This window comes from Ochotona princeps, chromosome 15 (genome assembly GCF_030435755.1).
Source record: "Ochotona princeps isolate mOchPri1 chromosome 15, mOchPri1.hap1, whole genome shotgun sequence".
Lineage (NCBI taxonomy): Eukaryota > Metazoa > Chordata > Mammalia > Lagomorpha > Ochotonidae > Ochotona > Ochotona princeps.
Genome location: NC_080846.1, coordinates 16,453,367 through 16,514,314, shown reverse-complemented (window position 1 = coordinate 16,514,314; position 60,948 = coordinate 16,453,367). Strand labels below are relative to the sequence as shown.

The 60,948-nt window shown below is 50.6% G+C and overlaps 6 protein-coding genes and 1 non-coding gene across 15 annotated transcripts; 6 read left to right on the top strand and 1 right to left on the bottom strand.

The window, feature by feature from the left end:
* The first annotated feature begins 3,425 nt into the window (after positions 1-3,425).
* Positions 3,426-4,950, top strand: LOC105941509 (uncharacterized). The gene is made up of 2 exons (XM_012928273.2): positions 3,426-3,778; positions 3,854-4,950. Exon 2 carries the CDS (start codon positions 3,876-3,878, stop codon positions 4,650-4,652), a length of 777 nt encoding a protein of 258 aa, XP_012783727.2. The 5' UTR covers positions 3,426-3,778; positions 3,854-3,875; the 3' UTR covers positions 4,653-4,950.
* A 6,952-nt stretch (positions 4,951-11,902) lies between these two features.
* Positions 11,903-12,682, top strand: APOF (apolipoprotein F). The gene has a single exon (XM_012928241.3). It carries the CDS (start codon positions 11,903-11,905, stop codon positions 12,680-12,682), a length of 780 nt encoding a protein of 259 aa, XP_012783695.2.
* A 1,626-nt stretch (positions 12,683-14,308) lies between these two features.
* STAT2 (signal transducer and activator of transcription 2) lies at positions 14,309-30,459 on the top strand. Of its 2 annotated transcripts, XM_058673262.1 has the most exons (24): positions 14,309-14,579; positions 16,374-16,590; positions 18,928-19,081; positions 19,384-19,479; positions 20,997-21,086; positions 21,187-21,325; positions 21,416-21,501; positions 21,663-21,811; positions 23,814-23,972; positions 24,090-24,182; positions 24,359-24,418; positions 24,707-24,727; positions 24,943-25,036; positions 25,213-25,260; positions 25,362-25,445; positions 25,595-25,693; positions 25,811-25,946; positions 26,074-26,126; positions 26,271-26,365; positions 26,864-27,000; positions 27,183-27,365; positions 28,201-28,258; positions 28,764-29,065; positions 29,366-30,459. In XM_058673262.1, exons 2-24 carry the CDS (start codon positions 16,460-16,462, stop codon positions 29,506-29,508), a joined length of 2,610 nt encoding a protein of 869 aa, XP_058529245.1. In that variant the 5' UTR covers positions 14,309-14,579; positions 16,374-16,459; the 3' UTR covers positions 29,509-30,459. The 2 variants fall into 2 exon arrangements, with proteins under 2 accessions (XP_058529245.1, XP_058529246.1); XM_058673263.1 differs by lacking the exon at positions 24,707-24,727.
* A 458-nt stretch (positions 30,460-30,917) lies between these two features.
* IL23A (interleukin 23 subunit alpha) lies at positions 30,918-32,492 on the bottom strand. Its single transcript, XM_058673536.1, has 3 exons — positions 31,944-32,492; positions 31,646-31,792; positions 30,918-31,547 (listed from the first exon to the last, which is right to left on the bottom strand). Exons 1-3 carry the CDS (start codon positions 32,427-32,429, stop codon positions 31,386-31,388), a joined length of 795 nt encoding a protein of 264 aa, XP_058529519.1. The 5' UTR covers positions 32,430-32,492; the 3' UTR covers positions 30,918-31,385.
* Positions 32,493-37,851: 5,359 nt separating this feature from the next.
* PAN2 (poly(A) specific ribonuclease subunit PAN2) lies at positions 37,852-54,122 on the top strand. 7 transcript variants are annotated; one of them, XM_004589669.4, is made up of 26 exons: positions 37,852-38,170; positions 38,725-39,111; positions 41,637-41,806; positions 41,946-42,066; positions 42,194-42,271; positions 42,634-42,901; positions 43,308-43,653; positions 43,875-43,971; positions 45,532-45,651; positions 45,843-45,962; positions 46,220-46,348; positions 46,482-46,681; positions 46,791-46,927; positions 47,050-47,156; positions 47,371-47,469; positions 47,586-47,659; positions 47,763-47,910; positions 48,213-48,356; positions 48,478-48,537; positions 49,127-49,217; positions 50,266-50,423; positions 50,532-50,675; positions 50,783-50,962; positions 51,078-51,171; positions 52,960-53,157; positions 53,488-54,122. In XM_004589669.4, the coding sequence occupies exons 2-26, from the start codon at positions 38,830-38,832 to the stop codon at positions 53,523-53,525; spliced, it is 3,603 nt and encodes a 1,200-aa protein (XP_004589726.2). In that variant the 5' UTR covers positions 37,852-38,170; positions 38,725-38,829; the 3' UTR covers positions 53,526-54,122. The 7 variants fall into 7 exon arrangements, with proteins under 7 accessions (XP_004589726.2, XP_058529323.1, XP_058529321.1 ...); XM_058673340.1 differs by having other exon boundaries at positions 37,853-38,170; positions 46,794-46,927; XM_058673338.1 differs by having other exon boundaries at positions 37,853-38,170; positions 46,794-46,927; positions 47,763-47,928.
* LOC118757619 (small nucleolar RNA SNORA57) lies at positions 45,317-45,464 on the top strand. The gene has a single exon (XR_004995289.1). It is a non-coding gene; the product is annotated as a small nucleolar RNA SNORA57 (small nucleolar RNA).
* Positions 54,123-54,492: 370 nt separating the features above from the next.
* CNPY2 (canopy FGF signaling regulator 2) lies at positions 54,493-58,429 on the top strand. Of its 2 annotated transcripts, none has more exons than XM_058673267.1 (6): positions 54,493-54,871; positions 55,508-55,620; positions 55,729-55,844; positions 57,538-57,741; positions 57,833-57,929; positions 58,267-58,429. In XM_058673267.1, exons 2-6 carry the CDS (start codon positions 55,533-55,535, stop codon positions 58,308-58,310), a joined length of 549 nt encoding a protein of 182 aa, XP_058529250.1. In that variant the 5' UTR covers positions 54,493-54,871; positions 55,508-55,532; the 3' UTR covers positions 58,311-58,429. The 2 variants fall into 2 exon arrangements, with proteins under 2 accessions (XP_058529250.1, XP_004589724.1); XM_004589667.4 differs by having other exon boundaries at positions 54,496-54,958.
* Positions 58,430-60,948: the final 2,519 nt, after the last annotated feature.

Sequence of the window (60,948 nt, the reverse complement as noted above, 5' to 3'; positions counted from 1 at the left end):
TGGAGGGAGAGGATTATTTAGTGAAGCCATTGGGCTGGGCCACTGCTTGCAGATTTTTTTTCTAAACCATGGTTCTGGGATAGGTGTCTGGCATAGTGGTTGAAATGCTGGTTGGACTACATGCCATATCATGGTGCCTGGGTTCAAGTCACAGATTGGCTCCCAATCCAAGTTTCCTGCTCATGCTCACCCTGGAAAGCAGCAGTAATGGCTCAGAAAGTTGGGTTTCTGCCACCCTCATGGGTGTTCCAGATTGAGTTATGGACTTCTGGTTGTCTTGACCAGCTTTTTTTTCTTTTTTTTAAGATTTATTTATTTTTATTACAAAGTTAGATATACAGAGAGGAAGATCTTTCGTCCGATGAATCGCTCCCCAAGTGAGCGCAACGGCCGGTGCTGTGCCAATCTGGAGCCAGGAGCCAGGAACTTCCTCCAGGTCTCCCACACGGGTGCAGGGTCCCAAGGCTTTGGGCCATCCTCGACTGCTTTCCCAGGCCACAAGCAGGGAGCTGGAGGGGAAGTGGAGCCGCCGGGATTAGAACCAGCACCGATATGGGATCCCGGCACATTCAAGGCGAGGACTTTAGGCATTAGGCCATGCCGCCTGGCCCTTGACCAGCTTTTGTGAGCAGTTGTAAGGTAAGCCAGATAATGGAATATCTCTCATTCTGCCAGTCTATCTCTGCCTTTCAACTAAAAGGAAAGTAAATGAATTATTTTGGTTCCATAATTTTGCTACACCAGAGCAACTGATGGTTTCACACCAGCCAATTAGACTCTGCCTGTTCTTAGCCACCCTTCACAGCCTTGACTAACCATACCTGTATGTCACGTAATTGCCACCTAGGCTCCTCCCAGCCACACAGAGCAGCCCTTTCCTGATTATCAGTATGTTGAATGTACTGATCTCTGCTGGAAGGCTCCATTTACCCCCACCCCTCCTTAACAAATCAGCTCAGAGAACTGGTGTTTTTAGCCATGGACTAGCTGCAGCTTGTAATGCCAACATACCATATCAGAGTGTCAGTTTGAGATCTGGGTTGAGTTCTGGGCTCCTGACTTTGTCCTGGCCCAGCCCTAGCTATCGCAGCCATTTGGAACTAAAAGATGGAAGATCCCTCTCTCTCCTTGTCTTTCACATTAATTGAGGTTACACCTTTCACATCAATTATTTAAAAAAAGAAAGAATGAATGAACCAGGGATTTAGCATAGCAGTTTAAATGCTGTTAGAGTACACACATCCCATGTTAGAATCCCTGGGTTCAAAATCTGGCTCCAGCTTCCTGGTAGAGCAAGCTCTGAGACCCCATGTTGATGGCTCAAGCGGTTGAGTTCCTGCCAGCGTCACCACACAGGAGACTTGACTGAGTTCACGGCTTCTAGCTTCAGCCTAGCCCAGCTCCTGCCAATTGCAGGCATTTGAAAAATAAGCTAGCACATGGGACCTCTGTGTCTTTATGTCTCCGTGTCCCATTACCTTTCAGAATTGAAAATAAATAAAAGAAGGAAGATAAAGAATCAGCTGAAATGTGCTTTAATTTGCTGAAGCAGTCTGTGTCACCCCAACTTCAGAGAACAACTAATCACACACAACTGGAATTTGGTCATTCTCTTCCTAAAGTATAGCGTTTCATCCATTTTTTTTTTCCTGCCCACAGACTGAATTCCCTTAAAGTAAAGGTCTTAGAATGTGTAGATCCCAAGGGCACATTGACTGATATATCCAACTAATACGTAATAGGTACTTCCCAACCTACTATGGACTGTAACCCAATAAACTTTTGGGATAATAAAGTTTTGGATATCTTTAGGAACATCTGGAAAACACCGGGAACTCGGCACTGCACAGAGTATCGGTTGTTCACTTGATTGTCTGGAGGCTGTATTACATCACCAGAATATTACGTAACATGTTGTCTACACAGTGCACAGTTTGCCCACCACTGTCGTGTCAACCCACTAGAATTTGGGAACCTGGATGTGTATTCTGCACAACTCTGTATGTGTATTCGGGCCCTCTCATATAGGAGAGTATTGGCTGAGTATTGGCTGTTAGTTGAGAGTAACTACTCAAAGACTGGTTGTATATGGATGAATCAAACCATGGTAAATATAGACCCCAACACTCCCAGATCTTCAACAGTACAGCATTCAGCACACAAAAAAAAGTTCATATGAACAACCTGAGGATCTAACAGGTGTTCCTAGGGTGAGTAATGAGAAGTGGAGCAGCTGGGACTTGAACCAGTATCCATATGGAATGATGGTCCTGTAGGCAGAGGCTTAGTGTGCTTTGCCACTGCACTGACCCCTATTGGATGCCTTTCTATCCAGTCCTCCCAGTTTCAGGAATATGTTCCAATAGCTCCATAAAGATGAACCCCTCTTGTTCTAGAAACCTCTTTTTTTTCCCCAATGTTTGGTTATTGGGTGCCTGTCCTAGGAACCAGTTAGGATAAGTGAAATAGAAGAAGGGGCCCAGGCGCAGTGGCCTAGTGGCAGAAGTCCTTGCCTTATTCATGCTGGGATCTCATATGGGTGCTGGTTCTAATCCCGGCAGCCCCACTTCCCATTCAGCTCCCTGCTTGTGGCCTGGGAAAGCAGTAGAGGATGGCTTTGGGACCCTGCACCTACGTGGGAGACCCAGAAGAGCTCCTGGCTCCTGGCTTTGGATCGGCGCAGCGCAAGCCATTGTGGTCACTTTGGGAATAAATCATCGGACGGAAGATCTTCCCCTCTGTCTCTCCTCCCCTGTATATCTAACTTTGCAATAAAATAAAATAAATCTTTAATAAAAAGAAGAAGAAGAAGGGGCCTGAGACCCCCTCATGGGGCTGTTCCATGGACTGGCTGCTAGGCTTGGGCAACAGGACCAAGAAGGAACTTGTAGGACACAATGAGAAGTGGGCCTTTTTACCAGCTGGAGGAGGTCCTATATGTCATTTGCTCTTGGGGAGTGAACCATCAGACAGAAGATCTTCCTCTCTGTCTCTTCTCCTCTCTGTATATCTGCCTTTCCAATAAAAATACAGCTTTAAAAAAATAAATAAATCTTAGGAAAAAAAAAAAAGGAAAAGAAGACCAGGATGGAATTCCTTGCTCCGATTTCAGCCTGATCCAGATCTGGCAATTATGGCCATTTAGAGGTGGCAAATGGAGGATCTCTCTTTCTGTGTAACTCTCCCTTTCAAACAAATTAAAAAATAACATAGTAAGAAATTTGTACAATTTAGGTGTGGCACTGGAATAACAAAGCTAACGGCTGAGATACTGCTCTGACTTAACCAGCAGATTCTCATCTTTCCAGTTGCCCACCCAGTAGGTCAATAGTAGAAGAGCAGTGTTGAAGATTTATGGATCTCCACTGTTCCTGCCTCCCCCTCCCTCCCCATCCTCTAGAAGCCACACAAGAGCATCTCCTGATCCTAGTTTAGGTTGAGAATAAAAGCTTAAGAGTGACCAGGACCTGGGCCAAGAAAAGCAGAAGCCATCAAAGAAAAAAGTGCTGGTCCACTCAGGACAAAGGTGAGACTGCTGGACAAAGTCTGGGGTGAACCGAGGTGGATAAATATTTGTGAACAGTTGCTCCATGTTTCCAGAGAACATCAGCTTTTTTGGACTGGGGTAGAGGAGAAGTGAGAGCTAGAAAGCAGCCATTCTGCCTGGGGGAGCACTGAGGTGAAGGGTGTGCTGGTGGCCACTCCCTGCTCTGACTTGAGCATCCCAGATCTGGTGAGGATCATCCACAGCCACTAAAGGAGACAGAGCACATTCGGGGTGAGTAAGGGTTCCCAGGCCAAGGCACACCTTAAGGGCTCCCTGCTCACCCACTCATGCCCTGCTTCTTTCCAGCCAAGCCATTCTCTGCCCCATCATGATTCTGGCTGTGCTGCTGCTCCTCCAAGTCTTGCTGGTCCCAGTGGCTGCCTTTCCGAGAAACGTCCGCAATGATGCTCTGATCTCCCAGTCATCTGGTGTGGACCATGAGCCTCCACCAAGCGTGCCCTCCAGCCAGATCCCTCACCCAGGTCCCAGGACCTGCCAGGAGCTCATGTACCTGTTCCTTAGTCCCTCCTTAAACCCTCTGCCCAAGTACCTATCACAGTTAATGCTGAAGGTGGCCCTAGAAAATGTTAATTGCCCACCAGAATTCCGCAACCTGCAGCAGCATTTCCTGGGGATGAGAGGAAAGAATATCACCGAGATGCTCATCCAGGCAGTTCAAGAGCGCAGTGAAGAAGGGATTAGTGACCCTGGGATGATGCTGATGGATATGGGGGGCTCCCCAGGGGAGCTGAGACGGACCCAGCGCTCAGTCAGCCTCCCCGAGGCGTGCAACTCCCCACAGGGGCGGGTGCTGCATGAAACGACAGTGCTGATAGCAGAATATGCCGAGAAGCTCCCTTCCTCCAAGCTGGCAACAGAGCTGAAGGCTGCTGCCCTCAGTGTCTCTCAGAATTGCACACAGGAGTCTTGGAAGCAGTTGGAAGAAGTGGCCACGCAGGTGATGAAAAGCCCTGAAATGAGAAACTTCACAATGTCTATAGAAGATCAGAAATACTTCATCATCCGTATGATACCCATTGTGATACATATTACAGCGGAGATAGTACATACAGTTTTCAACTATTTTTGGACATGGATGGACTAAACACATTTACTTTCTCAACTGACTCTGATAGGTCTGTGTGCAGGGCCTGGGCACAGCAGGTAGTTGGAAATGCTGGGGAAAGCTCAGATCAGGTTTGATCCAAGTGCTGAAACATGTAGGCGACTGAAAAGCTTTGTTCCTCTTGTAGTGCTCCTGGGCCCTAGTTCTTCCCAAGTGTCTCTTCTTTCCAGTTGTTAAATACTGTGGATTTACTGGGCACTGGTTATGCAGTCTACAACAATCCTCACCCTCCTCATCTGCCTTATACTTTGTAGTTCTCCCACCACCAGATGCTATGTAACTGGTGTATGTGGATCTTTGTAACTGCACAGAGAAATAAACAGCTGCTACTGTAGCAGGATCATGGCTATCTAATGGTCTGACTCCAGGTCTCTGGGGTCACTTTGGGGAGCTGGCGATGGGAGCTGGCAGGGACACATAGCATATGCGCACGTCCTCTGAAGCTGAAGGCTTAAGCAGTCCATACCAACTGGTCAGTATTTATGGAGATTGTGTCCCCTGACAGGTCATCAGGGACAGCAACCATCTCCTCTCCTCATGGGACAGATCAGATAAAGTCTGCATTCAGCCAGTCTCACTTCTCACTGGGCTGCATGGTCATTTGGGCAAGTAGAGCCAACCAGGGCCCTGCTGATCCGGTATGGGGATAACAAGAAAAACATCACTGACTCTCATTCCTATTTCCTGAACCCAACTGAAAAGGAACACAGAGTCTTCAACTGCCTGCTTGAAAAATCCACATCCCCTAATTGGAATGCCTACTTGGGTTTGTATTTCAGCTCTGCTGCCAGCCCTGGCTCTCAGCTCAGGCACACACCCCTGGGATCAACAAGTGATGGCTTCAGTCCCTACCACCCACTTGGGAGACCAGGATTGAAGTTCCTGGCTCTGAGGGTTTGGGGAGGGGTGGGGAGAACCCAAGTATCTAAGTAACTGTGTCACATAATACAATGTAATTAATGAAGTTAAATAATAAATAATTAAAAAAAAAAAAAAGAAGTTCCTGGCTCTTCCTAGTTTGGGCCTGGCCCAGCCCCGGTTATTACAGGCATTTGGAGAGTGAACCAGGATACAGAAGCTCTCACTCTGTTTCTCTGCCTTTCAAACACAATGGAAATAAATAGATGGTTAAAAGGAACCTGAACTGAGAGTTGTTGGCTGAGGGCTCCACTGAGCCCCAGCACTATTCAGAACACACCCACAGGGGAAGAGATCCCATGCTGTTTCCCATTCTGCCATAGGCTGGTCACTTGGGAATGCTCAAGACCCGCCTGTCTCCTGCCTCCCAAGGAGATGCCTTTTTCTTCACCTCTGAGGATCCAGCCAGCCACCCCCTTGGTTCTTGGCTATACCAGACCCTGCTCCCAAAAGTCTTGCCCAACCTCACCCACTGGTTCCTTTTGCTAAGGATCCTGACACAACCTGGCACAGAAGGCTACCGTGGAGGCCGCCCGCTCTCTGGGCCCTGCAGCTTCTGCTCCAGGCTAGGCCTGTGAAATCTGCTCCAGGCTAGGCCTGTGAAAAAGCCACTCAGACTTTCTGCAAACAGATATAAGGAACTACTAGGATGGCAGACAAGGTAGTGCTTCCCAAGGGAACGCCTAGGCTGTCTTGTGCAGCTGCTAGACAGGACTCAGAGTGAGCATACCAGTTCCACCACACACTATAGGCATGAGCACAAGCAGTGTGTGTAGGATGCCGCCCAGGTGTGGCCAGATGTGGCTGTGTGCCACAAACCCAGGCGTGGCTTTGGATTCTGTTGTTCAGAGCTGGTTTGTCAAATAAAAAACAAGGCTGGGATGGGGAAGTTGACCTTGATTAGGACCTTCTGATGATCAGGTTCAGGCTGTTAAGTTAGACCTATGAGTTACCAATGAGTTCTGTGTCTTAACCTGTAGTGAAGGCTGGAGTTCAATAGCTAAGCCAGGACTGCTACAACAAGGCAAAAACCCTCTGATCAGGGAGAAAGCACGGGAACACCACAGATGTGATCACCAAGGAGTGGTGGGGTGGTGAGGTGGTGGGGCAAGCAACAATCCTAGCCTCCAAGGGTAAGACTCCAGAAGTGAATTTGGTTCCCTCTTCACTGTAGGCTTTATCCAAGGGCCTTGACTTAGACACAACTTCCAGGACCTTTGTGCTGTATCTGAACAGTTTAGGCACAGAAAGTTTGTATATTCACTCTAACCAAGCTGTGAATGTGGTATTCAAAAATCTAACTTAACAGGAGCTGGCAGTGTGGCTTGGTGGGTTAAGTCGGTGCCTACGATGTTGACATTCCATATATGAATGCTGGTTCAAGTCCTGGCGGCTCCACTTCTGATCTAGATCCCTACTAATGTACCTGGGAAGCTAGCAGAAGATGGTCCAAATTCTTGGGCCCCCGCCACCTATGTGATAGATCCAGCTGGAGTTTCAAATTGAAACTGGCTGGTCACTAAGGGAGTAAGCAGCTCTCTCTCTCTCCAATCTGCTTTTGAAATAAATAAATACATATTTTTTAAAGATTGATTTTATTTTTATTGAAAAGTCAGATATACAGAGAGGAGGAGAGACAGAGAGGAAGATCTTTTGTCCGATGATTCACTCCCTAAGTGGCCGCAATGAGGCAAGCCAAAGCCAGGAGCTTGGAACTTCTTCCGGGTCTCCCACGCGGGTGCGGGGTCCCAAGGCTTTGGGTTGTCCTCAACTGCTTTCCCAAGCCACAAGCAGAAAGCTGGATAAGAAGCAGGGCCACCAGGATTAGAACCAATGCCCATATGGGATCCCACCATGTGCAAGGTGAAGACTTCAGCCGCACCAAGCCCAATACATCTTTTTTAAAAGTCTAATTTAGTATTCACATTTGCTATCTATAAGGTAAGCAGAACTTACAAAGTGAAGTTATTAACCATCATCTCCAAGCCCTAGTCCCCAGTTACAAAGTGGAGTCTTCAACAGTGGGTGTGTCAGCCTGTGAGAACAACCCCTACTGGTGCAAACTCTACAAGCACACCAAAACCCCTGTAACCCGTAAGCACACAAATATGATGTATCAGCTATCAGCTTACCACAGTTTTTAAAGGTTTGGCTTTCTACTCCATAATAAAATCGCTTGACTCCTTATATTACATTCCTGAGGGCTTGTTTTATTTGTTAGGTTTTGGATGCTATCACATAAGTTTCATTTCCCCAAGATCAGATGGCCCCAGAAGCAGAAGAAAGATGGGAAAGGGGTGGGGAGAACAGGGAGGGGTAGGGAGGGCTGGAAGAGTGATGTACCACCCCACCAAACTTTCACAGACATGCGAATCCACACATTAAAAGTCAGAGGTGACTCCCATTGGCCCTAACAGCCCTGTTGCAATTCCAGGTGGTTAGAATGAGAATGACCCTCTGATGAAGGTGGAGAGAAGGGGCTGGATGTGTATCCAAATAGGCTCAATTGCTGGTTTAGGCACTAACTTCTGGTACAATTTCTAGACCACTGCACACTTTTTTGTGGCTGTGGGACACTTCTAAATATCTGTATTGTTTAAATGGCAGTCATTAGCCATGCAGGTGCCTACTGTGCTCTTGAAATGTGGGTATAAGAAAGAGGAAGTGAAGTTTTGCTCTGATTTCCCTTCTTCAAAGAAATGTTGTTAGTTTTTATTTCTGATATTACATGATAGTGTCTCAAGGTGTTACAGACCAAATTCTTTTCTCTCACAAAATTGTAATCCTACCTCCATAGATTTTAGTTGAATATATGCCCTTTTTGGCAAAGTCAAGTGAGATCCTAAGGGTGGGGTCTAATCCAACAGGATCCATGTCTTTATAAAGACTGTGTCTTCATAAAGACTATGGCTGGCAGTGTGGTCCAGCATATTTCTTGCAACAATGGCATCCTACATCCAGAGCATTGGTTCCAGTCCTGGCTGCTCCATGTCCAATCCAGCTGCCTCTTAATGTGTCTGGGAAGGGCAGTGGGAAATGACATAGAGACTTGAGTTACTGCCACCCATGTGGGAGACTCAGATGGAGTTCCTGGTTCCCAGCCATGACCATTGTAGCCATTTGGGGAGTAAACTAGTGGATGGAAGATATCTTTGTCATTCTTTCTCTCCCCCACTGAGTGTCACTCTGAGTTTCAAATACATTATTCTCAGAAGAAGGAGAGAAGGAAGAGAAGAAAGTATGTTGGTACTGTGGTACAACTGCCTGTGACACCAGCATCCAGTGGGAATGCCAATTTGAGTCCCGGTTGCTCCATTTCCAATTGAGCTCTTTGCTAAAGTGCCTGGGAAAGCAGCAGAAGTACTCAGGTGTTGCCAGCCACATGGTGGACTCGCATATAGCTCCAGACTCCTGGCTCAGCTCCAACCAATACAGCCCTTTAGGGAGTGGTCCAGTACATGGCACCTGGAAGAACTCTTTCTCTCTTCCTCCCCCACCCCCTCCCTCTGTGGGAAGCCACAGCTGGAGTGGAGGAAAGGTCTTATGAGCATGTGGTGAGCAGCAGCCATCTGCAAGCCCGGGTAGAGAACCCCGAGCTTCCGGCACTGTCACACACATCCCGTCTCCACAACTGTGAGAAAGAAACTCAGGAAGTTGATACCACCATCAGCGGGATTTTATCCTGGCAGTCTCAGCAGGCCAACACACAAAATAAGATTCCTTTCTATCTGCTTTCTGGTGCCCTTGTGAGGCCACCTCATCTTAAACTGTCTTATCTAAAAATAACCTGTTACAACTAAACAAAAAAAAAAGTCTCACTGCCTCATTTCCTTTTTTTCAGTTTAGTTTTTCTACATTGTGATAACCGAGTAACATAAAAGTTTGCACATTAACCAATTTTAAAATATATTTATTTATTTTTACTTGTGAGGCAGATTTTACAGAGAAAGAGGAGAGATGCTTCCTCTGGGTCATCCACACAGGTTCGTGGGCCCAAGGACTTGGACCATCTTCTGCTGCTTTCCTAAGCACCATTAGGGAGCTGAATTGGAAGTGGAGCACCCGAGACACGAACCAATGCCCATATAGGAAGGAGGCTGTCGCCACAGGCAGAAGATTAAATCTGATACACTTTGTTGCCAACCCCAAACCTTTTTAAAAACAAAACACATCGTGGGGCTAGCATTTGGCACTGCAGTGAAGACACCACTTGGGGTGCCCCATCAGCATCCCCTAGTAGTGCTGGGATTGGAGCCCTGGCTCCAGATCCCAATTCCAGTTTCTTACTGCTACGCATCCTGAGGGTTGATGGTTCAAGAAGAAAGGTCCCTGCCACCCACATGAGAGATCTGACTGAGTGACTGGCTTCTAGTCTGCATCTAGGCGCTGCAGGCATCTGGGGAACAAATTAGCAGATGTGAGATCAGCTATATATCTGTCTGTCTGCTTTTCAGCTTTATATATATATATATATATATATCATAAATCTTATTTCAATTAAAAATAAAGTAAATGTATCTATTTCAAAAGCAGAGCGATAGAGACAGAAAACCCTTCTGCGTAATGGTTCACTCCCCAAATGACTACAATGGCAGGGACTGGACCAGGCCAAAGCCAGGAACTAAGAACTGCAACTAGGCCTCCCATTTGGGTGGTAGGTACCCAAGCACTTGGTTGGTTTCCCAGCACACATGATCAGGCAGCTAGATCGGGAGCAGAGCAGCCGGGTCCGAAGCTGGTATTTTAACAGGGGATACAGGCATTGCTAGAAGCAGCTACCCCAACAGCTTCTGTTTCTTATTTCATTTTCCTCCATTTATTCCTTTAAATCATCAAACTGTTAGGCTTAGGAAATATTTTAGCCTTTTCTCATGTACCTTTTATTTAAAGATTTATTTGTTTATTTATTTTTGGAAAGTCAGATACATAGAGAGGAGAAAAGACAGAGAGGAAGATCTTCTGTCTGCTGATTCACTCCCCAATGATCACAACGGCTGGAGCTGAGCTGATCTGAAGCCAGGAGCTTCTTCCTGGTCTCCCACATGGGTGCAGGGTCCCAAGGCTTTGGCCGTCCTCAACTGCTTTCCCAGGCCACAAGCAGGGAGCTGGATGGGAAGTGGGGCTGCCGGAATTAGAACTGGCGCCCATATGGGATCCCGGGGCTTTCAAGGCGAGGACTTTAGCCGCTAGGCCACGCCGCTGGGCCCTCAGCTTAAAAATGAAGTTAGCAAACTATAGCATCTTGGTGGGTACTAGCACAGAAAACATACATGAGGGAGCCCTGTACAGTAGCCTAGCGGCTAAAGTCCTTCCCTTGCAAGTACCAGGATCCCATATGGGTGCCAGTTTGTATCCTGGGAGCCCCACTTCCCATCCAGCTCCCTGCTTGTGGCCTGGGAAAGCAGTAGAGGACGGCTCAAGGCTTTGGGACCTTGTACCCGTGTGGGAGACCTGGAAGAGGTTCCTGGTTCCCGGCTTCGGATCAGCACAGCACCGACCGTTGTGGTCACTTGGGGAGTGAATTACTGGACGGAAGATCTTCCTCTCTGTCTCTCCTCCTCTCTGTATATCTGACTTTGTAATAAAAATAAATAAATATTAAAAAAAAACTTTTTTTAAGCTGAACAACAAAAACAGCAAAAAATAAAATACAAGGAGAACATCCTAAGCACTGATTTGCTGCTGGTTCTGTCCCTGGATTCTATCTGGGACTTAGCTCAGGATCACAGCAAGGACAGATAGCCAACGCTGATGAGCAAGGCCTTAGATATTGAAGGTGAGTGTGTGGTCAGGAAACAAAGTTTGAACAGCCAGTCCAAATGAAACAAATATTTGCAGAGATTGCAGCCTGAACAGGTCACAGGGAGAAGAACCCATCTCCCGTCCCTGTAGGACAGAGAGCTGGGGCGGAACAGAACCAAGCAACCTATGAAGGCAGCCTCACTTCTCAATGACTGGGCTGTGTGGTAATGCTGATCCCCTTAAGAGGGTGGAATGAAAACAGAGACAGCCCCTCGTGACCTGAAAAGCTGTGGGGGAGAGGGTGAGCCAGTGGAAGCAGCTGAGATGTGTTTTTGACTTCTAGGTCCTTACCTAGAGAGACTACCAGTTTGGAGGTAGACAGTGGATGAACAACCCAACGGCTGTGTGCTGGGCTCTTTTCACACTGTGGCCACACCAGACAAGGTTTGTGTGTCTTATCCCTTCCTCTTACAGGGACTTCTGTTACAGATATGTGGAGCCTTGAACCCATCACACGGCTGCTTCTCTGTGCCCTCCTGCTGGCCTCTGTGCACACCACTTCCTCCAGGATGCCGACAGACCACCCCTCAACCTTGTATCCCCAGTCGTCCTCCTTGGGTTCCTTGTCCTGCCAAACCATTCTGCCCCAATCCCTACCTGGCTTCAGTCACCTGGCGCCTCTCCCTAAATTCTTGGTTGGCCTGGCTCTAAGGAACGCCCTGGAGAACATGGGCTGCCTGGCTGAAGCCCAGGCCCTGCAAACACAGCTCTACCGCTGGGGTGGTGTGAAGGCCACCCGTGGCCTCATCCAGCATCTTCAAGGGCTCCAGCAAGCAGACCGAAGCACCCACAGCCAAGTCTCCACTGAAGCCCTGGTCTCTGCCCTGGGACTGTTGGCCCTGGAGCAGACAGGCCTGGGGCGGGTCCAGCGTGCCCTCCCCAGTGAGATCTGTGAGAACAAGCGGGAGCAAGGTGTGTACAGTCTGGTACGGCTGCTGCCCACAGTGGGAACCTTCTACAACCTGGGCACAGCTCTGTATTACGCTGCTTACAACTGCTCAGACAAGGCCCACCAGCGGGGCCAGGAAGGCACCCTGGATCTGGGCTATGATCTGCTGATGGCCATGTTCGGGCTGTCGGAAGGCCCCATGGGTCTAGTCATCAGTACTGCACTTAAGCCTGCAATCAAGACCGGGGTTCAGCGGCTGATCCAGTATTATTATGCTGAGCAAGAGGCCAGCACTCCTTGGCCTGAGAGCAGCATCCAGGGCTTGGGAGGTATCCTGGCTATGAGTGACTCAGAAGAAACAAAGACTCCTGCTCCTTGGGACTCCAAAGTGGCTGATTAGTATTTATACCAGAGCCACTGCTTTTACCACAGGTACTACGGGAGCCACCCCTTTTTACACTATGCTACCACTAGTCTAAGGTTGGAGATCTAAAAGAAGGTGGAAACAGCAGAAGGAATAAACCTCCTATTCTGGCAACCTGTGTGTGTGTGTGTGTGTGTACAAAATCCAAACTCTAATATGTTATTCCAGAGGATAGTAGTGCTATAAAACATGGGGATTTAATATTTTTAAAAAAGAAACATTTGCTTTTATTGGAAAGGCAGGTTTAAACAGATTTGTTGGTTTACTCCCAAATAGCCTCAACAACCAAAGTTGAGCAAGTCCAAAGCCAGGAGCCAGGAGCCAAGAGCTTCCATGTCTCCCATGTGGATGCAAGGTCTGTCCCATGGCTTTGGGTCATTCTCTACTGCTTTCCCACAGCATAAACAGGGAGCTGGATGGGAAGTGGAGCAGCTAGGACACAAACCAGCACCCCATATGGGATTCTGCACTTGCAGGTAGATTAGCCAGTTTAGCCATTGCACCAGCCCCAGGATCTAATCTGTTTAAAAGATTTATTTATTTGGGGGCCCAGCACGGTAGCTTAGCGGCTAAAGTCTTCCCCTTGAACGCGCCAGGATCCCATATGGGTGCTGGTTCTAACTCCCCCCCCCCCCCGGCAGCTCCACTTCCCATCCAGCTCCCTGCTTATGACCTGGGAAAGCAGTTAAGGATGGCCCAAAGCCTTGGGACCCTGCACCCGTGTGGGAAACCTGGAGGAAGTTCAAATCAGCTCAGCACCAGTAGTTGCGGTCACTTGGGGAGTGAATCATCAGACAAAAGATCTACCTCTGTCTCTCCTCCTCTCTGTATATCCGACTTACCAATAAAAATAAATTTTTTCTAAAAAAAAAAAGATTTATTTGAAAAGGCAAAGTAAGAGCCAGCGACGCCCCACCCACTGATTTCACTACCTAAAATCACAAGTCCCCCCCAGCTACAGGCCAGGAGCTTCCTCCAGGTCTCCCACATGGGTGGCAAGGTCCCTGGTATTTGAGACACCTTCTACTACTTTCACAGACTATTAGCAGAGAGCTGTTTCAGAAGCAGAGCAGCGGGGACACAAAATGGTCTGTATGGGATGCTGGCACTGCAGGTAGTGGCTTGACTCACTACGTCACAACATGAGTTACTAAAAGTTGGGGAGTTTGGAAGTTAGAGGACTTCTCCTTGAAGCCAAGCTCCTGCTGGTAGTGCTTGCTGAGCAGTGTCTAGTCACTCCTGCACACTCGGTTCTTAAATCCTCAACGCAGGGATAATTTCCACTTGCTGGGGTTGCGGTGCACACTGACAACAAAATAAATTGATAATCTTGGCTTTCATTTCCTCAGTGATTCCTGTCCTATCCCAAAGAACCTAATTTCTGTCTCCCCACTTCCGGTGGAGCTTGTAGCGCTTCCAGAAACCTCCAGGCAGTTTCGGTTCCTCGGCCTGGGCCCCCGAGTTCTCGAAAATCAGCTGTTCCAAGTCTCGTGCTCTTCCTTTCCTTGGGCTCCTCCCCGTCGCAGGCGCTGGGTGGGGCTTCCCTGAGCTTCCTCACCAATCCCTGGAGCCGTCGGTGTGTTTCGCCTCAGCCTGTTCCGTCCTGCCGAGAGGACGGATTTGTAGCGACGCCAATGAGCTCGCGGCTCGGGGGCGGGCTTGGGGGCATGGCAGCCAGTGGCGAGGCGCCGGCTTGGCAACGTAAGAACGCTGCTCTTCAGCAGCCGACCAAACCCACTCGGAAGGGGCAGGCCCAAGTGCCAGGCCGAAGTTGTCAGAGGGTGGGCAGGAGACCCTGGTAGCTGGTCCCTTCGGGAGTGACGAAGTCGCGTCCCGAGGCCCTGGAGGGAACGGGGACTACAAGACTAATCAGGTACGGGCCTTGAGAGGGTGTGCCGAGGGGAGCGGCGGGGTGAGGGTGGCTGGCCACAGGGGCTGCGCCCCGCGAGGAACTTTTTTCCGCCAAGTTGTTATTGGAGTCTTGTCTGTTCAGCCCATCTCCCCAACCCTAACGCCCCCTTGTCAGAATTCCGCCGCTCCTCCGAGACCCGGAACCTAGCATTGTTACTGTGTTAGATTAATCATGTCAGCCAGTGTATTTGCCTGAGTGCTAGGTTATTAATTTTTTCCCCAAGATTTATTGGAAAGGCAAAGTTACAGTACAGGAGAAGATCCTCCATCCACTGTTGTGCTTCCCCAAAAGGCTGCAACAACCAGGTTTAGCCGCTCCTTCCCCACGCCCCCCACCCCATCTCCAAATCCAGGAGCCAGAACTTTCATCCTGGTCTGCCTCGGGGGTGCAGGGCCATCCTCTGTTGCTTTCCCACGTGCGTTAGCAGGGAGCTGGTTTGGAAGGGTAGCAGCCAAGACTGGGACTGGCACTCATGTGGGTTGTCCCTTACACAAACAGCATCTTAACCCTCGGCACCGCAGCTCTGTCCCTGCAGTGTTAGTTGTGATCCTCACCCAGAAGGTGTCTAAAGATAGATACCATTTACCTCCTGTGTCCCATACAAAAGTATGCAGGACTGAAGCGCAAAATGGTACAACGAATCCATTTCATCTCAAAAAAGTTTATTGAACGCAAAATATGGGCAGAAAATGGGTTGCAGTCACTTACCACCGTATTTGCATTCTGTTCAGAGAGACCGCATTTTGCTTGACTTGTTTGCGTTCCTGTTTGTATCTTGCTGCTTGAGAAGTGTGACCTCTTTGTTTTTTACATTTATTATTTCATGTTTTGTTTCTTAAAAACAGTAGAGACACATAGGTTAGTCGGTCAAGCACTAAAAGGAAAACCAGAAACTCCTGCCCAGGCCCTCCTCTTGCCTTTTCCCTCCTTGCAAGATGGAGGACAGCCATGCTCATTCATGCTAGGAGGGGGAGGCCCTTGCCTTATCCATGTGTTTTTCTTTGCATTGCTCAAAACCATGTGACCCTTTTAGACTACAAGTGTCTTTTTGTTTGTTTGTTTGTTTTTGTTTGTTTGTTTTTACAAGAGTCTGTTCTGTTAGGCTCAGGCTGCAACGGGAACTAAGTCTTGGGCCTGGCATGATGGCTCTATGGTTAAGTCCTTGCCTTGCAAGTGCAGGGATCCTATATGGGCTCCAGTTCATATCCCACCTGCTCCACTTCCCATTCAGCTCTCTGCTTGTGGCGTGGGAAGGCAGAGGATACACAAGGCCTTGGGACCCTGCACCCACATGGGAAACCTGAAGGAAGCTCCTGGCTCCTGGCTTCGGATTGGCTCAGCTTTGGCCATTATGGCACTTGGAAAGTGAACCAGTGTAGCAGGCAGTGGCTTAACCTCCAGTCTGAGTCTCAGCTGCTCAGCTTTTGATCCAGTTCCCTGCTAATGTTCCTGGAAAAGCAGCAGGAAATGTCTCAGCCCAGGTATTTGGGCCCCCTCCACTCATGTAGGGGATCCTAATGAAATTCCAAGTTCCTGGCTTTAGCCCTGGCTACTTGAGCCATTTGGGGAATGAGCCAGTTGGTGCATGGTCTCTCTTCTTCTCTGTTACCCTGCCCTTCAATAAACTAAGAAAATCTTTTTAAACATTTGTATATGTGCATGTGCTAAAAGATGACTTAGTACCCATAAATATGTTCAGTGTCGTACCTGTAATAGTATGTATTTATGGATATATGGGATTTGCAATTTTGACAGTGCAAGGGAGCAGTCACAGCCTGTGAATGGTTTAGTCCAGTTACACACTCAGCTCCAGTCTTGTGTCCTTCCGTCGTGGAGCCCAGATGGCTCAGTGGGAGATGCTACAGGATCTCGACAGCCCGTATCGGGACCAGCTGCATCAGCTGTACTCAAACAGCCTACTGCCGATGGATATTCGGCAGCACCTGGCCGCCTGGATTGAAGACCAGAACTGGTGAGACTTTCGGGTCATTGGGAATAAAGGAGGATTTTTTTTTTTTTTTTTTTTTTTTTTTTGCCGATTTATTTATTTGAAAGGCTGAGTGACAAGGAAAAGAAAAAAAAAACTCTTCTGTTTGCTGTTTCACTCCCCAAATGGTCACACAGTGGCCAGGCTGATCCAGCGTGAAGCCAAGAGCCTGGCACTCCATCCAGGTCTCACTCATGGAACTTGGGCCATCCTCTGCTGCTTTCCCAGGTGCAGTAGCAGAGAACTAAATCAGAAGCAGAGTGGCTGACCCTCAAACCAGCACTCTGATAGAGGATGCCAGCATCACAAACGGGGATTTAACCTGCAGCCTCACAATTCCAGACCCAGTTCCTTTTTAAGAGTGAGTAGGATGGGGCCCAGCGCCATGGCTCAATGGCTAAATCCTCACCTTGCAAATACCAGGACCCCATATGGGCACTGATTCATGTCTGCTGGAGGCCAGCTCCAGTCGAGTTCGGAGCTCGAGAAGAGGGTGTGGAGTCAGGGAAAAGAGACACACACACAGTCACTTGGTGCCCTCTCATAATAGCTCAAGAAGCCGTCCTTTTTTATTTACCCAGCCATCACAAGCTTCTGCACAAACATTTCATTGTTTTCTTTTTACTTCATGACTAAGGGAGCATGCACAGACATTTGGTCATTCTATTTATACTTCATGGCTAAGCAGGTGCCCCTAAAGATAATTCTGCAAAATACTATATTCATATTCTTCAAAGCAAGCCATTGTTCATTCTTCAGTAGTAGCCATGGAGTGATAGCCAGGACTCCAAGGCCAAGGCACATGTGATTACCTGCTAATCAGTAGTACATTCCTACCACATTTCTATTTCTACAATTTACCCATTACTTAATGGGAAACATATGTCACAAGGGATAAAACAAAGATCCAAGACAAAACTTTCAAATATTACATCCCTCTACAACTACAGGCTCTACAACCCCATAAACAATCAAACAATAATTAAAAGCATATCTTTCTAATATTAATAAACTCATCCTTAAATTCCTCTAGCCAAAAATTATAAAAGCAGCTAAAACAGATACATTTCCTATGCTCCAAAGAAATTGCAAAGACAGGCTAGCCTTTAAGGTCACAGCAACTGTATTTATCACCATAGCAGTTTCAACTCATACTCACATCACTTTCATTAATTTTAGGATACTTATCAAGCCCTTTTCCAAAAGGTGTCCTACATGTCGGGGCCAGATTCTGAGGCAATGGTTAGGCACACAATAAGGTGTCCAGAAATGGCATGGGCTTAATTGTGCTCCTGTGCATACATTGTTAAAGGGCCTCTGACTGAGACGTTATCAGCAACATTAACTCCCAAGCTCACACAGGTTGAACAAACCATCTCACAGGGGCAAACAACAATGCCTTAATGGATTACAGAATTCCTAGCGGGGTGCTTGAGTGTCCATGCAAAAAGGGGGTGGAACTTCGTCAAGGTGGTTGAAGAGACATCCGCCAGGCCTTGCCATACAGCTGGAAGCTCCTCTGGTCCTTGGGAACAAGGGAGCTGTTCTCTTTTACCTTCGTGTCATCCACACCCACTGAACAGACCCCAGCACATGTCCCAGCTGCTGTACTTCCCATCAAGCTCCCTGCTTGTGGCCTGGGGATGGCCCAAAGCCTTGAGCTCCTGCATCCATGTGGGAGACCTGGAAGAGGCTCTTGGCTCCTAACTCGAGATCGGCTCAGCTCTGACCATTACAGCCATTTTGGGGGTGAACCAGCAGATGGAAGATCTTTCTCTGTCTCCTTTTCTTCATAAATCTGATCATCTGATCTGCTTTTCCAATAAAAATAAATAAATCCTAAATAAATAAATAAATCAATAAATCAATAAAAGAGTGACCAGGATCCTGGAGATATCAAAAGCAGGAAGAGGGGCAGCATGGGGACGTAGTGAGCTAACCCTCCTCCTGTGGTGCTAACATCCCGTATGGGTCCTGGTTTGTGTTGCACCTGCTTCAATTCCAATCCAGGTCTCTGCTTATGGCCTAGAAAACGGCAGAGGATGGCGTAAGTCTTGCAACCACGTGAGACCTGGAAGAAACTCGTGGCTCCTGACTTCAGATTGGCCCAGCACCGGCCAGTCTGTCTCTCCTTCTCTTCTCTGTAAAATATGCCTTTTAGTGCTCACTTTGGTAGCACATATGCTAAAATTGGAATGAATTTATGCCTTTCAAATAAATAAATAAATTCATCTTTAAAAAAAAAGGCAGGAAGAGGTTTTGTGGAAGGGTTCAGGACAGAAGCAGCCTTGCTGAGACACTGATGCCATTCCTGGTCCCCAGGCGGGAAGCTGCACTGGCAATCGATAGTTCCCAGGCCGCCATGCTGTTCTTCCACTTCTTGGACCAAGTGAACACCGAGTATGGCCGTTGCAGTCAGGACCCGAAGCACCTGTTGCTACAACACAACTTGCGAAAATTCTTCCGGGACCTGCAGGTGCTTGGAGAAGCTGAGACTAAAAGGAAAAGCCTGGGAGCTGAGTGTAGAGGAAAGTTTAGGGTCTAAAACAGGATGTGGGGAAAACAGGATCTGGGGAAAGAGGGAGCAGGTCTCTGTGGCAAGAGTCTGGGTGGCATTGGGTGGAAGGGTGGTCGGGGCTAGGAAACCAATGAGGAAAAGGGAAAGAGCCAGGAACCCTGAAAGACAGGGAAACACTGGGGACATTGGTGGGGCGGTCAAGGGTGGCAGGTTGCTTACGAGTGGTTGAACTCGGGTTATTCCTTCCTCTCCTGCTCCAGCCCTTTCTCCAAAGCCCTATCCAATTGGCTGAAATGATGTTTAACCTCCTTTTCGAAGAAGAAAAAATTCTGAAGCAGGCTGTGAGGGCTGAGGCGGTAAGAACAAGGTGCTGGTGGTGTTAGAAGATTCTGGAGTGGGGAGCACACAGAAAGGATTCAGGAAATTGTTCATAAAACAGGATCCCCCACCCCAAGCAGGACTCCTAATGAAACGGTTAAATATACCTTGACAGTATGATGTTGAATTTTCTACCTTTGACTATGCCTACAGTGCCATGATACATTTAAATAGCACAAAGGGGGAGATAAGAGGAAAAGCTGCACCAAGCCTCCCAACCACCTCAGTATCCAATATCAGGGGAATGGCCACCCAATGTCATCCCAGGGTTCCCAATGTCAAGCATGCTCCAAGGGTACTGCTAACGTGGTTTCAATAGTTCTAAAATGCTGTTGATTTCATTGCTACAAGGATGAGGAAATCCTTCCAAGGTCCATTGGCTGACATAGTCCACCTTAGAGTCTCCAGTCATCCAGATCCTTGCTGTCATTGGCTGGGAGAGTTGACCAATTCGTTCTGCCCTCCGTGCGCTCCTTGGTACCGGATGTCCTCTGCAGGTCCCTATGGACTGCCATATCCTCCATGTGCATCCTGAGTGTGTCATCCACTGCTCTGAGCCACTGAGGAGCCCCAGTTCTGACACATGCATTCACAGTCAGCAAGTGCAGTAGCCTTGTCAATAAAAGTCCCTCAGAAGTCATTCCTCACCTGCAATATACTCCCCCAGTAATCCTCCCTCCCACACAGCCCCATGCTGTTTTCCTTGGCCAGTCCACAGTCCCTGTGCCTGAGAGTACATGGCCCTTGCATGGGCAAGCCCAAGCCAGGCTGGGGACCCATGGCTCCAAATTCCCCCATACATTAACCAGGCCCAGGATGCCTGCCAGCTGTTGGCTCCTTTTCTCCCAGCTATGTAACACTTACCTAGGTGCAAAACAACCTAGACCATTGTGTAAAGCTGGGGAGGTACACAAAATTTTTAAAACCCACATACAGTTTTAAGTTTTTTAAAACTTTTTTTAAATTATTTGTTTTTATTGAAAAGAGATTTATAGAGAGGAGAGACAGAGAGAAAGATCATCTGTCCGCTGGTTCACTCCCCAAATGGCTGCAATGGCCAGAGCTGAGACAATCTGAAGTTAGGAACCAGGAGTTTCTTCTGGGCCTGGACCTTAGGCCATCTCCACTGCTTTTCCAGGCCACAAGCAGAGAGCTGGATGGGAAGTGGAGTAGCCAGGACACAAACCAACACCCATATGGGATCCAAACACTTGCAAGGCAAGGATTAGCAAATTGAGCCATCACACTGGATCCCGTACATAGTTTTTTTCAAAATAATTATTTTCTGTGTATTATGATTAAATCTTTTTGCATCAAAATAAACTCATACTTTTTAATTCCATGTTCCTATGATCCTTTTGATGTTGTGCTTATATGGAATTTAGAAGAAAAAAAAAGAACAGGATTCCCCCCACATCCTATGGTGCAGTTTCAGGTGTACTTTCAGGTGTGGACGTTTAGAGCTTAAATGTGCTCAGAGCCTCTTCTGTTGCAGGAACAAGACCAGCCAGCCCTCGAACTACCCATGGACAGCCAACACTGTGAGATTGAATCTCGGATCGCAGATCTAAAGGCAATGATGGAGGTTGGTCAGTGTGGCAAGATACGGGCGGATGGGGTCCCCTCCCGCATCCTCCCTCAGAATGTACGAGCTTCATCGGGATGGGATCACATGCCCTCCACAGAGGCTAGTGAAGTCCGTCAACCAGCTGACAGATCTGCAGGAGGTCTTCCACTTCCGATATAACACCCACACCGAGGGTCGGGAGCAAGGAGACAGTAGGAGACAGGTGCCAGCTGGGAGAGCAGAAGAGGCGAACTCCAGTGAGTCCAAGTCCCCTTTTAACTCTGGGATGTGGTCAGAGAGGAGAGAGCAGGGAATTCCTGGTCTGACTCCCTGCTCTGACTATTCAGGGGAAGCAGCCTCTTTGGACCGCCATCGAAACAGGCAGCGGGAGCTACTGCAAGCCACTCTGAATGAACTGAACGAAAGGAGAAAGGTGGGAGGAAGAGGATGGGGGCAGCAGGGAAGGGGACACCTAAGTGATGGGGGGAGGGGGAATCTGGGCGCTCCTAGTGTCAGCTGCTGCTTCTCATCCTCAGTTGGATGGCGGGAGGTTTTGGTGAGAGGCGCTCAACTCTACCGTTGTCCGTTTCCCAGGTGGTGCTGGACACCTTCAAGGCCCTGCTGGGCCGATTGACCACCCTTGTCGACCTGCTGCTGCCAGAGCTAGTCACATGGAAAACCCAGCAGCAGAAAGCCTGTATTGGAGCCCCACCACAGCCTGGCCTGCAGCTGCTGGAGAAGTGGTGAGAGCTGCCGCTGCACCCTTGTACCACTCCTAGCCCCAGTCCTGACCTGGGCCTGTCCGCAGCAGGAGGTCCCACCCGCTGGCTGTGTTCCCCAGAAGGACCCCAGCTTCCTTCTCTGACTGCAGCTGGATTCCACCCTTCATCCTCATCACCCGAGAAACCCAGAGTTCAGTCCTTAATTTGGTGAAAGTGGTGTTTTCAGCCATAATCTGGTTTCTCTCTCTTTTTTTAATCACGCAAGAAAAAAAGCAAGGAGCTTCATCCAAATCTCCCACATGTGTGGAATGGGCCCAAACATTTGGCCCATCTTCTGCTGAAGTCCCAAGCCATTGGCAGAGAGCTGTATCAGAAGTAGAGGGGCTGGGACATCACTCAGGACGCCATTGTCACAGGCAACTGCTTAGTCCAATGTGTCACAATGCTATCCCCCCTCAAAAAAAGTTTTTTTTAAAGGTAACTCCAGACTGCCTTCCCAGAAAAGGTGTTCCAGTCTGGTTTTCTCATATAAAGTGTCTGATTGTGTTCGTTTTACAATGTAGCTTGTTACTAGAATAATTTTTTTATTGTAAAAAATAAAATTTGGAGTTGAAAGTATGGATCCTGGGCATGGCGTGATGGCTTAGGGCTGAGCGGCAAAATCCTCGCCTTGCACGTGCCGGGATCCCATATGGGCACCAGTTTGTATCTTGGCTGTTCCACTTCCCATCCAGCTCCCTGCTTGTGGCCTGGCAAAGCAGTAGAGGTTGGCCCTAAGCGTTGGGACCGTGCACTCACATGGCAGACCCAGAAGAAGCTCCTGGCTCCTAGCTTTGGATTGGCTCAGCTGTGGCTGTTGAAACCACTTAGGTTTGAACTAGTGAATGGAAGATCTTTCTCTCTGTATCTTCTCTCTGTAAATCTACCTTTCCAATAAGAATAGATAAATCTTAAAAAAAAAAGTATGGATTCTGCAAACTGCCTGGGCTCTCATAAAAGCTTTATCCCTTACTGCAGTACTTGTAAGACTTTGAGCAAGTTCACTTCAATTTTTTGTGTTTCAGAATGAAGGCCATTGATACGATATAAAGTGCTCAGTAGAAATTGTACAGAGAAGTATCATATGAAATGCTACTGTAGGGCCTGGTGCGGTAGCCTAGTGGCTAAAATCCTCATCTTGAAAATGCCGGGATCCCATATGGGTGCTGGTTCTAATCCCAGCAGCTCTGCTTCCCATCCAGCTTCCTGCTTGTGGCCTGGGAAAGCAGTTGAGGAAGGCCCAAAGCCTTAGGACCCTGCACCCACATGGGAAACCCTGAAGAAGCTCCTGGCTCCTGGCTTCAGATCAACTTAGCTCCGACCATTGCAGTCACTTGGGAAATGAGTCTACGGACGGAAGATCTTCCTCTCTGTCTCTCCTACTCTGTATGTATCTGACTTTCCAGTAAAAGTAAATAGATCTTTAAAAAAGAAAAAGAAATGTTACGTTGTGTTAGTCAACCTTTTAGCATTTTTGTTTATGAAGTGGACTTGTTTTCAAAGATTTAATTTTCATTGGAAAGGCAGATTTACAGAGAAAAGGAGAGACAAAGATCTTACATCTGCTGGGTCACTCTCCTTGTGGCCACTATAGCCAGAGCTAAGCTGATGTAGCAGCCAGGCACTTCTTCTGGGTCTCCCATGTGGGTGCAGGATCTCAAGGCTTTGGGCCATCCTCTGTTGCTTTCCCAGGCCACAAGCAGGGAGCTGGATGGAAAGTGGAGCATCCCAGCCATGTACCAGCACCCATGTGGGATGCTGGCACTGGCAGGCTGAGGATTAGCCAATTAAGGCTTTGCGCTGGGCCCCCAAAATGTCTTTGACCTTCATCTCTTTGTATATGAAATATACAGCAGCCATCTTTTACTTGCTTCCTGGGTTCTTTTTTCCCCCTCCCCCTGGAAAGTGTCCGACTGTCCACTGATCCCAGGGAGGGGCGCTCTGGGAGGCTCACAGAGTCCCCCTCCTGGGTTCTGTCATCCAGGTTCACCGATGGAGCAAAGCTCCTGTTCCACCTGCTGCAGCTGAATAAGAAGCTAAAGCAAATGCACCGCCTGGTAACCTACGAGAATGACCCTCTGACCCAAGGTGTGGACCTGCAGAACGCCAAGATCCTGGAGCTGCTGGAGTCTCTGCTGCACAGGTCTGGATGCGCTCTAGAGGGAGGGAGGGAAGAAGGGGAGAGGGGGAGAAGGAAGGACACAGGGGAGTCCCCCCACCCTCCGGGACAGACACCGATTGGCACATTCTCTCCCCGCAGTGCCTTTGTGGTAGAGACCCAACCCTACATGCCCCAGATTCCCCAGCGACCCCTCATCATTAAGACGGGGAACAAGTTCACAGTGCGAACAAGGTCAGTGCGTCAGAGCTCATCCCGGCCGTTAGGGGGTGTCAGCTTCAGGCCTTTTTTGCTCCTGCTTTCCTTGATCCACCCACCTCTTCTCCTCCAAGCCCTCATCACTTTCAAATATCAAACACTTTCAAGAATCTGAAGTCTACACCTTCCCCCTTTATTTCCTTTCCTCTCAGGCTGCTGGTAAGACTCCAGGAAGGCAATGAGTCCCTGACTGTGAAGGTCTTCATTGACAAGTACGTTGAGGCAAGAGGGAAGGATGGGACTAAGGGGCTAGGCTGACCAAGGGCTGATGGGGTAGTGGAGTAAGAACTCACCTCTTGTTGAGCAGTTACTTTGTGCTGTGTGGTATGTCAGTCACTTCTTTGTCATAGCAACTCCAGAAGTTAGCTGTCAGCAGCACACCATACGAATGAAGAAGGGGCTTCAAGTGTGCAAAGGCAGTGAGCTGCAAAATTGACTCTGAGCCCAGAGACCAAATTCTGTGCCTGCCAATCACTTTAATTTTTTTTATTTCTTTTCAGGAATCCTCCTCAGTTACAAGGGTATGCGCCTGACAAAGACACTGCAAACATTTGTGCGTTGCAGGACCTACACAACCATATTGGCCAGACCTTGGTGGAAACACGAACAAGAAGGGAGAGGGAGGGGGCAAGGGAGAAGGAGAAAGCTGATACATGGTAGAACGTGGGCCAATTCCCTGCCAAATATTCAGGATTCTGCTCCCTCATCTATGTGTATCTTCTTGCTCCTGGAACAGCTTCCGGAAGTTCAACATTATGACCTCAAACCAGAAGACGTTGACACCTGAAAGGGGCCAGAGTCAGGGCTTAGTCTGGGATTTTGGCTGCTTGGTAAGAAATGTATGTGTGTGGGGTTGTGGGGAGAGGTAACTTAGACTTCTAGTCCAAAGTGACAGGGCCTGGGGGTTTTAAGAGATCTTGAATTGAAATAGGGCTTCCAGAGACTTTGGGGTGTCCCCCACCCCATCCCTACCACAGCACTTTGTCTCCTTCCACTCTCAATCTAGTCTCTAGTGGAGCAACGCTCAGGTGGTTCTGGAAAGGGCAGCAACAAGGTAAGGCTTGGGCAGGAACCCAGGGGCAGCGGGGCTGGGGGGCTGGGGCAGGAAGAGCTTGACAAGGGGCCCTCCGACCCCGGTGCTTTTGCCTGTCCCAGGGGACACTGGCCATCACAGAGGAACTGCATGTCATCAGCTTCGTGATCACATATACCTACCAGGATCTAAAGCTGGACCTGAAAGTGAGTGAAAATGGAGGGCAGGGGGAGACAAGGTAGATGGGGAAGAAGGCATAGGGAGGGACCAACAGGAATTTCTGGAGGGGCAAGGGGGTAGAGAGAGACTGATGTGTTCCCCACACCCTCTCCTCTGTACTTCCTGTCTCCCGCAGACAGACACTCTCCCCGTGGTGGTCATTTCTAACATGAACCAGCTCTCCATTGCCTGGGCCTCCATCCTCTGGTTCAATCTTCTCAGCTCCAACCCCCAGGTAGGAAGCAGGCCCAACTCTCTACCTGGAGGGCGTGGCGAGGACAGGGAAGAGGGAAGCTTGGCTGTGAGGAGCTACACTCAGCTCCCTACCTCCTCATCCCGCCTTGCCCCTCAGGACCAGCAGTTCTTCTGCAGCCCCCCAAAGGCACCCTGGAGCTCGCTGGGCCCTGCCCTCAGCAACCAGTTTTCTTCCTACGTTGGACGGGGCCTCAACTCGGAGCAGCTGAGCATGCTCAAGGATAAGCTGTTTGGTATAGCCCACCACCGCCACCACCTCTCTAAGCCTTGCCCCAGCCCTCAGTCTGACCTCTCTGGTGACACTGGCCTCATCTCCCTGTGTCTGTCATCTGATCTGTGTCTTTGGCCTTCCACCCCCAGGGAAGAGCTCCAAGAATGGAAACTTGTTGCTGTCCTGGGCCGACTTCACCAAGGTGACTCCCGGTAGCCTGAGTGACTGCAACACCAGCCCGGGTGCCCCCAGTCTGCCCCCAGTCTGCCCCCAGCCTGCCCCCAGCCTGCCCCCAGCCTGCCCCCAGCTTTGCTCCATCCATCATGCCTTTCCACTTTTCCTCTAGCGAGAAAGTCCACCCGGCAAGATACCCTTCTGGACATGGCTGGACAAAATTCTTGAGCTGGTGCATGACCACCTGCAGAATCTCTGGAAAGATGGGTACGGATGGGCTTTATGCTTCCCTCAGGCCTCTTCTTCCCCAGCCTGGGAGTGGACCCTATGACAACAGCTCCACCCTCATATAGCCCAAAAGCTGGTGCGACGGCGCCCCCTGGCTGCCATCATGGTAACAGCAGCTGGTGTTTTTCAGCATCCTCTGGGTGCTTTCACTTTTCCCCGACACAACCATACAGACCATGGTGGTGACCCACCCGCCTCCCTTGCGAGGGAGGAACACTGAGTCTCAGAATTGAAAGTGGGCTTCCCCAAGGGATAGAACTGGGGTTCGAACGTAGACCTGCTTATCTCCACATCCTCACTCCTTTCCCTCCACACCACCTGTCCCCTCAAGATCAGCTTGACTCCTCACTCCCCTCTCCTGGGCCCTGGCTGAGGCCAGTAAACTTCACCAGAAGGGAAAGGTTTCCAAGTGACTGAGCTGAGTCGTTTTGTGCTGCGGTTCTGGCTGAGTTCCCCACAGCCGCCTTCCATGCACAGGCGTATCATGGGCTTCGTGAGCCGCAGCCAGGAGCGCCGCCTGCTGAAGAAGACCATGTCTGGCACCTTCCTGCTGCGTTTCAGTGAATCGGAGGAAGGGGGCATCACCTGCTCCTGGGTGGAGCACCAGGATGATGGTCAGCTACCCTTCCCCCTCCACCCAGCCTCCCCTCCTAGCCCCAGTGTCTGCCCATGACTTCCCTGGCTCCGACCTGAAACCCTCAGTAGGCTTGGGGTTGGGCAGCCACGGTGTGGGGAGCTCCCAGGCCCCTCCCGCTCCCTCAGTCTTGACTCCCCATCCTTGTACCCAACGCTCCAGATAACGTGGTCATCCGCTCAGTGCAACCCTACACCAAGGAGGTACTGCAGTCGCTCCCGCTGACAGAGATCATCCGCCACTACCAGCTACTCACTGACGAGAACATCCCCGAAAACCCACTGCGCTTCCTGTACCCCAACATCCCCCGGGATGAGGCTTTTGGGAGCTACTACCAGGAGAAAGGTGGCAGCTGATTTGTTGGTTTCTTTACTTGTGTATCTATTGAACAGGCAGGGTGATGGAGCAGGTTGGGGAACTTCCATTCACTGGTTCACCACCCCCTGCCTCAGGTTTCCATAGACAGCCAGGGCTGGGCCCCAGCAAAGCCAGGAGCCAAGGGCTCCATCTGGAGTTTATTACATGGGTGGCAGGGACCCAAACATTTGAATCATCCTCTGCTATTTTTCCCAGACACATGAACAGGGAGCTAATCAGACTCTAACATAGTGTGCCGACATGGCAAGCAACATCTTAATGCACTGTGCCACAAGGTGGAAATGGTTGGCATCCTTGATTGTTATATGGCAGGAATTCTCAGACCCCATAAATGCATTTTCCCTTTGGAACATGGGAAAAGTCATAGCCAGGAGCCAGCATTATAGCTCAATGATTTAGGCTACCACCTGTGACATTGGCATTCCGTATAAACACTTGTTCGAGTCCCAGGTCCCTGCCGATGTGCCTGGGAAAGCAACCAAGGATGGTTCAAGTGCGTGGGTTCCCTGCCACCCACATGGGGAGATTATCATGGAATTCCAGGCTCCTGGTCCAGCCCTACCATTTCAGGCTCTGGAGGGAGTGAACCAGCTAAAGAATCATGCTGCCTTTAAAATTATTTTTTTAAAAGAAAGATAAAAGTATGATATCCAGAGAAGGGAAAGATTTGATTGACAGGACTTAGTTGCTGAATGGGGAGGTACGACCTGATGTCTGGACTTAGTGCAGTAGGAGACCTGGGTCAGGGACCACATGTGCCCCCGCTCATCTTCCCGCCCCTTTGTGTGTGTGGTCCTCACAGTGAATCTCCTGGAACATAGGAAGTACCTGAAACACAGGCTCATTGTGGTCTCCAACAGGTGAGATGGGTGCTCTCTGACATGCCTCCCTGAACCTTTCTGGCAGATAGAGGGACTCCAGCCTGCTCAGCTCCAGTCCACCCACAGCACACTCTGCCCACTGGACCCACTCTCTGGCTCTTTCCCGCATTTTGAGTCTGTCTCCTCTGTCTTGCCTTCCTGATGCCTCCTTTGCATCACCCTTGCCCTAGTTCCCCAGGGAGGAGTGGTCAGTCATGGGGTCATGGTCACTGGTATTGGATGTTCTAAGAACATCCTTGGGGTTTTGTCCCTGTGAGAATGCTATATAGTAGCTGGTCATCTGAGCCACACTCAAGGCAAGCTTCCTGACAGGCCAGCCCTGCGCTGAATGCTCTGTGTTCATTCCCTCAAAGCCTCACAGTCATCCCGTGAGGTGGCTGTGATAATTTCATCTGTGGACACTGAGGTTCCGAGTGGGGGAATAGACGTTACTCGAGCACTGCGGCTGGGAGATGACCCGGCCTCTCTGTCTTGGTATCTACAGACATTTGGATGAACTGCAGCCATTGCCGTCGCCACTGGAGTTAAAACCGGAGCCATTGGAGTTGGAGCCAGGGCTGGCTCCAGGGCCAGAGCCAGGGCCAGGCCTGGAGTTAGAGACGCTGCTGGCAGCAGGCCTGGATCTAAGGTCGGATCTAGGACCAGACCTGGAGTCTGTGCTAGAGGCCGCACTGGGCATGGTGCCACTTCAAGGGCTGGAGCCAGACCTGAGACCCACATCAGAGCCAGTGCTAGAACCGGATTTGCCCGGGGACCTGAAACACTTGAACACGGAGGAAATGGAGAGTAAGTGAGGGGCTGTGGCCAGGCCCCGTCAGCCCCTGCTACAGTCTCGTCGCCCTTTCCTGCACTCCTAGATCTTCATCAAAGAGAGGCTCCTTTCCCAGTAGTGGCTTTTGGGGGCCACACTCATGCCTTCCCCCATTCCTCTGTACCATCCCCTGAGGTCCAGTCCTGGGCCTTTTCTGCCTCTCTCCCTTCCTCCCTCCTGGTTTCCCTGCTGGGTTAGGGCCTCCCCATTGATATCAGAGTCTGACTCTCTCTCTATTTCTCTCTCCCCACACTCCCCAACCCTGGCTTCTCTAGTCTTCAGGAACTGCGTGCAGATTGACAGAGTCATGCTGAACGGGGATCCACTGATGGCCAACCAGGACACGATAGAGGAGGCTGACAACCCCTACTACAGCCATTTTGACTCCGGGGAACCTTTGATCCCCTCTGACTGCTAGGAGCAGCTCCATCTGTCTCCTCTGTTCCAGATCTCCTGTCCCTCTCCTGGGCCTCCCATAACAATGCTGCTCTCCAGGGATGGGATCAGGAGTCAAAGGCGAAAAGTCTGATATGCATACAGAAGAACTCCACAGAATCAGATGAGATTCTGGCCATGGCTCCCGGGAGGATCCCAGGGAGGGACTGCCTGCTGGGCCCTGGACTTCTGAGGGTGGGCCACAGTACACAGCAGGCACTGGAAGATCATGGGCAGGGCTTCTTGGCAGCTTGGAAGGACCACAGCATCTTCAATAGCAGGGAAGGCTGAATGAGGGCCCTCGGTGGGCAGCACAGGTGCATGCCGGGATTCTGTTTTTCTGTTCTGATTAAGCCTACCCTGTGAATCTCTGCCCTCCTGTTCCTGTTAGTCCTCATCTCTTGCTCCGCCCGCTAGACTGACTGCACACTCTTCTCCCAGCCCAACAAGATGAGCACAGCCAACCCACTGTGACCATGGCTGTGAAGCTTTGCACACCAATTCATGCTTCTTAGTCTCCACCCCCACAACACTTAGGCTAGGGTCGGGAAGGGTGCTGGGATTCAGGAGTTGCTTTGGGTGGTGTCGGATAGACTTCAGTGTTCTCCAGCAGAGGAGAGCATTGGGTCTCAGCTGGTTTTGTGGTACTATAGTATCACCCTCTTCCACACCATGTATGGTTTCCCTGCTCCGTGAGTGTGGGCCTGGGCACCTGGGAGATTGTGCTCACCGGACCCTGGACAGCCTCACACATCTTAGCCATCTCCAGTGAACCCCTATCAGGTCCTTGTCCTTGGACCAAGAGGTGTCCCTAGAGATGGATGAAGGCAGGGCCCTGCACCTGTGGCTGCTTCCTGCCTGATGTGTCAGTGGAACAGCCCCCTCAAGGCTTTTCTCAGCAGTAAAGGCTAATAAACTGTGCTGATCTGGAAGTGTTTCATCTTCGACTTGACTTTTTGGCTCACAAAGACCGAGTGTCCTCAGGCACATCAGAATATGGATGGGCACCTGGCGGCCTCTCGGCCACACACCCGTTTGCCCTGCTGCTCATGTTTCTTTGTTCTCTGGAGCCGCTGCTCGTGTTCCTCAGAGTCTCACAGGGCAGCTGTGACTACATGCATGTCGGGAGAGAGGACGAGTGGTTATTTGACTGTTCCATGGTCACTTAGATGACTTGCCAGCAAAGCCAAGATACACACCGGAGTCCAATGTGTGTCCTTAGGGAAAAGGCAAGGGAATAGCCACTAACCCCTGCTTACACCCCTCGCCTCCACAATTTTTTTTCAAAGTTATTTTGGCTCTCCTTGGGTAACCACACTGCTCTTTATGGGAGAATCCTGTTGGTTTGGGAAATAAACCTTCAGGCTCCCTGCAATGCCCCAAAACAGCTGTGACCTTGGATGCTACAGTGTTTAGGGCTCCTGTCTTCAGCCAGGAGAGCTGGGGAGCCAGTGTCTCAAGGAGCAAGAGACCCCCAGGTGTACCCCCACTGTGTCATCTCAGAACTGTTGTGATCCCCTTCTATTTGCTCAGCCACACAGCAGTTTACACCACGAAGATGCCCATTTGTGCCAGGGACTCCTGAGGCCTTGAGCCCTTCAGGGGAGACGCAAGGGATGTATCATACTCCCCTGGCCCTTGGTTCCCAACCGAGAGTAGAAGCTATACCCCATAGCCACATAAATAAGTCTTTATTAAAAAGCATAAATATAATAAATAATCCCCCACAAGCTGCTCCCATGATAATAAATAATCCCAAAGTCTCCCCTCCCACCTAATAAATACTCAGCTTAGTCACAGGTCAGCAGCATCAGCACTGCCAAGCTGAGAGCACAGGGTGCCATCCTTGGGCTGGTGGCTCTAGGGGCTCAGGGTGGCCGCCCCATGAGCAAAGACCCGAGCAGCCACAGCCAGAAAGGCCTGTAGGCTGCGCAGGATCTTGAAGCGGAGAAGGGGGCGCTGCCATGGTTGGCTCTGACTGAGGCTTGTGGTTGGGTGAGTCTCCTGATGGCGATCCTTGGGCTGAAAGGATACAGAACATTATCAGAGAGGTCTCAGGTTGCTTAGGTCCCTGCCAGCACCATTCCCCTACCCCCATCCTCCAGGCCCCTAGCTTGTACCTGAAGAAGTTGGCTAAGGCCCAGGAGTGAGGCATGAAGCTGACCCACGGGGCCATCAGGGAATAGATCCGGCTCCCCTATGAATATGTCCGAGCCCAGCAACTTTTCGTAAAACCTGAGACCTTGACGGATCCTCCGCAGGCAGGACTAGGGAGAGAAGAGTGTGAAGTACACCCTCTTACCCCATTCACAGAAGACCCACCAAATTCTTTTCTGTCCCCAGTCCAGTTCATCACAGCGCTGCAGCCACATTCCCTGTCTTCTCTCCCACAGGGCCAAGGCTCAAGTGGGTGGTTACCTGAGTGTTGTCCCTGAGTCCTTGGGGGTCACAGCCATCCTCACACTGGATACGGGGGACAATATCACCGGAAGTCTCTTCATCGCCCTCTTCTCTTAGGTCCTGGGACGAAAGAAGGAATAGGGAAGAAATAGAGACAATAAGAACCTCGGAGCCCCATCTGGATTGGCACTTCAGTGAGTCTCCCAGGAACCCCACCTCCAACTCCCAGATGACCTTGAACCCTCCCTCTGCCTTCCCCCTAAGGCCAAAAGTGATGCCTCTCACAGCCTTGGGGCTTGGAGGTCCCACTAACACAGAGTCACTCACCACATGTGCCCCTAGCGGATGTGCATTCCAGGCCAGCGTGCAGAGCTGCTGGGAGAGCTGCTGGCACTGGGTCCAGTCAAGGCCACTGTCCACAGGCATGGCCCAGACTTGGGCAGTTGGCAACAGCAGCAGCAGCAGCAGTGGTAGGAGCATTCCAGCCTGCATCTCGAATCGCATTGGTCCTTGGAGAAAATCTTCATGCACCTGGCGCTCTGTTCTGCCTTGGTGGTTGGATTCTGAGATCCCTCCCGTCCTTCAGCTGCTTCCTGTCGTTTAACTCGTGGCCCCAGAGTCCCTTTTTAAGGTTCCAGCATTGTAAGGCCCACCCCTTTTGCTGACAGGTGACTCACAGCAGGCGGGATTTCCCCTTCATGCATCACCCCCCCTATTGGGAGAGCCCAGGTATGAAGCCCCTCCACCCCGCATTGCTGTGGGGGAACCCAGTGCTGTGGTCGCTGTGGCCAGAGGGCGCTGGGTGAGACACATGTGTAATGCTCTCCAGGAATCATGAGGAGGGGTTCAGGGAGGAGAAATGGACATTTAAATAAATCTGGTCTCAAGTTCCTTCCTGTTTAATCTTCCCCTGATCTTTTTGCCTCTCCACTACAGCCCCACCCCAAACCTCATTTCCTTGCTTCCTCTTGTCTAAGAAAAAAAAAAAAAAAAAAAAAAACAGAGAAGCCTGTAGTCATCTCTGAAAAGGACCTTGAACTGGGTCTGGAAGGAAACTTGGCTGCTACCCACAGGCCTGCTATCTAAGAATTAGGGAACTTCTTGCTCCTCCCTTGGAAACCGTCATTTTCCTGAGCCTCTCCTGGTTTCCTAATAGGGAGGACGTGAGGAGAAATTCTTTTGAGCTGGGAAGCCATGAGAAGGTTTGAGTTTGCTCTGCCTGCTCTCCCCTCTTCACGTGGCATCAGGGGGGCTCCTGTGGGAAGAGAATGCTGGCTGAGAACCCACCAATTCTCCCATCCTGGCTACGTAACTTTGTGTGAGCTCTGGGGAGTCAGGTGAGGATTTGCCAGGATGCCAGGGGTCAGCAAGGCTGAGGAGGCTAATCCAGATTGCCAGTGCTTTGGCCCTTCCCCATGGGAAAGACGCCCAGAAGTTCGAGGTGGTGAAGAGTACATGGTGTCCATGACCATGATGGGTCTGTTGCATCTGTGGGTAAACTCCACTGTCACAGATTTCATCACCTTCCTGATGCAACATCCAGAGAAACAGCTGCTAGTGTCAGGCTGGGCGTGGGTGTGGAGGGTGGTCCCAGGCTGGGGCTGCCCCAGTCCTGGTGGAGGGTTCCAGAACAATTTGGACGTCAGAATGAAGCCATAGGTGACCACACAGCTAGCTCTCAGTGCCTTCCCCGAAGGGTAACTCTTAGTCCCTTCTGGAGATCTCTGTTCCCTCAGAGCAATTCCAAACCGCTCAGAGAAATTTCTAGTGCCAATTCTATGAATCTTTGGCAAATCCAACCTTCAGAAGAAGAAACGTGGGCCCGGCGCAATAGTGTAGTGGTTAAAGTCCTCGCCTTGAATGCACCTGGATCCCATATGCTTGCTGATTCTAATCCCAACAGCCCTGCTTCCCATCCACCTCCCTGCTTGTGGCCTGGGAAAGCAGTTGAGGATGGCCCAAAGCTTTGGGACCCTGCACCCACGTGGGAGACCCAGAAGAGCTCCTGGCTCCTGGCTTCAGATTGGCTCAGTTCCAGCCGTTGCAGTCACTTGAGGAGTGAACCATCGGATGGAAGATTTTCCTCTCTGTCTCTCCTCCACTCTGAATATCTGACTTTCCAATAAAAATAAATAAATCTTCAAAAAAAGAAGAAGAAGAAGAAGAAATATGTCCAGTCTCAAATGAACTCAGCGTGGGTGAGAAGTGGTTTGCTTATCCTGACACAGGAAAGACACACATGAAATCAGGAAATCAGAAGGAGATTCTCGGGAACTTCAGTTCACATTATAGAACATCTCCCCTGATTTGGCTCCCATCCCCAGTCTGGGAGCCCTAAATTTAGGCAGCACAATGGCCTACTGGCTAAATCACCTTGTGAGCACTGGGATCCCATATGAGCACCAGTTCATGTTGCAGCTGCTCCTCTTACCATCCAGCCCCATGCCTATGGCTTGGGACCCTGCACCCACATTGGAGACCCAGAAGAAGCTCCTGAATCTTGGCTCTGGATCAGAGCTCAGGTCCAGCCATTGTGGCCATTTGGGGGGTGAACTGACAGACGGAAATCTGTCTCTCCTTTTCTCTGTAAATCTGCCTTTCTAATAAAAATATATATTTTTAAACAGTTACTTATTTTTATTGCAGTCAGACATACAGAGGAGGAGAGACAGAGAGGAAGATCTTCCATCTGATGATTCACTCCCCAAGTGGCTGCAACGGCTGGAGCTGAGCCGATCTGAAGCCAGGAGCCTGGAACTCTTCCAGGTCTCCCACTCGGGTGCAGGGTCCTAAGGCTTTGGGCCGTGCTTGACTGCTTTTGCAGGCCACAAGCAGGGAGCTGGATGGGAAGCGGGGCTGCTGGGATTAGAACTGGCACCCCTATGGGATCCTGGGGCGCATTCAAGGTGAGGACTTTAGCCACTAAGCCATCGCGCCGGGCCCAAAAATAAATCTTAAAAAGCTGAGAGATGGAAGGTGAAAAGGAGGAGGAAGAAGTAAAGCCACGATGTATGAGACAGGAGGGACAGGGTGAGTCTGAGGCCAAAGGCTCTGCCCTTTTGTTTCACTTCCTGGTGTTGCAGGAGTGGGGAGGAGGCAGTGTTGATGGGGGTGACTGTGGGAGGATTGTGTGAACAGGAACCTCTTCCAGGGCTCATCTGACCTGGAGCTGCAAGGAGCACTTGACGTCAGTCACCAGGGCCTCAACCGCTATGCAAATCACACCCGCAGGACTCTCCTGGGCAGGCCTTTCCAGCTGGAAGCCCGGCAATTCCTCAAGGTGGAAGCAATTATGATCCACATATTACAGATAACGAGATTAAGGTTCTCTTTCTTTCTTTCTTTCTTTCTTTCTTTCTTTCTTTCTTCCTTCCTTCCTTCCTTCCTTCCTTCCTTCCTTCCTTCCTTCCTTCCTTCCTTCCTTCCTTCCTTCCTTCCTTCCTTCCTTCCTTCCTTCCTTCCTTTCTTTCTTTCTTTTTTCAGATAAGTGCTTTTCTAAACAGTTACAGCGAGGGAGAGAGTGAGATGTCTTCCACCTGCTGAGTTACTCCCCAAATGGCCAGAGCTGGGCCAGGTTAAATCCAGGAGTTAGGCACCTTCATCCAGGTCTCCCACATAGGTACAGAGGCCTAAGCACTTGGACTGCTTTCTCAGACCATTAGTAAGGGGCTGGATCATAAGTAAAGCAGCCAAGACTCGAACCAGCGCCTATATGGGTTGCTGGCACTGCAGGCAGTTGCTTAACATACTACCCACAGTACCCTAGATAGGCAGTTTTCTAGAGAGCTACTAACTGGCTAGAATTCCAGCATAAATAATCCACCTTCAGTCTGAGCCTGCATTTATATATGTATACACACACACACACACATTTTAATTGTAATTTTATTAATTGGAAAAGCAGAGACAGAGATCTTCCATCCTCTGGTTCATTCTCAAAATCTTACCGCACTTGGGATTGAGTTAATCAAAGCTGGTATCCAGGAATTCGGTCCAGTCTTTCAAGTGGGTGGCAGGGGCCTAAGGATTTGAAGCCCCCTGCTTCCTATGGTGTGCCTTAGCAGGAAGCTGGAATTGAAAGCAGAGACCTGAATCCAAGTACTCTGACAGGATGATGGCGTTTCTAGTGGTGCACTGGCACTGAAGGCCCACACCTGCAATAATCTCCGGATTATCCTGGATACTGTGAAGAGACACAGGAACATCTTTGCCTTATAGGTTATGTTGTCCAAGTGTCTCATGCAATATGGAGTCTGTTTCCATCGGAGACCTAAATACAGAGATGTCTCAGAGTGTAGAAACTGCCTAGGTCTCTGAGTACTCTCCTTTTTAAGGAAAAAAAAATATGTATTTTTTTTTATTGGGAAGGCAAATTTATAGAGAGAAAGACAGAAACATCTTCATCTACTGGTTCACTCTCCAGATGACCACAGTGGCTGGAGCTGAGCCAATCTGAAGCCAGAACCAAAAGCCAGGAGTTAGATTCTTTTCTTTTCTTTTCTTTTCTTTTCTCTTTTCTTTCTTTCTTTTCTTCCTTCCTTCCTTCCTTCCTTTCTTTCTTTCAGATTCGTTTTTATTGGAGAGGCAGATCTACAGAGAGAAGAACAGAGACAAAGATCTTGTGTCCACTGGTTCACTCTCCAAGTGGCTGCAGTGGCTAGATCTAAGCTGACCTGATCTGATCTGAAGCCAGGAGTAAGGAGCCTTCTCTGGGCCTCCCACGTGTGTGCAGGGTTCCAAGGCTTTGGGGTATTCTCTACTGTTTTCCCAGGCCACAAGCAGGGAGCTGGGTGGGAAGTGGAGCAGCCAGGTTATGAACCACCATCCATATGGGATTTTGGCACATGCAAGGTGAGAACTTTAGCTATCAGGCCACCGTGCCGGGCTGAGATTTCCTCTGAGAGTCCAAGCTCCCGTCTGCTGGTTCACTCTTCCCAGTGCCCTCTGGCCCTCACTTGGGGCCAAAGCTAAGAGCTGGGAACTCCATCCAGGTTTCCCGGCATGGGTGGCAGGAACCCAGTAACTTGGAGCATCCCGTGGAATCTGCATCAGCAGGGAGCAGTAGTACCGCATGAAGCCAGGTGTGACACCCAGGCACTCTGTTATAGAATGTGCATGTTTGAACCACTAAGCCACACACTCCCCCTTGCAGGATTCGGCACTCCAAGGATCTGTGAGGTTGGAGGAATTTGAGAGAAACTTCCAGTTCAGATGTTCCTTCTTTTGAGCTACAACTTCTGTGAGTCCTAGAGAAGTCTACATTCTTAGATCTTTTCATGGAGTTCTCTTTAAATCCTGCATCCGCCTGCCTGCATAGCCTTTAGGAACTAACACAAACTGAGCCTTAGAGCCTACCCAGAGCCTCTGCAAAGCCCTCCAAGTTCGCAGTTCTGCCCCTGCATGCCTCAGAATTACTGCTGATGGTAAATTGACGGTAACTCGTGTGGTGTGGTGTGTGGTGTGGCGTGTGTGTGTAAGACAAGCACCTCGGCTATAGGGGCCCACCCCATCCCCAGCTAGGGAAATTTCACTATTCTCTGGGAATGTTTCCAGGCCTCCTAGGGAGGAGCATTCACAGCTGGGAATTTTGGATGGATGCTTCTAGAAGCATAGAAATATGCCCACTCGGGCTGGGTCAGGAACTTGGCTCCTGCTTCCTTTTTTTCTCCTCTAGAGCCATATAAGAGAGGAAATACCAGCGAGTTTCGGGGCGACAGGGTCAGAGGGGGTAAGACGCCTCTCAGTATCCCCGCTGAGCAGACTAAACCGGGAATGCCCAGGAGTCACCTGCCAGCATTGGGCCGCGGACGCCCCTTAGTAGACTGATTTTCTGAGGTCAGAGAAAGCCTAACAAAGCCCAGCTTCCAAGTCTGGAGCGATTTGTCGTCAAAACAGATTCAACGATAAGAGCGGCTTTCAGTGACATCAAGCCGACTCAGCGCCGGCCTCCGTTTGTCCCCAGCGGCCCACCGTAGCTTGGTTTTGCCCCGCTCCTGCGTCACACGCCTTCTGGCGGAGCCGGCAGTATCTAGCTCCTTCTGATTGGCTTAGATGCGCTCCCCGCCCTTCCTGATTGGAGGAGGATACTGTCGAGCCCGCCCTCCACCAAGGTAGGTTGAGCCGGAGGCGCGCGGGGAAGAACTGGCGGGGGAAACTGGAATTTCCCACAGAGCTGACGGCGCTCGCTCCCACTGCTTGTTGTTAATTCCACGCTCTCCAAAAATATCGGCCGTGGAGAAATCTTGGTAATGACCCATCCCCCGCAAGCATCCCGGGAACACGCCTGACCCTTGCATTTCATCTCCCCTCCCCGCCGCCGGGGGAGAATTGTGGGTAACCGATTTCCCAGGTTCCCCGGAGAATTCTGGGTAGCCCCCCGTGGCCTTATCCTCCCCCTGCCCCCACCCCTATCGCGGGACATAGACCATTCTGGTTTTCCCCAGAGAATCTTGGGTAACTCTCGCCTTGGATTCTGGGAAGCTGACCTCACCTGTACCCTTCACCACCCAACCCCAGCTCCTTAAAGCCCCCTACCTCTTCATCCTCCATGTCACCTGACGTCCCAGGGTTGAACTAGACCACCAGGGCAGGTCTGAAAGGAGTAGGAAAAAGGAGTCAAGGAAATGAGGACTCGGGTTGGGTAGTGGGACGGTGAGGAGTAAGAGGGCCAGTAGGAGGAGAGGAAGGGATAAATAAATGTTCTCGCCCTCCCACCCTGTTTTGCTTGGGAATCTCATTCCTTCTGCCTACCTAGGACCCAGGTCTGCCCCTGAGTTGGCTCCCTCTCTCCCCCTCACAGGCCAGGATGTCCACTCCAGGCCCACTGGCGCTGGGCTGCTGAAGGTTGCATCCAATCTCGTGGCCAGGGGAGGGTGTGAGCCAGGGCTCGTGGGCTGCCTGCATCATGAACTTTGAGGGTCTGGACCCTGGGTTGGCAGAGTATGCCCCGGCCATGCATTCCACCCTGGATCCCGTCTTGGATGCCCACCTGAACCCGAGTCTGCTACAGAATGTGGAGCTGGACGCCGAGGGAGTGGCCCTGGAGACGCTCCCTGTGCAGGAGTCCATGCACATCATGGAAGGTGTCTACTCGGAACTGCACAGCGTGGTGGCTGAAGTGGGCGTGCCTGTCTCCGTCTCCCACTTTGACTTGCACGAGGAGATGCTGTGGGTGGGGAGCCATGGGGTAAGGACACCCATGTGATTGGAAGTCTCTTTGGTCATATCCCCAGGGTAGCTGCTGGGCCAAGAGTTGGGAGTGAGCAGAAGGATGAGCATTCTGTAGCTGGGTTGCTACTTGCAGCCCCAAGGAGGGCCCAGCAATGAGTTACACAGGTGTTCTTTCTCAGAAGGTGTCCTACGCTGTCTAATCTGTAAATCTGACTTTTTTTTAAGATTTATTTATTTTTATTGGAAAGTCGGATATACAGAGAGGAGGAGAGACAAGAGAGGAAGGTATTCCATCCAATAATTTACTTCCCACGTGGCCACAACGGCCGGAATTGAGCCAGTCTGAAGCCAGGAGCCAGGAGCCTCTTCTTGGTCTCCCACGCGGGTGCAGGTCTCAAGGCTTTGGGCCGTCCTGAATTGCTTTTCCAGGCCACAGCAGGGGATTCACTGATGATTCACTCCCCAAGTGACTACAACGTCCGGTGCTGTGCCAATCCAAAGCTGGGAACCAGGAACCTCTTCCGGGTCTCCCACGTGGGTGCAGGGTCCCAAAGCTTTGGGCCATCCTCGACTGCTTTCCCAGGCCACAAGCAGGGAGCTGGATGTGAAGTAGGGCTGCTGAGATTCCGGTGCCCATATGGGATCCCGGGGCATTCAATGCGAGGACTTTAGCCGCTAGGCCACACTGCCGGGCCCAAGTAAATCTTTTAAAGAATAAAAAGGGATTTTCTATGTGACTTACAGGAAAGTTCAGTAGGCAGCATCTAGGTACAAAAAATAAAGCTGAATAAAACAGAATCCTTTCTCTTGAGGTGTTTATAAGACAGGCAAGGGGGAAAACCACCCAAGCAGGTAAATCCACAGCACCAAATGCTGGGTCAGAGAGTGGCCTAACTTCACTTCCCAAAGTGGTGCCTGAGCTGAGTTTTCAAAGAATAGGAATTAGGGGAAGGAGGCAGGAAAAGGATGAATAGATTTCCAAGGTATGACAATGTGATGAGTACAAAGCACAGGAGATACATGCAAGTAGAATTTACTAGACTTGAAGCTAAAGAGCTGAAAGCTCAACCATTGCTTGTTGAGCTGCCCACTAGATGCCAATCATTGCTGTAAGGCTTAAGTTTGCAATGAGCGGCAAACAGACAGACAGACACATATGGTATCAGCAGAAGTTGATCTGTGCTCAAGACAAATACTGTGCAGTTAGGGAGTTGAGATAAGGAGGGGTGGGAGATGATACTCGTTCACATCCGTAAGTGCCTCTCAGTAGAATCACCTTTAAATAGAAACCTGGATCCAGACCAAATGACCATTCCAGGCTCTCAAGGGAAAAGCCAAGTAGATCCCTGGAGGGGAGAACCTTCTAGGGATCTCTGCTCTGTGCAGAGCTTAGACTTGGTCATCTCAGATTTGTATCTGGAAGGACAAGGCATGGCTTGCCTCTGGGTGGAATGCTGCAGTAGCTGGAGAGGCTAAAGAGGAGGGAGCAGGACAATGAGTTTACAGGCTTTTGCAGCAGCTCAGCAGCTCACCTACAATGTGATGAAGGGGGTTGGGGTGGATATTGTGTCCCAGCAGGTTAAGCTATCGCTTGGGACTCCCACATCCTGTATTGAAGTGCCTGGGGTCCAGTCCCGCTTCTACTTCTAGTCCAACTTCCTGCTAATGTGTACCCCAGGGAGAGCAGCAAATGATCGTTGAAATAATGATTCCCTGCCACCCACTTGAGAGACTTGAAACTTCTAGCTCTTGGCCTTAGCCCAGTCCAACCCAGCAATGACTGTTACAGGTATTCTTAGAGGTCAGAGTAGCGAGTTTCATTTAGAAGGTAATGAAGTTGAAGTTCTCATGGGCTATCCAAAGAGAGATGTTTAGTGGGCATTTGGACATAGAAGTCTGAAGCTGAGTTAGAGAAAGAAGTAAGGATCTGTCACCTTCAAGATGTGGGCCTTAAACCTTGGGTGTGGAGATTGCCAGGAACCCAAGTAGAATGAAAAGACAGCAGGCTGAGAGAACTGCTATGTTTTTTGAGAATAGTCAGAAGGGAAGAGAGCACTGGAGGACAAGATAGGAACTCAGAGTTGCGGGAGAAACCAGGAGTGAGTGACCTCGTGGATATGAGAGGGAGAATGAGTTTCAGCTTTGTGTTTTCCCGCCTGTGCCTCATGGCACCCCTTGCCTGACTAGTAGTGAGTAAACGTGGCACATCAGGAAGCCAACTGGATGTTGGGCAGTTGGGAACCACGTTCCTGACTTTCTGAACACTCTCCTAACCAACTAAGCCATTATCCATTTGCAGGGTCACTGCAGTACTAATTAGAGAATTTCCAAGTGTATTTTGTAATATGTTAAATAAACACGCAACAGTATTAGCAGTTTCTTGGTTGCGCAGATGACTGGTCTCTTGCTTTATGTGGGAGTTGCCCCTTGCCAGAAACGCCAGGCCAGAGAGGAGAAAAGTGTGATACCCAGTTCCTGGCCTACATTGGGATTTCCCTGTACCCGTGCCATTGTGCACCTGTCGTCTCTGTCTCCTTCCAGGGTCACGCCACCTCATTCTTCGGCCCAGCCTTGGAGCGCTACTCATCTTTTCAGGTCAATGGCAGCGATGACATCCGGCAGATTCAGAGTCTGGAGAATGGTATCCTTTTTCTCACCAAGAACAACCTCAAGTACATGGCCCGCGGGGGGCTCATCATATTTGATTATCTGTGAGTGTCTCTTTTCGCTCTGCACTGGAAAAGAGAAAAACTTCCCTCACGGGATGGAAAGACTTGGGCCTGGCAGCCCCGTGGGAGGCCTTGGTCCCTTAGCTGCCCCTGCCGCCCCCCCCCCTTTACCCCTTCCCAGGCTGGATGAGAGCGAGGACATGCACAGTCTGCTGCTGAGTGACAGCAGCACGCTCCTCATCGGGGGGCTGCAGAGCCACATTCTGGAGATGGATCTTAACACCGTACAGGAGACTCAGAAGGTAGAGGCCTGGGACAGGCGCAACCCACGTAGGGAGGCCAGCAAGGGTGGGGGCCGTGAACTTTCAGTTCCCTGGGTCTGTAGGCAAGGCCCTCCGTCCCACTTGCCTGTCCTGCTTGCCCCTCCAGTACGCCGTTGAGACACCTGGAGTCACAGTAATGAGACAGACGAATCGCTTCTTCTTCTGTGGCCACACATCGGGCAAGGTCTTCTCCCCACAGTGCCCTGTTTCCCCAGGTGTTCCATAGGCTTCTGCTCTCCCGCCATCCCAGCTGTGGGGAGAAAGCCTTGGGGGGAAGGGGGAGGCGAGTGGCAAGGAGAGTGAGGTCACTTCCTGCTCAGTGACGTGACAGTGTATGATCATTGCACTGCCTTGTATTTTCTGCCATGACTCAGTGTCCCGTGGGGCCAGAGAATGACCATGATTACTCATGGACATCTCTTCTGGCTTCTTCATCTGCTGCTTCTGTGTTCTCCCTGGCCATGTCCTAGCACCATTGGTCCTACTGGCCAGGGTCTCCCAGGCTTACGCAGGTTGCAGGTAACAGACCTGCTGTCTCTTCTTTAGATTTCCCTGCGGGACCTGCGCACATTTAAGGTGGAGCACGAGTTCGATGCCTTCTCAGGGAGTCTGTCAGATTTTGACGTGCATGGCAATCTGCTGGCCGCCTGTGGCTTCTCCAGCCGCCTCACTGGCCTGGCCTGCGACCGTTTCCTCAAGGTGTACGATTTGCGCATGATGCGTGCCATTACACCGCTCCAGGTGCACGTGGATCCTGCCTTCTTACGCTTCATCCCCACATATACTTCCCGCCTCGCCATCATCTCGCAGTCAGGTATGCAGGGGCTGTCAGCCTCAGTGGGAGAGGTCTGCAAGCCAGGGGGCAGTTGTTACCAGGAGAAGCAGTTTCCCAGAAACCTCTCTGTGTGGGGAAGAAGTAACCTTTCATTGGGTCCCACGGTCTCACTGTGGTTTGGACAAAGATGAGAGCTTTTATTTTCTCCATGGCTGTGAAGAACACAGGAGAGATAGGGACAGACAGACTTCCTCTCGGAATGGCACTCTGCTGGTTAGGAAGCCACCCTCTGGTCCATGCGAAGGAGTCAGAGGGCATTCTCTGTGTCTGTAGATGGGGCTCGGGATGCCTCTAGCCTTGGTGTCAGGGCACCTGGGTAGGGAGGGCGTAAAAGGAGGGTTCCTTTCATGCCCCAGCACTTACCGAGCTCTTTCTTCCCTCTTAGGGCAGTGCCAGTTTTGTGAGCCTACTGGCCTGGCCAACCCTGCAGACATCTTTCACGTGAATCCCGTGGGCCCTCTGCTCATGACAGTTGATGTGTCAGCCAGCAAGCAGGCCCTAGCCTTTGGGGACTCTGAGGGCTGTGTGCATCTCTGGACCGACTCCCCTGAGCCCTCCTTCAACCCCTACTCTCGGGAGACGGAGTTTGCCCTGCCCTGCCTCGTAGACTCCTCGCTGCCACCCCTGGACTGGAGCCAGGACCTGCTGCCCCTCTCCCTCATCCCGGTGCCCCTCACCACGGACACACTCCTTTCCGACTGGCCCGCTGCCAACTCCGCACCAGCCCCCAGGTTGCCTCTCCCATTAAGGCCTAGAGGGCAGGGGTGGGAGGAGGTACAGGACTGAGCTGCCCAGATTTTCCACCAGTCCTGATGTTACCCTCTTCCCTCCCTCCCTGCTTAGTGTTTCCCTTCAGGATTTTCTGTTTTTTCTAGAGCCTTGGGGTTCGGAGTGAATGGGTGAACAGCGTGACCCTTTAAACCCCCAGAAATATACTGGATTGTGATTACAGGCGAGCTCCCCCTGTGGATGCAGAGATCCTGCGCACCATGAAGAAAGTGGGCTTTATTGGCTACGCCCCCAACCCCCGTACCAGGCTGCGCAATCAGGTGTGTGCAGAGGGGACAGTATCGGCCCCACCGCAGCCTGCTGGCATGTCCTTTGCTAGTCTCCTGCCTTTAGATAATGGGTAAAGGCCTGTGGAGGCCTATACAGAACTAAAGCAGCTGCAGTGGGTGTTAGGGAGGAAGCAGAGGCTTAGAAGATGCAGTTCCAGCTCTTAGAAAGCTTAATGCTTGGTTGGTGAAGCAGAACTGGAGCAGCAGTGATTTCCATGCTACTGTTGAATGCTAAAAGAATGTTCTAAGCAAACATTCGGTGCCAGAGATACCTGGAGGGAAATTGTTACTCAGGCCTGGGATAGTGGGAAGGAACCCTGGAGAAGGTGGATACTGAGCTGGAACAGGCACAAGACAGCCATGGTCAGTCAAGTTGTAGGAGGCATAAATGCAGAAGGCATGTCTGAGGACACCAGCCTGGCTGCAGCAAACTTGGTATTGGGACACCCAGAGATTGACGGTTAGAGGGGGCCTGCTGGGAAGCTGGGAACACCATGTGTGGTGGATGTGATGCAAGGGAAGCAGCATTGTGGGAGGCGTTTCCTGATGTGAAAGAGTATCCTCTCCCACCCCTCCTTATCTCAACTCCCTAACTGCACAGTATTTGTCTTGAGCACACATCAACTTCTGCTGATACCATATGTGTCTGTCTGTCTGTTTGCCGCTCATTGCAAACTTAAGCCTTACAGCAATGATTGGCATCTAGTGGGCAGCTCAACAAGCAATGGTAGTGATGAGCTAGATGGAGTGAACACAGCACAGAAGCTGTTACAGTTGGCCAGCTGTGATGAAACAGTAGTGGCACTGGGGAGAAAAAGGAGGAGACACTTAGTGTAGCAGCTGAGGTGCCTGCGTTTCACCGCGGGGGGCCTGAGTTCAGTTCCCAGCTCTGGAGTAGATGTTTAACCTAGCAGCTGAGGCTCTGGTGTCTGACTCTGGCCCCCTGACAACACAGCCCCAGGAGGCACCAGGATTGTGCAAGTAACTGGGTTTTTCCCACGCATATGAGAAACCTGGGCTGAGTTCCTGGCTCCTGGCCCTGGCCCCCTGGGGTCTAGTACTGGTCATTATGAACATTTGGGGGATGAATCTGGATGGGCATTCTCTAGCTCTGTTTCTGGCTCTCAAATCTAAAAAAAAAAAAAAAAAAAAAAAAAAAAATTAAAGCAGGCATAATGCCATGAAAATAGGTAACTTAGGACCTGATGGCTCTTTTCAGTTTTGAAATAAAGGTGAAGGAGAAGGCAAAGAGATTAAGACTCCAACATGAGGGAGGACAGTGAGGGGGTAAATTTGCCTCTCTTTGGGCTGTTTGTTTTGGGTAAGGCTTGGGGACCCTCCTTTTCTTGGCGGGGACCAGGCATACAGTGCCACTCCCCGTTATGTATGGAGGCAGAGGAAAAGGGCTGTGGTCCCCTCTGCATCATGTCTTCAGTGCTGGCTGCTTCCCATCGCCGGTTCTATCTTCAAGCGCCAAGACAAGGCAAAAAAAAAAACAAAGCAAAAAACTCCAACATGAATAACCCTTTTTTTTTTTTTTTCAAACTCAAGATTCCTTATCGACTCAAGGAGTCAGACAGTGAATTTGACAACTTCAGTCAGGTCACCGAGTCACCAATAGGCCGGGAAGAAGAGCCACACCTGCACATGGTCTCTAAGAAATACCGCAAGGTGCTACGGGACCCCATGGCAGGTGCCCTGGGAGGGAAGCCCTTTGTGAAAAGACCAAAAGACTCCTTCAGAGGCCTTCACCCATCTCCCTGGGTCAGGGAGGGAGATTGTGGGCAAGGCTGTGGCCACTGGGGAGACTTGGGGGCACTCTCAGGACCTCCTCGTCCCTACTCAGACCATGTCTATCTCAGGTGACCATCAAATATTCCAAGCTGGGGCTAGAAGACTTTGACTTCAAACACTACAATAAGACCCTATTTGCTGGGTTAGAGCCTCACATCCCCAATGCCTACTGCAACTGCATGATCCAGGTGAGGGTCGGTATTGCCATGGCCAACTGGACTCACTGCCCTTTCTGTTTCCCTGGGCCTCTCACCTCCCAACCCCCTGAGCCCCTCCTCTCTTCCCAGCCCAGCCTGCTTCCCTCTGGCTGCCTTTTCCCCTTCTTTTTTGCCCCATTACCTTCAAATCTGCTCTGCTGCTTGGGGCTGACCCCCACTCCGTATTCTCCATCAGCCCCCGTCATCTCTCCACCCCTCCGGCAGCACCAGTTCTGATCTCCCCACAGGTGCTCTATTTCCTGGAGCCTGTGCGCTGTCTCATCCAGAACCACCTTTGCCAGAAGGAGTTCTGCTTGGCATGTGAGCTGGGCTTCCTCTTCCATATGCTAGACCTCTCTCGAGGTGATCCTTGCCAAGTAAGTGCCTCAACACCTGGGGCACTTCAAAAGGAAAGAGGGCAGGTGGACAGCAGGCTGGGATACTGCAGTGCTGGTGCTCCTTGCCAGCCCCAAAGAGAAAATGACCCCTTTGCTTCCAACCTGCTTGCAGGGCAGTAATTTTCTTCGAGCATTCCGCACCATTCCCGAGGCCTCAGCCCTCGGTCTGATCCTGGCTGACTCAGATGAGGCTTCAGGCAAGGGCAACCTGGCCCGGCTCATCCAGAGGTGGAATCGCTTCATTCTCACCCAGCTCCATCAAGATATGCAGGAACTGGAAGTGCCCCAAGCATACCGTGGTGCCGGAGGCAGGTACGGGATCAGGGCAGGCCCAGTCCGGACAACCGTGACAGGCCCCCTTGCACCTCAGCGTGGGTCTCCAGCGCCCTCCGTGTGCCTCTTTCACCCTCCCCACTCTTAGCAGCTTTTGCTCATCGGGGGACTCTGTCATTGGGCAGTTGTTCAGCTGCGAGATGGAGAACTGCAGTCTGTGCCGCTGTGGCAGTGAGACCGTGCGCACCTCATCCACGCTGCTCTTCACACTCTCCTACCCCGAGGGTAACCACCACTGGGGTCTCCCCTGCAGCCAGGAACCCCCCAGGAGGGAGAATGCCTGGTGGGGTAGGTGGTTAACTGGGGTAGAGAAGAGAGCCTGGAATGAAGCACCCGTCTCTCCTCAGATAAAAGTGGGAAGAACTACGACTTTGCACAGGTGCTGAAGCGCAGCATCTGCTTGGAGCAGAACACGCAAGCCTGGTGTGACAACTGTGAGAAGTACCAGCCCACGGTGAGCAGACTCTGGCACCAGACTTGCCCCACGACACAGGAGACCTAGCTACAGGCTTATCGCGGGCTGGCCGCATCAGCACTGCCACCCATGGCATCTGGTGGGACCTGGGAGGCAGAGGGGGTTCCCAGGTCTAAGGCAGCAGGCCCAGGTTTGCCGGTCCCGTGCAGGGTTCTTTTCCCTGTAGGATTGCTTGTTTGTTCTGTCCTCTCAGATTCAGACCCGCAACATCCGCCACCTGCCAGATATTCTTGTCATCAACTGCGAGGTCAACAGCTCCAAAGAAGCAGATTTCTGGAGAGTGCAGGCTGAGGTGAGGACCTCACCTCAGCACAGTGCTGGGAATGGGACTTTCTTAGAGTGCTTTCTGCTTCCTCCCTCCTCATCTGTGTTCCCCCAACAGTCAGATGTGTTTCCCTTTGGGTTCAGGTTGCCTTCAAGATGGCGATTAAGAAGCACGGTGGGGAACTCTCCAAGAGTAAGGAGTTCGCCCTAGCTGACCGGTAGGTACTGTCTTGTGGTTCAGAAGATGGACTACGCCAGTGACTGCCCTTGTCACCCACTGGGTCTCCTCAGGACGCGTCTGCAGTGCCTTTGTCCCCACAGGAGGGAAGTAGGGAGTCCTGAGGGGGTGCTGCTGTGTCCCTCCATCGAGGAGCTCAAGAATGTCTGGCTGCCTTTCTCCATTCGCATGAAGATGACCAAGAACAAAGGGCTGGATGTTTGCAATTGGACTGATGGGGATGAGATGCAGGTTGTTGAAAAACTGGGGGTAAGGAGGGTAAGGGACAGAAATGAGGATTCGGAGGTGGGACAGAAGGTGAAGCAGGATGGGGAACGGTGGAATTCAGTAAGGGAAGAGGAGGGGAAGAAGGCTCGTAATTGCATCTGTGAGCTTTTCCAGAGCAGCTCCTTCAGCAGTACAAGTCAGATAGAAAGGAGATAACCCATCCTGGCTCCCCATCCCCTAGCCCCCTGCCCTCCACCCTCTGTCCCCATTCCCCTTCCTTCGCCATCCTTAAACGTAGCTTAGCAGCCCGGGTGCCCCCCTCACAGTGGGGCCCAGCCAGGGCAGAGGAGGAGCACGGTGTCTGTGTCTATGACCTGATGGCTACTGTGGTCCACATCCTGGACTCGCGCCCAGGGGGCAGCTTGGTGGCTCATATCAAAGTGGGAGAGACCTACCACCAGCGCAAGGAGGTGAGTGAGGGGGACCAGGGTAGGGACATCCCTGGGGATGGCCACAGTGGAGCCCCACCCAGGTCTGTGGCTAGGTCTGACATGATGGTCCTGACATCTGTCTTTCTCTGTATCTCCACAGGGAGTTACTCACCAGCAGTGGTATCTCTTCAATGACTTTCTTATTGAACCAATCGATAAGGTTAGTTACAGCACATTAGTTCCACCTCTGTTCCCCCCTTCCCCAGCATCCTCATCGTTAAGACTTTAAAAAGCCAGGTCGGCTGCAGCTGCCATGATGGCTCAACTGGCTAATCTTCCACCTGCAAGTACCAGGATCCCATATGAGCATTGGCTCATCTCCCTGCTGCTCCACCTCCAGTCCAGCTCCCTGCTTATGGCCTGGGAAAGCAGTAGAGGATGGACCAAAGCCTTGAGACCCTGTACTCATGTGGTAGTCTGGAGGAAGCTTCTAGTTCTTGGCTTCAGATCAGCTTAGCTCCAGCTGTTGTGGCCATCTGGAGAGTGAATCAGCAGACAGAAGATCTTTCTGTCTGTGTCTCCTTTCTGTAAATCTGCCTTTGCAATTAAAATAAATGAATCTTATTAAAAAAAAAAAAAGAAAAAAGAAAAAAGCCAGGCTGACTGTAGAGGGTAGGATCTTCAGGAATGAAATAAGTCCTGGCAGGGTTAAAAAAAATAGCACCTTAGTCCTGGGCTCTGTCTGCTTGGGGAAAAGGCATAGGGGATGGGGAAAACACACAGCCAGGAGTGCTTTTTCTCTTCCATAGCATGAAGCTGTTCAGTTTGACATGAATTGGAAAGTACCCGCTATCCTTTATTACGTCAAAAGAAATCTCAACTCCAGATACAATCTGAACAGTAAGTGGCAAGACCCAGTGGTTGGTTTAAATTGTACTTTTAAGGAAGAGATCTGGGTTAGTATTTTGGATTGATAGCCAGCGTTAATATTTCTGGGCATAGGAAAGAAATTTCTGTTTAGTATTTTAAGCATGAAAAAAAATTTTTTTTGATGTTTATTCATTTATTTGAGAGGCAAAGAATGACAGCTGCCTTCTGCTAATTTGTCCCCCAAATGCCCACCATGGCCAGGGCCGGGGCAGAGAACTCAACCCAGGTTTCCTGCATGGCTAATATGAACCCAGCCGCTTGGTCTATGCCATCATTGCACCAGCATAAAGCTGACATCTTCCTGAGCCAGGCAGCGAACCCAAATACTCTGTTACGAGAGGCAGGCATCCTAACTGGCTGCCTCACTGCTTGCCCCGGACCTGAAGTTCAGAAGCTGGAGGTCCTGAGGGTGGAAAAGTGTGATGGGAGCAATGTAGGTTATTATATGGACTCTAACCATTTTTATATCCAAGTGAAACTCTTTCCTTTTGGAGATATGCTGCTTATTAAGTCCCTCATTTGGTAGCTTAAAATCATAATTTCTGTTGCAGGTTTTTGTAGATTTTTCAAATAGGCAAAAATCCAAGTGCAAGTCTTGTTCTTGTATGTTGTCTAAATTGTTAAGCATATTTCTTTTTTAAATTAGTTTGAGAGACACAGAGACAGGCCCTCTCCCCATTTGCCCTTGATCCAAGAACTCAATCCAGGACTCCCATGCAGGCATCAGGGACCCAGCGTGTCCCTTTCTGGAGTCAGCCCCAGCAGGACACCAGAACTGGGGAGTGAAACAGACCCAGGCATTCCAAAAGGGCTCCACCAAATGTGTGTCACTGTTTCTTGCTAATTTCCTGATGAGCCCTACTCTGCTCATCAGATACAACCCTTGCATTCACATGCGTTTATTATGAAGGGATCACAATGTAGAACCAGAGTCAGCCACCTAGGCCTTCTCTGCCCTGGTCTCTTCCCTGGCCTCTTCCCTGGCCCAGCCCTCTGTCCTGTCCATTCTCCCTTACAGTAAAGAACCCCATTGAGGCCAGCGTCCTGCTGGCGGAAGCCTCACTGGCCAGGAAGCAGCGGAAAACACACACGACCTTCATCCCATTGATGCTGAATGAGATGCCCCAGGTTGGAGACCTGGTGGGCCTCGATGCTGAATTTGTCACCCTCAATGAGGTAACCAAGACCAAAAAAGTTAACACACTGGAAACAGAACTCTGAGGATGCTAGGAACTGTTAGTTAGCATTCCTCTGGTTTCTTTATCACCTCTCCTTTTCATGCAGGAAGAAGCAGAGTTACGCAGCGATGGCACCAAGTCCACCATTAAACCAAGCCACATGTCCGTCGCAAGGATCACCTGTGTTCGGGGCCAGGGACCAAATGAGGGTATCCCCTTCATCGATGACTACATCTCTACCCAGGAGCAGGTAACATCCTGGGGACATACAAGGGCGGCAGACCTGTACCTATGGGTGTGTGAGGGGAGGGGACTGCACCTCAACTCCTGGGTGACATGTCCGTCCTCTATCCCTAGGTGGTGGATTACTTGACTCAGTACTCGGGGATCAAGCCAGGAGACCTGGATGCCAAAATCTCCTCCAAGCACCTCACCACCCTCAAGTCTACCTACCTAAAGCTGCGCTTCCTCATTGACATTGGTGTCAAGTTCGTGGGCCACGGACTGCAGAAGGATTTCAGGGTCATCAACCTCATGGTTCGGGCAGGGGTCTCTTTTCAGAATCCTTTTGGAGGGCCCCTCAGGGAACATACTGTGCTTTAAGAGAATGGGAAATGAGACCTTGAGTGTCCCACTGTTTTGTTCCTGCCAGGTACCCAAGGACCAAGTACTGGACACTGTGTACCTATTCCACATGCCCCGGAAACGAATGATTTCTCTGCGGTTCCTTGCCTGGTACTTTCTGGGTGAGTCACTGTCTCATGGACAGCCCTGGTGCTCATTCAGACTGCTGGAGGGTCACAGGGCAGTGGCAGGGTCTCTGAATTCATAGTGAGAATTACCAAGGGATTTTAAATAAATACAATAAATATCTTGAATACTGTTTTTTTTTTAATTGGTTGCACCATTTTTATTTACATTATGGCCATGTTACCTTATTCATTCAATATAGAAAAATAGGAATACATTTATAATCTTTTAGTTTGTAATTCAACCCTGTAAAATATTGGCTATTTTTGTGTTAGGTATTCTACCCAGTTAGAAAAGAAGGAAAAATAAACTGACAGTTCTTGCTGGGTCATATTGGCGATACCCTACTGATCTTTTTTTTTTTTTTTTTTAAGATTTATTTTTACTTTTATTGGAATGTTAGATATACAGAGAGGAGGAGAGACAGAAAAAAATATCTTCTGTCCAGTGATTCCCCAAGCAGCTACAATGGCCAAAGCTGAGCCAATCCAAAGCCAGGAGCTAGGAGACTCTTCCTAGTCTCCCATCTGGGTGCAGGGTCCCAAAGCTTTGGGCCGTCCTCAACTGCTTTCCCAGGCCACAAGCAGGGAGCTGGATGTGAAGTAGGGTTGCTGGGATTAGAACCAGCGCCCATATGAGATCCTGGCACGTTCAAGGCGAGGACTTTAACCACTAGACTACTGCACCAGGCCCCTAATGATCTTTCCAAGCAAGATCTTAATTTTGAAAAGACTTTAAGATTAAACTGGGCCCGGCAGCATGGCCTAGCAGCTAAAGTCCTTGCCTTGAACGCACCGGGATCCTGTATGGGCGCCGGTTCTAATCCCGGCAGCTCTACTTCCCATCTAGCTCCCTGCTTGTGGCCTGGGAAAGCAGTCAAGGATGGCCTAAGGCTTTGTGACCCTGCACCCACGTGGGAGACCCGGAAGAGGTTCCTGGTTCCCAGCTTCGGATCGGCACAGCACCGGCCGTTGCAGTCACTTGGGGAGTGAATCATCAGAAAGAAGATCTTCCTCTCTGTCTCTCCTCCTCTCTTTATATCTGACTTTGTAATAAAAATAAATAAATCTTTTAAAAGAAAAGATTAAACTGTGTACTAGAAATTATTTTTTTCTTTAAGAAAACTGTTAGATAGAGTAGATACTTAGCAATCTCAGCAATCCAAGAGAAAATGTACTCCTCACAGAGGGATCAGCTCTGAAGAGATCATGGTGGCCCCTTCTGCACTGCCTGCGTCCCTGGGCCTGGCAATGCTGGGCTGAGGACAGGGGCCGTGCGTGCGTGATAATGCTGCGGAAATCCATACCTAAAGGGGGTTGGGTTTCTTTAGAATAGTTAGATACTTTTTTGATGAGAGGTTTTTTTTGTTTGTTTTTTTTTTAATTGGGAAGCCAGAGTGACAATGAGAGGGAAATTGAGAAGTCTTTGATCCATTGGTTCACTCCTCAGATTGCCTCAACAGATGGAGCTGGGCCAGGCTGAAGCCAGGAACCAGGAGCTTCTTACCGCTTCCCACATAGGTGCAGGGGTCTACTACTTTGCCAGAAACGTTAATAGGGAGCTGGGTTGAAGTGGAGCAGCCTGGACTCAAGCTGCCACCGGTGGCACTGCAGGCAGCAGCATAATCTGCTGCACCATAGCACTGGCCCCATCAAGTGTACTAGGGAGGGTGTCTGACTCTGTGGGTAATCTCTTGATGTCTGTGAGTGATGGGAGGGAGGCAGGGGGAGGGGAGGGCTGTGTTCTGCCTCCCTTTGCTAAGTCCCACCTTTGCTTACACCTAGACCTGAAGATTCAAGGGGAGACCCATGACAGCATCGAGGACGCCCGCACAGCCCTACAGCTCTACCGGAAGTATCTGGAGCTGAGCAAGAACGGCACCGAGCCCGAGTCCTTCCACAAGGTGCTCAAGGCCCTTTATGAGAAGGGCCGGAAGATGGACTGGAAGGTGCCCGAGCCCGAGGGCCAGACGAGTCCCAAGAGTAAGGCCAGGCCAGGGAACTGTGCTGGGCTGGGGCTGATTGCAGGCACGGAGGGAGGTCAGGCGAACCACCACAGTAATAATGATAAACACTGGTAACAAGGACAAGACCAGCCTTACCTCTCGCCTCATGTCTCTGAAGTGATCAGCACAACTACCAGTGAAACTCATTTATTATTGTTGAGTTTCTCCGTTAGTCCTGTTATCCTCCTCGGGTTAGTTCTAAAATGTTGGGGACGGGCCACACTCTCTGCTCTGTTTTTTTCTCCAGGGGAGTCCAGGCGTTTGTCCCCTGACTCAACAGTCCTGCCCTTGGTTTTGTCTCTGGCAGATGCAGCAGCTGTCTTCTCCTCCGTGCTGGCACTCTGACCTACCCTCTCCCGTCAGCTTCCTCCGGCTCCCGAACTGGGACATGGCCTCCAAGGCTGGTTCTACCCTGTCCGCTTCCAGAACCGGATCTGCTCAGGGTCTGCAGATGGTGCTATTTATTCATTCACAGAGCCGGAACGCAGCAGAAGCATTGCAGGGGTTCTAGGAATCGGGTTCCTGCTTTACCCTTTCCGAAACAGTGGGCAGATACCAAGTCTTGATACGCCGTTAGTATCCAGGCAGACATGGTCCTGGGCTGAGTTGTCAGCTCCTAGCTGGCTAGGGACTGAAGTACCAGACAGGGACCAGTGGATATGACAGCAGCTCCGGACTGAGCTCAAGTCTCTGACCGCCCGAGGGATGCCTTGGACAGACCGGCATGTTGAACCTGTGTGAACCGAGGAAACAAGAGTTGCCAATACCATTGCCAAAAGGGATTTCTTATCCCAGACCAAGGTCAGCTGCTGGCCTCATTCTTGCCAACAGCAGGCAAGCATCTGTCTTCCATCTACTTCCTGTCTCAAGTGTGTGTTATTTTTTTAATATTCTGTCTTAAGCCGCATGTTTTATTAAATAAAAAACGAAAATATTGTGTAATCATGTCTCATTAGAGAAATGCTTTTGGTTCTGCAATTGAAGCTTTTATTAACAATGGGAAAAACAAAGTGTTCAGTCTATCTGGGACACTGGATAAAACTTTGGAATCCAAAGTTAGGATCTGGAAGGAGTCTAACTGTTCCTTCCTGGGTGCTATTGGGTCTCTGCTGTGGATTCTTAGCCCCCTAAGATCAGATTGCTGGAAATACACAGCATGGTTTCCTTATTAGTATGCAAACGGAAAAACTACAGTTCCCAGCACATCCTAAGCCCAGCAGCTGCGGGCAAAGGTCAGCCGGTGCTGCAGTGTGTGCTGGGAGACGTAGTTTTGAGACGTGGCCGGCTGGCAGCACAGCTTTTTAAACATCCTAGCCCACCTACAATGATGCACACGCTGGCGCCTTACTATGCTGGCACTGTCCACGCCGCAGGCCACTCCTTCGGCTAACCCCTGGTGGTCACGTGGAGCTGTTCGCCACGCAAGTCTGGGTCCTTCTGCAGTCGACCGGGGTCCTCGCCGCCTCTGTGCCTTTCCTACGTTTTTGCCTGTTCACGCGAGAGTTTGCCTGGGCAAGCCTGGGGTCGCTCCGTGGCGGGGGCTCACCTGGCAGCGCACTTGAGCCTTGCCCAGGCGCTCGGCTAGGGTGCAGCAACTTGGGTCAGGCGGCGGCTGGGACACCCCTCCGTGTCTTCGAAAGCACCGACGCGCTCTGGAGAAACGCGGACAGCCCCGCTCCCCCCTCAGCCAGGTGCGAGGCTTACGAGCCACCGAAGCCAAAGTGAGAGTCCGGTGGTTTTGCAGCGCCTGGGCCACGGCGGCGGCCCCGGGAGCAGAGGTGGGACGCATGCGGATGGAGGAGGCGCTTGGCCCCGAGGGTTGGGGGATGGACCGGAGTGAAAGCCCTGGTGGAGCCCTAAGGAAGGGGCTGGTCCGCACCGGGCAGCCCCTTCACGTGCTGCTGGGAGGTGGGCATGCAGGCGGCATCTGTACTGCATCTAAGCAGGCTGTGGGGTGTTGAGCGCTCTCCTCGCCGGCCTGGCCTGACCGCAGGCCCCTGGCCGGCAAGCTTCCCCGTGCCTGCCCGATGTCCTCAATGTCGCCAGCCCCTGTCCCGTAGCTGCCACATCGCCCTGTGAACCTTTGTCTCTCAAGGCTTAAGTGGCCAAATCGGGGTTCACCTGTCGACGTAGTGCCTGGGACTGCGCCCCCAGTCCTGAGCTCTAAGGGAATCAGCCTGCCAGCGCCGGCCACACAGGAGCCCCTTTGTGTACCATTTCTTGGAAAGTGGGATCCGCGCTGAAGCTTCCCAAGGCCTTGGGATGGGAGATAAAGGAGAATGGAGTCAGGGGCCTCAGTTTGTGTTTTTGTGCTTACCCAAATACAGGTGGAGCGGCCCCACTACGTTAAAGATGAAAGGCTGGGGTTGGCTGGCCCTGCTCCTTGGGACCCTGCTAGGAGCTGCCTGGGCTCGGAGAAGTCAGGATCTACACTGCGGAGGTAAACAACTAGGGGGCGGAGGGGAGGGAGGAAGTGGCATCAGGGGAGGGCCCTGGAGAAAGATGAGTAATGGCATTCCCCACCACCCCTTTTGTCCTCTAACCCCAGCCTGCAGGGCTCTGGTGGATGAACTGGAGTGGGAGATTGCCCAGGTAGATCCCAAGAAGACCATTCAGATGGGATCTTTCCGGATCAATCCAGATGGCAGCCAGTCCGTGGTGGAGGTAACTAAACACCCCCCCAACCCCATTACACCAGCTTTGACTGAGAAGTCAGCTCCCTTAAGAAGGCCTTGGCTTTACAGAAACTAAGCCCAACTCAAGAGCTACCTCAAAGACTGGGCTCTTGTCTCATTTACAGGAAGCTAGTGATTGTTCCTTAAACACTTTCTTTCTCATCCCAAACCTTAACTACTTTATTTCTGTGTAGAGCTTGTTAGCTGGCGGGTGGGGGGCTGCTCCGCCCTCTTCTCTCTGTCCCTAGTCCATGTAACCCAATGTTTTCTCTCTAGTACTACGGTAGCACACAGTCATTCAAAAAGAACGAAAGATCCCAGGCTTTTAAATAGATGATTTCCGTCGAAAATCTCACACACACCTATACCCAAAGCTGCCACTAGGGAGCAGCATACAAAGAAACATAAAGGCGGGCCTGGTGCGGTGACCTAGCGGCCAAAGTCCTCGCCTTGAATGTGCCAGGATCCCATATGAGTGCTGGTTCTAATCCCAGCAGCGCCCCCTTCACATCTAGCTCCCTGCTTGTGGCCTGGGAAAGCAGTTGAGGACGGCTCAAAGCCTTGAGACCTTGCACCCACATGGGAGACCAGGAGGAAGTTCCTGGCTCCTGGCTTTGGATCGGGTCAGCTTTGGCCATTCCAGCCACTTGGGGAGTGAACCAACAGACAGAAGATCATCTTCTCTGTCGTCCTCTCTGTATATCTGTCTTTCCAATAAAAATAAATGAATCTTAAAAAAAGAAAAAGGAACGTTAAGGTTAGGAAGTAGCCCTGCTCACAACCTGATGGACCTTTAAGATGCTTGCCTTCTGGAAACAGATTTCATTTTAATAGCCCAGCCCTCCCTCACCTCAAAATCATCAGGGAGCGAAGAGGTGCTGAAGGCTGAGTTGATTACCCCCTGAGGACTGAATCCATAGTTGCACACATATAATGAAAACTCCATAAAAGACAAGGCTCAGGGCCTCGTGTGGTAGCCCAGAGGCTGAAGTCCTCACCTTGCACATGCCAGGATCACATGTGGGCACTGTTTCTATTCCTGGCAGCCCCGCTTCCCATCCAGCTCCCTACTTATGGCCTGGGAAAGCAGTAGAGGACAACCCAAAGCTTTGTCACCTTGCGTGTGCGTGGAGACCTGGAGGAATGTCCTGGATCCTGGCTTCAGATAAGCTCAGCACCAGCCATTGCATTCACTTGGGGAGTGAACCGTCAGAGAGAAGATCTTCCTCTCTGTCTAGCCTCCCCTCTGTATATCTGAATTTCCGATAAAAATAAGAAGATAAATCTTAAAAAACAAAAGGGCTCAAAGAGGGTCTGCGTGTGCTGCACCCTTTATCCTGTGCTCCTTTGTAATAATGTTCTTTATAATAATAAACTGTTACACATGGATATTTAGCACCTGAGGTGGTAAGTGTTAAAGGAACTCAAGGGAGAGAACAGGATTGATCCAAGAGGCCTCTGAGTGTAAGCTGGTATCACTGCCACCTGTCTGCTTTCTTAGTCTTATACAGTGCGGTAGAAGAAAACCAGGTGTTTGAAAGTCCTTTGAAACTGTGCACGTGAAGTGTCCTGTTTTAATGATGAAATGACTTTTAGCATAAGTGGGTTGAGCCAGAGCTGGAGGGACGAGGAGGGCTGTAGACATGTGGAAGAGAGTGACCAAAAGCTGGTGCCATTTGTAGGTGCCTTACGCCCGCTCAGAAGCCCACCTCACGGAACTGCTGGAGGAGGTGTGCGACCGGATGAAGGAATACGGAGAACAGATCGACCCTTCCACCCACCGCAAGAACTACGTCCGCGTCGTGGGCCGCAACGGGGAGTCCAGTGAGCTGGACCTACAGGGCATTCGCATCGATTCCGACATCAGTGGCACCCTCAAGTTTGCAGTGAGTTGCTTGGAACGCACGTGGGGAGGGCTGGCAGAGAGCTCAGGTGGGAAGCCAGGTTCACCTTCTTGCCTCGCCTTTGGTCTGGCAGTGTGAGAGCATCGTGGAAGAATATGAAGATGAGCTCATTGAGTTCTTCTCCCGGGAGGCTGACAATGTCAAGGACAAACTTTGCAGTAAGCGAACAGGTGAGTTCTGCCTGGTTCAACCCCTGTTCTCACCACCCTGTGTACATAGGTGGCCACCTTCTCTGGGGCAGAGGCGGGGGAGCAGGGCTGAGGCGGTCCTGCTGATAGCCTGAATTGCCTTTCATTTCCCTTGGCTTAGAGCCTCAGGGTGTTCATCTTAGTTCTCCTCCTATCAGCTTTCAGAGTTGGACAGAGAAGTGAGGGTGGGGGTGAGGGGATGTTTTGCCATTTGTAAGCGCATACACTCAAGGATGGGTGTGTGTGTGTGTGTTGTCAACTTCGCTGCAGGAGTGGCTTGTGTTGGCCTGAACCTGGCCTCATTGCTTTCTGTTTGCAGATCTCTGTGACCATGCCCTGCACACATCTCATGATGAACTCTGAGAACCCTCGGAGGAGTACAGGCTGACGGATCACCCCCAGGAGGGGAAGATGGTGGCATTGCCTTTTCTATTGTTTTTATGGAAATGAACTGAAGAAAAAAAAATGAAACCCAAAGTGCACATTGTGTTGTCTTTGCATGGCCTGGAATCAGGCCTTTCATCAGATTTGAACATACAGGATTCCAGACGGGCGGGGAAGCGGAGGGAGAGGACGCGATGCGGGTTGGTGCAGCAGGCAGGTCTGCACTTCTCCTTGGCTGGCCTTCTGAGGTCTGTGCCACTCATGTCCTGGGCGCTGTATATTTATGCCCCAACTCGAAACAGTGTGTTGAGATTCTCATTGTGGAGAAATGCAGCCTCTAAATCCTTTGTAGTATGGAATTCTAGAATTCCACGCATTAGGGCCAAACTTGATCTTAAAGAAAAGAATGACCACGCATTGTTCTTCCCTTTCTGCCCTTCCAGAGACAGGAACCAGCAAGAGCAGAGAGGGGAAGGGGCTGTTGGTTGTAGCCAGCTGAAAAGTAAGGGCTCTGTCAGAGAGCAAGAGATGAGAGCAGGAAAGTTGCTGAAGGAAAGGCCTTTCTTGCAAGCGTGAGCTCTTAGGCCTGATGCCAGCAGTAATAAGACACATCTTTCTCAGCTCATGCACTAGCTGTTGTGCATCTGAACTGTTAGGTTTAATGATTGAACTAGGCCCTGCTGTAATGCTCAACTTGCTAATCCTCCACCGTCAAGTGCCAGGATCTCATTTGGGCCCCATTTTGTGTCCCAGTAACTCCACTTCCCATCCAGTTCACTGCCTATAACCTGGCAAGCAGTCGAGGATGATCCAAAGCCTTGGGACCCTGCACCCGCGTAGGAGATCCAGAGGAAGCTCCTGGCTTCCAGTTTTGGATCAGCTCAGCTCTGGCTGTTGCAGTCATTTAGGGAGTGAACCAACGGATGGAAGACCTTTCTGACTCCGTAAGTCTGCCTTTCCAACAATAAAAATAACTCAAAAATTTCTGAACTAGGCTTCAGGGGTACCTTTGGGTATGTGTGTTGGGGTTGAGAGTATGTGCTAAACACTTTGGGCCTGAGGTGTAGTGGTCTCAGGATTTAGAATGAATCATTTCTGGCCTAGGGGTGCTTTAAGGAGGGAGCAACAAAGCTTTTTTCCACTTTGTTTTAATTAAAGTATTTTAAAATCTAAAGGGACCTTGCAAGGTATCTGGCTTTCCTTCTGCCTGTTTTATAGAAAAAGAACCAGCACCCAGGGAAGCTGTAGTACTTGGTTTTGTATTTAGTGGCCAAGCAAGATCTATTGGGTCATGCTAACTTTCCCAAGCATCATCTTTTCTGATGGAGCTGTAGAATAGTCCTAATTCTGATCATTCTGAATCCTTCGCAGGAAGCCTGGCCAGCAGAATGGAAGTGTGACAGGACAGGCATCTGGCCTGAGGTACTCAGGCATCTGAGGTACTCGGGATGCTCCGGAATGCCTGTATCCATGTTGGAGGTGCCCAGTTTCTGACTCTACTACTCATTTCCGCTTCCTGCTGATGTAGACCATGAGAGGCAGCAGGGGATATGGCTCAAGTACTTGGATCCCTACCATTCACATAGGAGACCTAGGTTGAGTTTTTGGGCTCCCAACTTTGGCATTTAAGGAGTGAACCTGCAGGTGGCAGGCTGGCTGTACCTTCCCAAGAAGTAAAGATTTAATTTTTTTTTTTTAAGATTTATTTATTTTATTACAAAGTTAGATATACAGAGAGGAGAAGAGGCAGAGAGGAAGATCCTCCGTCCGATGTTTCACTCCCCAAGTGAGCGCAACCGTCAGTACTGCGCCGATCCGAAGCTGGGAACCAGGAACCTCTTCCGGGTCTCCCACGCGGGTGCAGGATCCCAAGGCATTGGGCTGTCCTCAACTGCTTTCCCAGGCCACAAGCAGGGAGCTGGATGGGAAGTGGAGCTGCCGGGATTAGAACCGGCACCCACATGGGATCCCGGTGCATTCAAGGCGAGGACTTTAGCCGCTAGGCCACGCCACAGGGCCCAAGAAGTAAAGATTTAAAAATTTAAGTATTCAGCAAAGCTTCCTGATATTACAAATACCTATGTTCATCTAGTCAATCAGCCAGGAATCTAGTCAATCAGCCAGGAATCTCTTCTGGGTCTGTTACAGGGGCACAGGGTTCCAAGGCTTCAGACCATCCTTCACTGCCTGCCCAGGGTAATGCAGGGAGCTGGATGGGAAGTGAAGCCGCAGGGACACAAACCAGCACCCATATGGGATGCGGGGGCTTGCAAGATGAAAATTTACCCATTGAACCATCACACTGGGCCCAGGATTTTTTTGTTTGCTTTATTGTTAGAAATTCATGGGCCTAGTGGCTAAAAAAGTCCTTGAATGCGTTGGGATCCCATATGGGTGCTGGTTCTAATCCTGGCAGCTCCACTTCCCATCCAGCTCCCTGCTTGTGGCCTGGGAAAGCAGTCGAGGACGGCCCAATGCTTTGGGATCCTGCACCCGTGTGGGAGACCTGGAGGAAGTTCCTGGCTTCTGGCTGCTAATTGGCACAGCACCGGCCGTTGCGGTCACTTGGGGAGTGAATCATTGGATGGAAGATCTTCCTCTCTGCCTCTCCACTTCT

What these genes read in the sequence shown, in the direction of transcription:
- STAT2 (XM_058673262.1), top strand. Translation starts at nt 16,460, where the DNA reads ATGGCTCAGTGGGAGATGCTACAGGATCTCGACAGCCCGTATCGGGAC. An exon ending in CTGGAGTCTCTGCTGCACAG is followed by an intron (nt 23,973 to 24,089) that starts GTCTGGATGCGC and finishes CTCTCCCCGCAG; the next exon opens with TGCCTTTGTGGTAGAGACCC. An exon ending in AAGTTCACAGTGCGAACAAG is followed by an intron (nt 24,183 to 24,358) that starts GTCAGTGCGTCA and finishes CTTTCCTCTCAG; the next exon opens with GCTGCTGGTAAGACTCCAGG.
- CNPY2 (XM_058673267.1), top strand. Translation starts at nt 55,533, where the DNA reads ATGAAAGGCTGGGGTTGGCTGGCCCTGCTCCTTGGGACCCTGCTAGGA. An exon ending in TCAGGATCTACACTGCGGAG is followed by an intron (nt 55,621 to 55,728) that starts GTAAACAACTAG and finishes CTCTAACCCCAG; the next exon opens with CCTGCAGGGCTCTGGTGGAT. An exon ending in GCAGCCAGTCCGTGGTGGAG is followed by an intron (nt 55,845 to 57,537) that starts GTAACTAAACAC and finishes TGCCATTTGTAG; the next exon opens with GTGCCTTACGCCCGCTCAGA.
- PAN2 (XM_058673336.1), top strand. Translation starts at nt 38,830, where the DNA reads ATGAACTTTGAGGGTCTGGACCCTGGGTTGGCAGAGTATGCCCCGGCC. An exon ending in CGCCATCATCTCGCAGTCAG is followed by an intron (nt 42,902 to 43,307) that starts GTATGCAGGGGC and finishes CTTCCCTCTTAG; the next exon opens with GGCAGTGCCAGTTTTGTGAG. An exon ending in TTATTGAACCAATCGATAAG is followed by an intron (nt 48,538 to 49,126) that starts GTTAGTTACAGC and finishes TCTCTTCCATAG; the next exon opens with CATGAAGCTGTTCAGTTTGA.
- APOF (XM_012928241.3), top strand. Translation starts at nt 11,903, where the DNA reads ATGCCGACAGACCACCCCTCAACCTTGTATCCCCAGTCGTCCTCCTTG.
- IL23A (XM_058673536.1), bottom strand. Translation starts at nt 32,429, where the DNA reads ATGCGATTCGAGATGCAGGCTGGAATGCTCCTACCACTGCTGCTGCTG. An exon ending in GACTCAGGGACAACACTCAG is followed by an intron (nt 31,793 to 31,943) that starts GTAACCACCCAC and finishes TTCTCTCCCTAG; the next exon opens with TCCTGCCTGCGGAGGATCCG. An exon ending in GCCTTAGCCAACTTCTTCAG is followed by an intron (nt 31,548 to 31,645) that starts GTACAAGCTAGG and finishes GTATCCTTTCAG; the next exon opens with CCCAAGGATCGCCATCAGGA.
- LOC105941509 (XM_012928273.2), top strand. Translation starts at nt 3,876, where the DNA reads ATGATTCTGGCTGTGCTGCTGCTCCTCCAAGTCTTGCTGGTCCCAGTG.